Below are 72,089 nucleotides of genomic sequence, written 5' to 3' on the forward strand. Positions count from 1 at the left end.
CATTAAATACTAGGGATGTAACAGTATTGTAAATACCGTCATACCGCAATATTAATTTTTTTCGATATTACCGTAGTCGCATGACTCGGTAAAACTATAGGTCTTCTGAGAAAATTTGCTCAGGCGAATGAAGCGAACGGGAGGTAGCGAAAACTACAATTCCCATCAGCCCATGCTTGACCATCATCCCTTGCAGTCTGTTGTCACTACAGATCCAGTAATGCGGAAATAGAGTGTGCTGCTAGAAGCGGGGATGAAAAAGAGCTGGAAAACTCTAAAGCGGGTGTTGTCGCCGCGCGCGTACCGAATAGCGGTGTTGTCGCGCGAGTTCTTATCAGCTGTGTTGTCGCGCGCGTACTGAATAGCGGTGTTGTCGCGCGAGTTCTTATCAGCTGTGTTGTCGCGCGCGTACTGAATAGCGGTGTTGTCAGCACACTGTTCAGATTGATGCAGACATGAGACCACTATCTCACTCATGGCTTGTCCTCTCAAGTGGGGGAAAGACAATGCACAACGTTACCCACTGCTGTCAACCTGGGCCAAGTCATATCTCTCTTGTCCCAGAAACCTCAGTCCCAAATGAGAGGGTTTTTTTCTGTTGCAGGGGACATTGTAAATGCCCAGAGATACCAGCTTTTACCAGATTATATTTATATGATAATTTTCCTTTAAACCCATCTCTATCTAAGTGAGTGAGTGATTAAATGTTGAATGTGATGAGTTTTCAACAATACTAAATTGAAACTTAATTTTTTTACATGGTTTAATATTTTTTTGTTATTAAAATTGAAGTTCCTGTTTCAAAGCTAACAGATAGATGACTAATTTGTATGTCATTGACACTTTTGGCACTTTTTTGGAGTATTTTCATAAGTTTTGTTTTTTCCTGTAAATGATTCAATAAATACCGTACCGTGACATTCATACCGAGGTATTACCGTACCGTGAAATTCTGATACCGTTACATCCCTATTAAATACGTTTCAGTAGTTCAGTCAAACATAATTAAGTTTTCAAATTTTTTTTTTTTTTTTTTTTTTTTTTTTTTGTATTGTTTAGGTTTTCACCAAGATCTGCTTCAATTCCATGTTAACAGCTCCTTTAGAAATATTATTACAACCAAAAAACATGACGTGTTCAATACTTGTTTTCCCCGGTGTATGTGTTTCATACATGTGATCCAGACTGAATGCAGATTAAAAAAAAAGATAGAACGAGGCCCAAGCATGTGCTTCACTCACCTGTTCTCTGATCACTTTCATTTCTCATCTAAACACCATCCTGCTGGGAGAAATTCTCCCGAGAGTCACCAGCAATTAAGGTTGCCAGCTGCTTGCGACCTCATATTTACGAGTACGTCTTAATGTCCTCAGGGAGACTGCTGGACCGTCCATACAGCCTTTCTTTAAATGGCATAGACATTACAGCAAACCAAGCCTTACACAATCACACTGCATGTCTGAAGGCATTTGTGCCTCAATGTACTGATATGTGGATATGTAAACATATGACCACATATTGGAGGATTATCCCCGAAGACTAAGGATTTTGGCTTTGGTGTGATTTAAAAAGGTTTACAATGTTCGGCATGTTATTAGTAGTGCACTGTTAATCTTGCCAGTGCGGCACTATGAAAAGTAATTGCCTCTCTTTACATGTTATTAACATATTGTAGCTGTAACCGTTCTGCTCAATTTGATATCAGTGTGAAGATTTTGATCGCCATTCAACATACAAGTTCAACTGTATCAAGGTAGAAACTTAATTTACTGCCATATAAAGTTATTAAAAACTAACCTCAAAAGCAGAAATGGCATCAAATCCTAACAAATGCATTTATATTAGATTTAAATGTATTCATTTATTAAAAACTTAAACGGACATTGAAGAATATTATAGAAGCAAAATATATGCTGCGTTAACATGAGACTCTTAAAGGTTCAGGACACCCTGGAAAACTTTTTTTTTTATATTAACAGATATGTGTGTGTTGAGCATCAGTTAAAACGATGTTAGCGCCTGTCAGCTTCAATTGTGGGTAAAACTGGGTAATTTTGAGCTTTTGTCAGCTAATTTCAGCTTCCGGGTTTAAAAAGATTTTTGGGGCGGATCAAAATCGGCGACGTAGCGCAGTACTGCAAGTGCAATGATGACGCGTCGGTTTCTCATTATTATTCATAGCGGAGTTTTCTTATCCTATGAGAAGAGCCGGCTGCTAAACCACTCATGAGAGCACGTGCTTTCCGAAGGCAAGGTAGACCTGCCAGTTTCAACCAAGCTGTGAGACACGGACCCACGGCACACAGTAGCCGTTCATGAAGGCTCGTATGTGTTTGTTTCCATGATCCAGGGCATTTGTTGCATGTTTTTTCCCCGCGATCTTGTCAGGGCCGATCATAAAGCAAAGCTGTGTGTGTGCTGCAAGCATTTTTGTCGGGAGAGCAGTACAAGAATTGAAGAATGGCGGACGTTGACTTTTATTAGGAGTTAGTTCACATTTAGACACATCGCCGTGCTGCTGTGTTTGCCTAAATCCTCCAGATTACCAACAGGGCTAATGGTTAAAATAGGCAGGTCAGGAGTCCTGCTGCACTGAGTCTGCATTCAGATCTATAATTTAGACCCGGGGATCGAGGGAGAATCCTCATTTATAGGGTTTACATGAACACACTTATCTTTATAATGATATAAATTGTGGTTATGTGTATATGAAATTACGAATAACAAATGTAGCAGGGCATTAAATAACTGTTTATTTCGTTGCATTTTAACCTTGTGAACTATAAACTCATGCGTCTCCTCACGGTCTGTGTCTCATTTTGTGAGCTAACTGTCAACAACAGTCGTTCGCTCCCCTTCTCACCTGCTGGCCACGCCCACTCCTGCCCTATGCTTGCGGAGCTCCACGCCCATTAATCCTGCATCTCAAAAATTCTGAAGTAGACTTTAACTGAAAATGGGGGGTTTCATGGCCCTTTAAACAACACCGATTGGCTGATTGTGTTCAGTATTTAATCAGCTGATCACTCTATGAGCGTACATGTGAACGATCCACTTTAGTGTCCGGCAGCATTCCACTCCACTTTTAGAAAAGCACTTTTGAGCTTCCCTTTGCCTTTTTCTGTAGAGGGAATCCCCACAGACATTTTAAAGTGCATTCCACTTCATCAAGAAAAAAGGGAAGCTTGCATGGACATACTCTCGATCCCTCGATTTTGACCAAAGGAGCAAGTCTGCTTCATATGCCCACTGCTCCACTGATGCTGGACCTATATGTTCCAGAACTCAATGAGATTGAGACATCACAACAGTGTAGGTCCTACGTGCTCAATGGTTTATGGCAGTGGTCTCAAACTCAATTCGTAGAGGGCCACAGTTCTTTTTTAGCCCCAACCTCCTCCAACTCACACCTGCTTAATAGTCTCTAGTAGTCTTGAACACCTTAATTAGTTGGATCAGCTGTGTTTGATTAGGGTTGGAGCAAAACTGTGCAGATCTGCGGCCCTCCAAGAGTCGAGTTTCAGGACTATGGTTTAGGGCAGTGGTGCTCAACCCTTTTCCTGGACCTCGACCTTCCTGCAAAGTTCAGCTCCAACCCTGATCAAACACACCTGAACCAATTAATTAGGTCCTGAACAGCACTTGATAATTACAGGCAGGTGTATTTGATATGGGTTGCAACTGAAATCTGCAGGAAGGTCGATCTCCAGGAACAGGATTGAGCACCCCTGGTTTAGGGTATTTCATTTCAATCCATTTAGAAGTTATGCCAGTAGTGGATGCTTGCGTAATGTAATCAATGACACACATCAGAGGGAACAAGACAAAAGGAAATTAGCAAATGCAGCCTCCGCTTGCATCTGTATTTGCACTTGGGGAACAGAAATGAAGAGTGGTAACGCATTCAACCAGTCATTTCTGTTATCACATGAACAGAATGGCAACTCAGCTGTATTCAAAAATGTGACATTTTTTAAATTTCAGTACCAACTGTTAACGAAGGTGACAAATCTAGCATTCTCAGAATTTAAACAAATTGAAACCTTGGATCCACTCCATCCTTCCTTGAATAAATAGTTCAGGGCCAGGCTGGTGGTGGCATAAAGGTCTTCTTTGCACACTAGGTAAAAACTGAACCAAAGCCTATCCAAGTATTGTTGCTAACCATGTCTAACTCTTTATGACCACAGTGTGTTCTTCTTGTGATAGGTACTTCCAGCTGATTCACCACAAAGCTCAATTCAAGTGTTCACACATTGCTTGACGCTATTAGCAGGTTTGGCAGGCTGTCCCGGAAAAGAGCCCTGAGCTCTGAGATAATTGAGCCCAGGGCTCCCGCCTGGTCAGTAAGCATACAAGGTGGTCCGAAATCAGGTAGGTCTCAAGAGCTCTCTCTTGTAAAAGGAGGAAAAGGAGGAGCTGGGGTGTAAAGGGTGATTCTTTCAAAACGAAGATAAGGAAGTGGGGCGAAATCAATGTATTTAATGTAGGCTTTGATCAATCTGATTGGATTACTGATTACAGATAAGAGACCAACCGCGATCAATCATACAACATGCTCAAAATTCTCAAACTTCTTTCTTGGACATAAGTGTATTAAAAAAAAGAGTGTATTATGCTGAAGTGGCCTCCTTATTCTTTAGATCTCCAAAGAACGTTTAACATATGCTGCAACAGTAGAATCACTTCATATATGTGCAAAAAAACAACTGTTTCCAACAACTGGTAATTTCTAATATCTATTGCTGAATCAATGCTTGCAGTGCCAAGACAGTTATAGAGGCAAAAATTAAAGTTAAAAAATGCAAAATTGCAGAGTTCTGCAATTTAATTGGTAATTTTCTAATAATTTGAATTTCAAAATAAGCAAATGCACGTCGCTTAGAACCGGTTCTCTTTGAAATGCAAATCGTCTGTAATTCCATATATCTGTAATCTGTATCTGTAATACAGATGTACCAGTACCACTCAGATTAGAAAATAATATTACAAGCTTACTGAATCTGGCTAAAGTATTAGATGGTTTTGAACACGGCAGATTTTTTTTACAAATCCACATACCAAATTGACTGCATTAAGTTTGTTCAGATTGATCCTTTGAGGTATCTAGTATTACATCAATAAGTTCATGTTATATCTCCTAATATCATTCAATTTTAAGGGTGTCACGATCCTCCAAATCCTCGATTCGATTACATTTTCGATTCTAAAGGCACGATTCGATTCGATTTTCAATTATCAATAATTAATTAATTAATGACCAATTAATTATTTGTAGCCTACCGTTTAAACTACCTGACCTGCATGGTCTTTGTTTTACCCATAAACAAATCATACAGTAAATGAATAAAGGCAAGATACACACATAATTACCACCTGTCAATCACTTTTTTCTGCGGGACTCGTGAATAGGCAGTGATCTGTGTCGTTATAATGGCGTCGGTAAAAAAGGTGCACAACCAACAGGAACCAGCCAACAGTATCTGAGGTGTTCGCTAAAATGACAAAGTACAAGTGAGTGAAAGATTGAAGCAGTCCTCTGACTGCCTGGACCTGCTGTCTCGAGCGCATGGCTGTGTGCGTCTGTGTCTGTGTGGTCACGTGATGTGCCTTTTCAGAGGTAGAGAGGAAGGAGGGCTGCTCAGAAATGCTACACGCCACTGTGGATGTCAAACCGTTGTTGTTCCAAAATGCCATTTCAAAACAAAGACAGTGTAAAGAGGGCCTGAGTGTGTACTTTTCGCAAGCGGTTTTGCAACGGGGGCGGGTGGAGGATCGCTATGCCGGTGTTGTCTATTGGACGAACCGTACGTAATACGTACATAGCAGAGCTTGCAAAACTGTGTTTTTTTTGTCGACAACATGAACATTGTCAACATAACTCACTGGAAATCCAAAATGCTTACACACCGGCGACTTCAATGAAAGAAGAGAGGGTTTAAGTTCTGTCGACGGGTCTCCTGCTTCTGCAGTTTAACAAGCACTTCAACAAGCCTGTTTTTTTCACGCTTGGCAAGCCAAGCTGACGTGACATAGGGGCGTGGCAGCATCGACGATTCTATTTTTTGATTCGATAATCAAAATTGAGCATAAATTTCGATCGATTTTGATTAAAAATCGAAATCGTGACACCCCTATTCAAATTCATGCCATTCAACAATATTAGATCTTTTAGCTATGCCCTATCCTCTACTGTCTTTGGTGTAAGTATACTGTAATATTTATCGACATGTATATAGGCTAGCATAGTAGTGGGTTCTTACATTTCACATAACAATATTGTTTATCATTTAAATTAAATGTTTAACTTGGTATCTTTAACAAATAGCATTGTGCAAAAATGTTGATCAGTTTATTAGAAATGTTAACTAACCCTACCTGAGGATGACGTTGTCATTCATGCCTCCCTTCATGTTGCATTGTCCAGGGCTTCAACTTCTGAGGTTAGAGGTCAAGCCAAGCCAAGCCAAGTCAAGCAGTCATAGCAAGCCATACAGAGTTGCTGAGCACAGTGAAAAGTGTCTTTTTCTTTCGCCATTGTACTCTTGAACACTCAGATTTGATGTGAATATAGTACCCTTAAAATTATAATTTTTTTATCCAAACCTAATCAATACAACGAGTGGGAATCTTTAGAGACTTCACAATCCAATCAGATTCTGATTATTAGAGTCGCAATTTTCTTCAGCTGTGCAAATGCATCTTTCCAACTTCACAGTTTTACCAGAATTGCAGTTTCTAAGCTTTTGTTTATGTCTATGTATCATGTTAATGCCACCCTGTCTGCATTTTTAGTGATTCTTAAGCCAATCGCACACTAAATGAAAACCGATGCGGTGTGTCTATGATAATCTAAGGTTTCGCTTTGCATCACAACAGGAATTTTACCAGCAGATAAAAATGTGACATCTTTAAAATTCTTAAGGTCATCTATCTTTGTCCAAATTAAGCAAATTCCCATTACTGACCTTATTCTGCAATGCAGAAGTGTGCTTGTTTGTGTGATGTTTTGGAACTTCCAATTCAGTTGCCTATGGGAGAAATGACTAGGATTAATACATGGTACAAAATGGCCAACTACTTGCTCTACAAACAAGTGACTATACATGAAAAGTGGAATAACAATAAGAAAAATCAGTTTGCAACATAAATCAGCATAACAAGCGTTTTTCAAAATCAATGGAAGTTAATGAGACCAGAAGTCTCGAGCCAAAAAGATTCTAACGGCTGCACCCACTGATACGTATAGAATCAGGTCAATACATTTATGCTCTTGACAATACTTATGTTTATTTTTCATATTCATTCTTAATAAAGAATCGATTCTGAAATTTTTAGAATCAGTTTACATGCATGGGAGAAAGAATCACGAAAGAAAGAATCACGATGCCTTGATGATGCCTTTTTCTCCCACACCTAACGAGTACTGGCCAAACATAACGTCAATCAAATTAATATTCAACTGATAAGGTTTATAAAAGTCTATGCCTCTGGTAAAGTTTGATACACAGGGAATGGTACATGTGATGGAAGGCACATAACGACAAATGTGGAAAGAGAGGGGGGTTTACAAACAGGAAATCCTGAGGAAAAAAAAATCAATAAAATCACTCAAGGCCACCATTAGATACCCAGATGGAGAGCCTGCTGGGTGGAGCCACAGAGGTAATGTAAGAGAGGGAAAACATGTTAAAGCTAACGCTAATACTACACTGACCTGCATTTACCCTTTCCCCTATACCTGACCGCTATATTGTTCTATATCACACACTATGCTAAAACCCTCACCCTTCACCCTTACAGCATTGTGGGATAATACGTTTAGAACATAAGCTGCAAAACAGGCAAAGGGTTAAACCGGTGGCTGAAGTGGTTGCGCTGACACATAGACCCTGTGGCTTAAGACTCATTTACACTAGGCATTAAAAAATCCATCCATCCATTCATATCTCAAACTGCTTGTCCCATTGAGCCTTTACCTTAAAAAAGGTAACACTTCTTTTTTTGATCAAAGGTTAGATTTTTTCTTGCTAACTAATTTGTTCATCCTATATTCATTGGCATCAGAAGTCATAATTCATTACTCAGATACATTCGGAAGGTTTTTATGAATGCATTTTGAAAAGATTCTAAAGATGATTGACCAAATCAAGTACTTCATAGAATTTTATACAGCCAGTATGAGTGGAAAACTCAAACTACCAAGTTGGTCATTTATTTCTAAGAAAGCATGAGACAAAGTCAAAATATGCATCATGTCAATGCCACCCTGTTTGCATTATATAGTGATTCTAAAGCCACTCACACACTAACTGAGAGATGCTGCAATGTATCTATAATGCCTTGACTTGAGGACAAACTTCTTCTTTCATAGTGCACAAAAGTTAGATTCTTCCCTGCCAACTAATTGGATCATCCTGTATTCATTAGCATGAAGGTCAAATTCATTCTTTGAATTAGTTTTTCTGGAAGGTTCTTGTGAATGAATTTTGAAAAATTAAAATATTCTAAAGATGTTTCAACGAATCAAGCGCTGTATAGAATTTTGTACAGCCTGTGTGAGTGGAAAGCTCAAACCATCACGTTGGACAAGAAAACGCAAACAAAACTGCATCATGTCAATGCTCTCTCTGCATTCTTTAGTGATTCTAAAGCCACTCGCATTCCAGATGAGAAGTGCTGGAATGCAGCTACTGTATGATATCTTGAGGAAATACTCTTCTTCTTTCATAGTGTTCAAAAGTTAGCTTCTTTCTGGCAAAACTGATTGGTTCTTCTTATATTCATTAGCATTAGAAGACAAAATCATTCTTCAAAATAGTTTATTTAGAAGGTTTTTGTGAATGAATTTTGAAAAGATTAAAAGATTCTAAAGATGATTGACCAAAACAAGTACTAGAATTTTATACAGCTGGTGTGAGTGACCAAGTCGCTCATTTGTTTCAAAGAGAGCGTAAGACAAAGTCAAAATATACGTCATGTCAATGCCAGCCTGTCTGCACTCTTGGTGATTCTAAAGGCACTCACACACCGAATGAGAAGTGCTGCAATGTGTATGATGACTTGACTTGAGCACAAACTCTTCTTCTTTCCTAGTGTTCTAAAGTTAGGTTCTTTTCTGCCAACTTATTGGTTCATCTTAGGGTGCTTTCACACCTGCCTTATTTAGTTCGATTGAATCGCACTAGAGTTCGTTTTCCCTTTTGGTACGGTTCGTTTGGGCAGGTGAGAATGCTGCAATCGTACTCGAGTGCGCACCAAAAGCGGACCAAATAGGCGTACCAAGACCTGCTTGAAGAGGTGGTCTCGGTACGCTTTCAAACGAACCCTGGAGCGGTTCGTTTGTGGTGAGAATATGATCCGTACTAAAACAGGTCCGACCGCAAAAAGTACTGCGACTTTTGGACCAATTCAGCTGCCGTAGGCCGATGCGCTGTGCATTTTGGGATATGGAGGAAAATATTTGTTGACAGCGCTTTACCAACAGTGAGAGAGAGAGGGGAAAACATTACCTGATGGATCGTTGGTAATATTTACGCAAGATGACCATGTCGCAGTTTAGCCAAATTAATTCACGGCTACTCCTGAAGTGACGAGTGATGCATTAAACACTGTTTTCTAGCCACCGCCGTGCTTCATTTTCGTAATGTATAGTTTGTCTAAAGCAGGGATACAATCAGCCAGCGCAGTCGTCCCTCCAGAGTAAAAGGTTTTGTTTACCTGCGGGAGTTCACTGGCATTTTCCCGCTCGTGAATTCTGACCAATCAATAAGCAGTTTAGGAAATATGTTCAACAACATCTGGCCAATGAGAGATGTGGATTTTGTCAGATGACTGCATTTTGGTTCGTTTCAACTGGTTCGGACCAAAGCCAGCAGTGTGGTGTGAAAACGACCTAAAGACGGCAGAAGATGCAACAATGTATCTTTATTACCCTTGGTCCGGACCAAATGAAGCGACCTACAGATGTGAAAGCACCCTTATATTCATTAGCATTAGAAGTCAAATAATTTTTTTTAATTAGTTTTTTTGGAAGGTTCTTGTGAATGAGTTTTGAAAAGATGGAAACATTCTAAAGATAATTAACCAAATGAAGCCCTGTATAGAGTTTTATACAGCCCTTGTGAGTGGGAAGCTCAAACCACCAAGTTGGTCATTCGTTACCAAGAAAATGCGAGACAAAGTCAAAATACGAAACATGATAAAATATGGTCGTGCAATATGAGGATATTGCATGATCACGACAAAAACTCAGTTGTTTCATATATGCTCTATAGTTTATTTTATACTATTTTGTATTAACGTTATTTCACACACAAAAAAATATATGTATTAAGGATGCACCGATCCCGATACTTGGATTGGATATCAGTTCTATACAGCATATTTTTGCTGGACCAGGTATTGGTCAGCTGGTACTGATATTGTGCTTGAGCTTTTTTTCTGTGTTTATAAGCCAACTAAGCCATGAAGGTAGCCTATTATAAGGCACTAGAAAGTTGTAATGTAGGCCTACTATATCCCAAATGATCTGAAGCCATTCTACAGTTTAATGAGAAGTATAGATGAATATTCACATGGTTAAATTAAAGTTCACTTCAGCGCCTCCCGCCGCTTCGCCTGTCAATCATTCTCCATTCATTCACAATTCAAACTGCTCGACTCATTCATTCGAGTTTTTTCAACTCGAAAAACTTTCTCCAAGACTATTTGTTCCTGTTATTTTAAATAGTTAGTGGAGAAATGGATTCAGTTTTGCATTAAATGGGTTCATTTTGACCTACAACAAAGAGTTCATTGCTGTTTCTAAATCATGTTGCGCTGTGTCTGTTATCAGCAGATCAAATTCGCAATACTGAAGTAGAGAGGGTTATTCCCTGCTCTTCACACACAAAGTAGGCCTACCTGAAATGTTTAATTAGAAAATGCTCAATAGACCATTAGATAGATACACAATGCACTTATTTCTTCCCTTTAAACTGCTGTTTTGAAAGTGACCGTAGATAGAGGAGGGATGTGTGCTGTCTCAGTGATGCATCAAGCGCTTCATTCACGCTCCGGCTTCACAGACACAATGTGCGCTGCTCAGTAAGATTATTCTCACACTGAGTTTCAGTTCTCTCATCCCTCCAACTAAGTTTGTTCCTCCGAGGGGAATACTTTAAGTGCAGCGAACAGCTTTTAAAGCCCTGGCCCATTGTGGTCAACGTAGTTGATTAAATTAATAAAAGTGAAACAGAAAAAAATATTTAGCCTAAAATAGGCTAATCTAAACTGTGAATATTTCACTGTAATTTTATTTATCAGCATTTTATTTAACAGACCATTTTGCGTTTTGGCACTAAAGCATATAAGCGGACCTTGTTTTGAACGTTCTCCATCTCACAACGAGATTTGGCTCATTGAATCCAGGGCGGAAGAAAGTAGTTCCTCATACAAAAGGTTTTTTGAGACTCTTCATGTTTGATTTTGTTTTTATATACACAATTATGCCGTCAAACTGTTGTATAAAACGCAATATCACACTCGTAGCAGTGCTTTGCTAAAAGTCTGATTATTTTACCAACAATTACTCTAGTATAGTAGTAGCCTATTTCAAAGAACAATCTTAATATTAAAAAAAGGAAACATGAGCTGGACCCCAACAGATCAATGCCATAACGAATGCTCAAATAATGTAGCTTAGTTTACAGCAAGCATCATGTTTTAAGTTAGTTTGTGCCGTCTGTCACTTTGTTTACTAAAGAAGATATATTATTTGAATTTAGCACCAGAGCTACAGAAACTGTATTATGCTTAGAAAAAAAAATAAATATTAGTATCGGGATCGGATACAAAAAAATGGTATCAGTGCATCCTTTATATGTATTATTGGATTGAATTTACAAAAATGGTACTATATTGAAATATATTTTCTTATCATCATATACCTCATATAGCCTAGCCTTACAAAAATTAAAACCAATCCGAGTCAAGGACTAATTATTTTTACAGCAGAATTATGAATTAGCCAGTTTCTGATTGGCAAATAAATGAAAGTTTATAGTGAATAATAGCAAATGTATGGGATCATGTTTGGTGTTGGCCCCTAAATGAAATCATGTTTTAAAAGTCCTAATTACTCTTGTGTGCTTTAAAACCACCAATTTTGTAGTACTACAATTACTTCACATAACACCTTGCCTCCTTAAGTAGTTTTAATGGACTTTTAATGTCTTGCAGTGTAGCAAACTAGGAGTAGCTTTTACATTATCAGTATAGCTTAGACGCACTTTTATTCTGAAAGCACACTAGCTCAAGTCACTTTATTTTGTTTCTCATGGTACATAAGCATTAATATTCAGGAGTCATAAACCTTTTTTTAAATGCCCACAAGTGTTTGAAGTACTTCAGATAATTGTCAGCAATTGCCTTTATGAGAGCACCAATTTCACCTGGACTGTCAGCTAAGGCAAGCAATCGTTGAAACAGTCAACTTGTAATCTTTTCAGAAAGCTGCAAAGACCAAAATCAACAACATTTTGACAAAAGCACTCCGAGTGAGCCATTACTGTGCACTACAACTTTAATCTCAGAACAGATGAGATCATTTAGGAGATGTCAAGATTTACTTTCCTGCTAGGGTTTTATTAGTTCTCCCTCCAACCTTTGGGCCAATATATCCCAATCATATACTCAAAATCAACTGACAAGCTTGAATTAATTGCATTACCCTCCAATGCACTGCCTCCCCAACAATTTTCCAATTAATCATCTTTTTTAAAGAATGGTCGATTCAATATTGATTCACAAAAGCCTTGAATCAATCTTGTTTGTGGGTTAAGTTGATTTTTTTATATGTGCAATAGCTTTTTAAAACGAGTCTGACTCCTATTTAATTTAATCTGTAATTATAATTTGTAAAATGATGTTCATCCTATTACGTTTTGGAAATATCAAAACGGTTTTAACTAAATCTGTATTCACTGAATAGAGAATCGAATCAAAAGCTTGTGAATCGAATCAAAACGAAGAATCTGAATCAAAACTCAGCCTTACTCTCCAACATGTGACCAGTCAAATCGATCAATCCATCTCAGTTCAGTGTTCTCCAATTATTCCTTGCAATCACAAACACACACACACACACACACACACACACACACACACACACAATCTGCCTGCTACCATTTGAGCTACCACTTTCTTCTGATTTATTTCTGTTTTCATGAGAGTGGCTAGGAGGCCATTTTGTGTAGGCTGAAAGGTCCTCCATTACAGCTGTGTGGGGGCAGGGGGGAGAGTTATGGTCTAGGGGTGTAATTGCTCTCAAACTGTCCCTTGATGCTGTGGTAATAACAGTCCTGGCCACCCCGGCCCTCCTGGCCTCTCCAGCCATATGGGGCTACTCCTCTAGGTCACCTTTGTTGTAAATTTGCCCCGCCCCATGTTAGTCGTTCCGAACAGCAATAGCCCCTTTCTCACTCTCAGACCGATCTCTCCCAAAGGAGCAGTTAACGGCAAGTGTGTTTGCTGGAGATTACCTGAAAATGTCAGATTACCTGTAAATGCCAGGGGAAGAAAAGTGAGGTGCTTTCCAACAATACTGAAAACACTCCATCTTCTCCCTACCCCAATCTAATTGACAAACAAACACACAGAGTCCATGTGCAATCACCCAAATAGGCGGCGCAAACAGGTAAACTCACTTCAGTTGTCCAAAAAATAAATAAGAAAATCAATACGCCCACAGTGAAGGACACAAACATGGAGCACACACATACAAGCTAGTGCACAAAGCTAATGAAATCTTCAGGAGGAAACAAGGTCCGGTTTTCCTAGAACTTGGCTTTTCATTAACGGTGGTCTGTGAAGCAAAATATAGAGATTTCCAAAGAACTTGTGTACTTATGCAGTACTTGACAATTAAACTAGCTGATGAATAAATCCATTTACTACTTGGCACATGTATTGGGTCAGTATGGTTTTATTTAACATTAAAAATCTTTTTTTTGGTAATATTCAATTAAAGTCTGACCATTTGCATCTGCATTTGGAATGGCGGTCCTGTTATACAGGGTTTATACACATTTTTACTACTAAAATTCCATGACTTTTCCAATACTTTTACAGAAATTTCAAGTACATTTTCATGATGTAATGCTTCATGTAATGTCTACATATCCATGGTAAATGATAAGATAAACAAGAACTTTCAAATGTATTACAGCCTAGACCATTAACAACACCCTCTATACAATTAATTTGCCATGGGAAATGATGTGCATAAAGAATAATATATACAGTTGAAGTCAGATTTATTAGCCCCCTTCTAACTTCTTTTCTTCTTTTTTAAATATTTCCCAAATGACGTTTAACAGAGCAAAGAAATTTTCACAGTATGTCTGATAATATTTTTAAATATTTTTCAAAGTCTTATTTGTTTCATTTTGGCCATTTTAGGGACAAAATTATTAGCCCCTTTAAGCTACATTTTTTTCTTGATAATCCACAGAACAAATCACTGTTATACAATAACTTGCCTAATTCCCCTAACCTGCCTAGTTAACCTAATGAACCTAGTTAAGCCTTTAAATGTCACTTTAAGCTGTATAAAAGTTTCTTGAAACATATCTAGTAAAATATTACCTACAGTCATCATGGTAAAGATAAAATAAATCCATTATTAGAAATGAGTTAGCAAAACTATTATGTTTAGAAATGTGTTGAAAAAATCTTCTCTCCATCAAACAGAAATTAGGGAAAAAATAAACAAGCAGTATAATAATTCATGAGGGCTAATTATTCTGACTTCAACTGTATATATAACCATGTATTTAGTATAACCAACACACCATTCTTTGGGGGTGTTTTTTAGCTGCAGGTACAACACGACTGGTTGCAATCGAGGGAAAGATAAATGCTGCCAAGCATATAGGGAAATCCAGGAAGAAAACCTTTTCCAGAGTGCTCAGGACTTCAGACTGTGCCGAAGATTGACAATGACCCTAAGCACACAGCTATAATTGCGAAGAAGTGGCTTCACTTCACCACAAGTTACTATTCTTCACCGGCCCAGCCAAAGCCCTGCCCTAAATCCAATTGAGCATCTCTGGAGAGACCTAAAATTGGTTGGCCACCAACGTTTACCCTCCAGAGGCATGGCAGAGGATCCCCAAAGCCAGGTGTAAAAATAAGACTCATGGCTTTATAGGAACAAAGAGGTGCTTCTACTAAATACAGAGAAAAGGGAAAAATCTTTTTTATTAAATCTGCAAAATTGTCAACAAGTCTGTGTTTTCCTGCTGTGTGTACAATGATAAAGAAATATATATATATATATATATATATATATATATATATATATATATATATATATATATATATATATATATATATATATATATATCATAAGCATTTATAAGTAAAATATAGCTTTTAATCTTTATGTTGGTGAATACTCAGTCTTAATGTTGCTGGCTCTAGAATGGTTGTTAACCTCCATTTTTGAGAGGGAGAAGGAGAGAGAGAGAAGAAGAGAGAGATAGAGAGATGCAAAGTGTAGCAGTTTATCTCTCATCTTCCCAAAGGATAAAGCACATTTCCTGTTATTAATAATCTGTAAGTGCACGGCAGCGTTTGCAAACACATGCCCATCTGATGCCACTTTAGGCCAGTGACGACAGTTTCCATTAGCAGCCAAAGATGATGATGACACATGGCTTTTATGACCACTATTTATTTGTATCACATTTAACTAATCTTTTAAAAACTCAAGATCTAAGCTACCATATATCTCTGAATCCATGGCATCCCTGACATCCATATTTAATGAAAGATTAATCACTGCGGGGACCATCTGATAATTCAATATTGACATGAAAGGATCATTATTCATAGATCTGTAGTAGTAATTTGCTTTTGGCATATGGTACAGTGGTTGGACTCAGAAACTGACATTCAACATCAGACTTAGCAAGAGGATGTTAACGCGGATCGTAGATCTTGCTTGTAATCAAATAATCGAAAAATCCAAAAAAAAAAAACAACTAAACATGTATACTCTGGTGAGAAACATTCTAATGAATTAACCAGAGTAAGGTAACATATTAAATTTTTTAGATATATTTACTGTTGCACTAAAGTTTAAAAGTGAAGAATTAATGTTATTTATTAATTGATTGTTCAAGCTACCTCACAGAAGTGCTCTGTTTTTTAAAAGAGTTGTTGAATGTTAAAATAAGATTAATTAAATAAAAAATAAGAACAATCCTGGATCTGGTTCCTCACTCTTCTTTAATTTTTTTATGGATTATCGATCGGGTTTCGGAATCGATAGATACTCTAAACCAAATGACTCGGACTAGAGAATTTTTCCCTTAAAGGGACATCCCAACTTTCTGCTGTTTTCTTTGGTCTGAATTTTCTCCTTGCCCCTGTGCCATTTTTATTCTGAAGCATCCTCTGCACTTATGTCCCGAGCACGTTGGTCATCAATAATATTAAACACAATAAATGCAATGCTTTGCGTATAGTTAAATGAAAAGCGAAGCACAGGCAAATTAATTTTGGCATTGGAGCTAATCGAATTATTTGAAGATTTGTTTTAGTCTTACACACATTTATTCAAGAATTAAAAGAGATTTCAAAATAAAATGACCGTTTAAAATCTGAGTTTGGAAACTTCGAGTTTTCTGTTTTGATACATGCGGTCACTGCAGCAATCTTAGGTCTAGGCATGGAACGATAACCATTTCAAGAAGTCAAGGTTTTAAAAATTTCTGCTATTTTTATTGATGTTTTTTTTTTTTTTTTTTTTTTTATGACAACAGTATCTCCAGCAAAAAAAAGATCTCCAAATGTTGTTTTAAATTGTAAAGAAATTTGTGTTTTTGAAACTAATGAAGACAGTAGAAGTCAATTATTCTTTAAATTATTTAGTCTGACATGTTTACTAAAGGTGTCATGATCCTCCATATCCTCGATTTGATTACATTTGATTCTAAAGTCACAATTCGATTAGATTCGATTTTCATTTATGAATAATTAATTAATTAATAACAAATTAATTATTTGTAGCCTACCGTTTAAACTACCTGACTTGCATGGTCTTTGTTTTACCCATAAACAAATCATGCAGTACATGAATAAAGGTAAGTTACACACATAATTACCACCTGTCAATCACTTTTTTCTGCGGGACTCGTGAATAGGCAGTGATCTGTGTCGTTATAATGGCGTCGGTAAAAAAGGTGCACAACCAACAGGAACCAGCCAACAGTATCTGAGGTGTTCGCTAAAATGACTAAGTACTTGTGTGAAAGTAAAAGATGGAAGCAGTCTACTGACCCGCTGACTGCCTTGACCCGCTGTCTCGAGCGCATGACAATGTGTGTGCGTCTGTGTCTGTGTGTGAATGAGTGTGTGTGGTCACGTGATGTGCGTTTTCAGCGGTAGTGAGAAAGGAGGGCTGCTCAGAAATGCTACACGCCAGTGTGGATGTGGTTCGTTGTTCTAAAATGCCATTTAAAAACAAAGACATATTAGTGTAAACAGGGCCTGAGTGTGTATTTTTCGCGAGCGGATTTGCAACGGGTGCGGGGCGGAGGATCGCGATGCCCCCATCGTCTATCATCCCAACCGTAATACGTACATAGCAGAGCTTGCAAACTGTGGGGTTTTTTTTTGTCGACAACACGAACGTTGTCAACATAACTAACTGGAAATCCAAAATACTTCCACACCGGCGACTTCATTGAAAGAGGAGAGGATTTAAGCTCTGTCGACGGGTCTCCTGCGTCTGCAGTTTAACAAGCACTTCAACAAGCCTGTTTTTTTCCAGCTTGGCAAGCCAAGCTAACGTGACATGGGGGCGTGGCAGCATCGACGATTCTATTTTTTGATTCGATAATCGAAGTTGAGCATAAATTTCGATCGATTTCGATTAAAAATCGAAATCGTGACACCTTTAATGTTGACTGCTCCAAAATATTTAAAATGTTTCTCAAAATAAAATATATTGTGTTCAAAGGCGAAAAGGTTTATTTTGTTTTACCCAGACATTTAAAAAGAACATATTTTAGAGCAGTAATCGCAAAACCGTGTTATTATCCAAGTGTATCATACTTTCAGAATCTTATACCAGCCCATGCCAACTTAGGTCCACCCCAAATGCTCTCATTGAGAACGCTTACACGGACACCAATAGTCCAATTATAATGCAATTAAGACAATACTCTGATTCTACCCTGTAAACAATGATTTCTTATCACCTTAATCCCGACTCAAGTCCTAATATGAACTGTGTCGTGAATCGTGGCTGGGCGGCGCTGGTGTGTATAGAAACCTGTTTAGAATTCTAAAATCCATGGCGCTGCGTGGTGCTGAGCGGCGCGCTGCGGAGAGGCGCTTCTGGTGTGCTTCCTGCTTCATACAGAGAGTGAATCAAAGCGCATTGGTGCCATTATAATGTATTAAATATATATATTTTTTAAAAATTGCAATTTTTTCAATTTAATATAAAATTAAATCGTCGTCAAAACATAAATTCGAATTAATCGAAAAAAAATCAATAAAAAATAAATAAATAAAAAATCTGAAAAAATCTGAAAAAAAAAAATAAATAAATAAAAAAAATAAATAAATAAATTTAAAAAAAAATAAAAATCGCCCAGCCCTAGCTGCCACCAGTCAAAATGCTTGTAGAGAAGCTGTGAACGCCATTTGCTTTCCTGATGTTTTCAATATATTGCTTTTGTTTGTCAATGTTTCACAGCAATGTTAATTAATTAATTATATATTACTAACTCAGTATTTCTCTTATGGAACTGCCATGACTATGACAGCTATGACTGACTTAATCAAGAGGCCTGTCGTACTGCACAAAGTCTGCCCTGTTCAGACTCAAGCATTGGTTTGAACTTTGCTACCTCATGCTGTTTTAGAAAATAGGATGCAACAGGCCTTTATCACTAAATAATATGATGATGGAGGCCCGTAAAAATCCTTCAGATTGACATGTACTGTAGCAACAGAAGGCCATGCACAAAGAGCTTGAAAAACAACACACTTGGGCAATATGACTAAGGTCAAGGCTGCAGTAACCAAGGAAACAATGCAGCCTTTACAGACTATATTTAACTGCCTACTGATTCATGTTTTCATACAGCTTTATGCCTAATGTTTTATGGAGCATAACGACTTAAAATAAGGACTCTCAGTGCTGTGAAAATACATACTGCATATTGAGAAATAACAGTCTCCACAGATGCTAGTTCAGGATGTTTGTTTCATTTTATTTTATTTTTCATTTGTTTATACTTTTTGACCCCTTCATTTCATGTTAACTGATAAAATTAATAGGGTTGGGTACCAAAACCCTGTGCCAGTTTCTACTGGCCCATTTCCACTGAGTGGTATGGTACGGTTCTGTTCGGTACGCTTTTATGGTCATTTACATTGTCAAAGAGTACCTAAAAGCGAACCGTACCATCACCTTTTGGTAACCAAGCACAAAAAAAGGGTACCAAAAGGCAGAGTGAGACACACAGCTGAACGCTTTTGGTTTACAGAGATGCGTAACTCGCAGTAGCTGGAGAATGAAAACAGGGAATGCGCCATTTTTAAAAATAGCTGAGACATTACACCGTAATAACATATACATATAATAACAAGCCATGATCGACCAGAGCTTAAACAAACCTTTACATTGCCTTGATGAACAGCCACAAAGCCAAGAAGAACCAAATCTGCTGTGTCCTGTTGTTGTTGTTTATTTTTTGTTGTTTTACGAGCCGTCTAAAAGTGCGAGCGGTTTCACTTTCTCCAGCGTGCCTGGTGTCTATATTTAAAATAACATACTTCTTGAGCTCATATTAATAATGTGTGCGTAATCATTAAAGCGCTTCTGATATCCGATCCTTTCAGAAAGGGACAAACGAGAGAGTGAAGCACAAAAAACAAAGGAGAAGCTGAAAAAAACAGCAGCAAATCATGCTTTCTGCAATTTAAACATGGCAGTTTGTTCATGTTTTAACTTTTGTCATCACCTTTTTGACTTTTATTAACTGGAACTGATGGAATTTCTTTCTAACAGAGGTGACGTGCTGGTGAAGATTAAAGACATACGAGAGGTTTGCTCTGACTGGGCAATATTTCGTGTTGTTTTTAAACCCAAATAAGGACTAAATGTATGCTGCGTGTGGTTTTTATGTAACTGGTAACATATCGGAGACTTTAAGAGTCTGTATGTGTTCATATATGTTGCATTTATTCATTTATTTTATATAAACGCAGATGTTACAGATCATTGATCTGCAGTTATAATCAAATCATGTTCTTAGAAAGCTTAGAAATGAACATTAATACAAGTATTTATGTGTATAAAGCAACTGTATTGTGAAAAGCGCTTCTCATATGATATGTGAACGACCTGTAAATCTAAAAAAGGGGAACTGTAGCATCCCACACCATACCACACTACCTCAGTGGAAACGGGCCATAATTAAGCACCAGACCGAATCAGCATACATTTTGGTGCCTAATTTTAGTGCCACTGGTGCTGCATCAAGGACGTAGGAACAATCAAGGGGTATATTAAAGGCACAGATAGGTATGCGTTATGTATTATTTAATTCTAAACAACTTCAGTTATTTATTTAATTCCAGTCCGTATACAATACGGACACCGTTAGGCGTTTGTTGTTGCTTAGGGAATGCACACACATACAGGGAGTGACTGCCTTCAGATTCATCAACATGCATCATCGCGTTCATCAAATTTGCTTAAACTAAGTAATCTAAATATGGCTGCATTTTACAAGCAAGGATTCTGACACAGCAATGTGAAACAGATGCTTTACAAAAGTTGCATGCAAGGGGGTAAACATGTCAAACCTATTGAAACATTCAAGGGCACTGGGAATATGTAATGTTATTTGCATAATGCAAATCTTAAAATCGTGCTAACAAACCAAGTATAAAAAGACATAGATTAATGCCATTTAATTCAAATATATAAAATATTAATCTATGTGTACTTTAAACTTTAATTATATTGTTCGGTTAAATGATAAAATAAAATAAAAGTGTCAAGTGGAAAGATTTCATTCACCATAATTTGGTGGCTCAAAAGCATCGGTTCAGGCACCGGTACCATTTAAAAAATATTGATTTAGCACCTGTATCGAAGTAACTCCAAACGATACCCAAGTCCCATTCTTAAAAATTTAAATGTTAAATTAATGGAACACCACAGATGCCAGTTCGGGATGTTTTTTTTTTTTTTTTTTTTTTTTTTTTTAGCCCCTTCATTTAAATGTTAAATAATAAAATAAGAATGTTAACTTAATACATATTAAAAGTCTATAGACCATTTTGAGGGATGTAAACAAAAGCAATATTTAATGGACTATATTAACACAGACTTTTAACTTTCAGCCAGACAGCCCAAGGGCTTCCGATGAACTGTTTTTCCATTACAAATTTGTTGCGTTTAAGATCTGATTTCTTAAATAATCAGCAATCTTCACTGCCTGTTTGCTATAAGATATGTAGTGGGTCTCAGATCGGACAAGAAGCATATCTTACATTTCCCCCTCCATGTCTTTAAAATATGACAGCTTATTACACCAGTATTTTCAAAGCAATTTCTGCACTAGCCTGTTGCTACTGATGACAATAGTGGTTACAACGGTCTTTCATTTCATTTTATGCTTAAACAACTACATTAATGCTTAGGTCTATTTAATTGAATGTAGGTTACAGCATTGATCCTGTAAAAACTAGTAAAATTGAAAATTTCACCAGAAGTTTATTGTTGGCTTTAAAACTCTGTACATAGAGCCCATTTCTATAGCTTCCGAGAATCAAAAATTATTACATATTGATAAATAATGTTATAATAGCTGTTTTAACATGCTCGAATTCATTCTTGTTACAGTTATGAAATAGTCTGATAACAAGCAGAAAATGTTTATGGGCCAATGACACCACCACATTGAAATCTATATGCTATATGTCGAAATCCAAGCATCCCCAAACATAAGGAAACATTTCAACCCAACAAAATCCTCCTTCTCATTCTGTGTAAATGTTGTATTGAGTTTTTCTTGATTACTTTGCAAACATTAATCCTTGCTTAATAAAGCTCATTATATCTCTCTCTGGTGGTTTAGCTTCTGCCAGACAAAAAACCCAGACATCGCCACAGTCGCTGCTGCCTGTGCTCTGTCAGCACCATCTCATCGTGCTAATCGTTCTGTTAATTAGTTTAATTATTGAAGACCTCGGCAGTGCTTCTCCAAAGCTGCTGACGATTTACAGCATGCTAAAAAAGAAAGAGCTGCTGGCATGCCGCTGTCGATCAACCCAATAGCAGACGCACTCAGACAGTGGCAAGATATCTATCAGGTAACATTGAATGTACATGGACTTTCAAATAGAGTGAAATCTGGGGGCCATTAAGTGAAACTTTTTTATTGTTTATTTAATAGCATTTTAAATTATGACAATGTGCTAGATAAAAACAGACCTTAAAACACATTCAGAACACTATGGATTTTTAAACCTTGTCACTTCATGAGTTTTATTTTATTTTTATTTTTGTAGGATATTCGTTTGCATAAAATGCAGGTGTTAATGTCCTCTGAAATGTATTTGAGATTGATATAAATCCACTTAAACCACTTCAGGAGGTTATCTGAGATGCATTTCAGATAGACCTCGACAGGACTAAATTCAGGTAATGAAACCACATAACACATGTGAATTTTTCTCCTCCCAAAATGTAAGAATAAGCAGGTTATAAACTATAAGACATAGACGGACATTATGCAACGCCACAGATAAAACTTTAGGTGTTCATTTTATTTTGTTCTGTTTTACGTTATGTTAAATGTTATATAATACAATTAGAATTAGGGCTGCAAGATTCAGGCTAAAATTAGAATTAGAATTAGTTTTGCTTAAAATCGAGATCACGATTCTTTCTCACGATTCTTTAGATGTAAAATAAAGGTTAATATGAGTAGGCTATTATTATTGTTAATTCTCAAACATATCATCACCTTGGAATTATAAGGTTCTATCTGCGTTCTGAATGATTTTGTGATATTGAGCTTTAAAGTTTTTGCAATCCAAACAGCAAACAGTCTTAAAATGTAAACAATAAGCTGTCATTTAATAAGAATTTGTAAATAACTAAATTTTAAAAAAGTGTCAGATAGAACCTTTTAATTCTAAAGTGATGATATGGTAAAACAAGACTAATAATATTAGGCCTATGTGTAGCTCTACTGTTGCTTAAAATGCTAAATTTTGTACAGTCATTATAATGGACTTGAACAGACTTTCAATATGTCCTGTTTGTTAATTCACAGTAAAATGATGACATCAGAATACAACTATTCATAATTATAAAGTTGAAATAAAAACAAACAAACAAAAAAATCCTTACATGTGACAGAAATTACATTTCTGGGTGAATTGTACCTTATAAATACAGTATGTGACACTTCTAACGCCATTTGAAGGTGGTTACTGTATGTTCCTGTGAGGACCTGTGCAGCCGCCTTTAAGCTTCTCTTCTGATTTTAAAAATATATTTGGCTGAATCGTAAAAAAAAAACTGAATTAAGATCGTGTGTAGGGTCGAATCGAGATCATGATCTTTTTTCAGATTAATCGTTCAGCCCTAATTAGAATGTTAAATTAAGATCAAATAACAGTACTAACAACAGAGTGGCAACAGACACCTACAGTAGTAGGCCGTCTCTGTGAATGTAGAGAGAAAAAATATAGTAGAATATTTATGGTTTCCGCTACATTCATTCTTCCATGGTGGGGCGCCACACCAAAATGCATCCCGTCACGGCTACATTAGCTTCTCATTCAAAACATTCAGTCATTGTTGTTGTTTTTTAATAGCGGGTTATAATTGCACCAAAACTTATTAAAAGGTAAGTGAATTATAACAGTGTAAACTTTTCTGTAATTGTAGTAGTGCTGTACTTTATTTGTTTAACCCTTTAAGGTTACGTGCTGACTGACTGACTGACTGACTGACTGACAGGTGCGCGATGAGTAAGGCCAGCAAACACAACGTAGCTTTCAGTTAGGATGAACACAGTTTCCATAATTATTCTTTATTTATAGATAAAGGTCTGTGGTTCTGCATACAATGACTTTATCTTGCTTTTATAGCCGTTTCACTGTACTTCAGGATGCATAATACTAGGGCTGTGCAATTACTTGAAAATCCGATTTCAATTTTGGCTTCTAACGATTATGAAAAAACATTAATCGAGATAAGCGATTATTACAACATATTTCTAGTCCCCCTTTCTAGTTGTACACATTTGTTGCTCTGTAAAGCTCAGTTCAATGTGAAAATGACTAAAATGTGCTGTAATGTAACATTTGCAGCACGGGATGCGCATCATTCATTGATTTAGGTTCTAATCATTCATATTTTTACAAGCGAGAAAGAGCACATGCTGTTGTGTGATGCTTGGACAGGCTCGGAGACGAGCAGAACACACACATCTAACACCATCTTAATGTGAGCGCTTTTAATGGTCAAATACATGCACATTTGTGTAATAAACAAACAAGTTGAGAATCAAAAGACATGTGAAAGAGAAACCATATCAGAGCTGCACTTTTTTTAAAGAGACAGTGTGGAATATTCCTGCTGCCGCCTTTTTTATTATTAATCAAACAACAAGAGAAAATCCCTCACTGCTCTTGACTGAAGGACTTTTGTAGCTAAAGTTTTTTCTTACAGTGAAGATGCATAAAGCACAGTTTAAACATAACAGATTTAATAACTCCTCTCTAATAACCGTTTTCTTTTATCTTTGCTATGACAGTACATTATATTTTACTAGTATTCAGCTTAAAGTGACATTCAAAGGCTTAATTAGTGTAATTATTCAAGTCATTGTATAACAGTCGTTTCTTCTGCAGACAATCAAATAAATTCCTCTATTAAACATCATTTGGAAAATTTTTATATATAAAAATAATTCCCAGGAGCGCTAATAATTTTGACTAATCGTGATTATGATTTTTCCCATAATTGAGCAGCCCTAAATAATACCGCTCAGAAGGTCTATTGGAGACATTCATAAATATTCCTAGCAAATCTAATAAATGTTGAGGACATACACTCTCAGAAAAAAAGGTACAAAATTGTACCTTTTAGGGTACAAATGGCCCGTCACTGGGGTGGTACCCTTAAGGGTACAAATTTGTACCTCTATTTTAAGGTACAAAATTGTACCTTCTACATTTGTACCCTTTAAGGGACAATTTTGTACCCCCACCGAAGGTACAAAAATGTACCTTTTTATATTATATAGCATTTTCAGGGTACTGACCCAGGCATTTTGATCCTTTGGTGACTGCATGCACAAATAAATAAATAAAATATTTTGGTTCGCAGATGTCCATTTTTATTTATTAATGTAGAAATATTTCATTACAACTCACAACTGAATGTGTCAAGAAATAAAATTACACAGTAAATATAAAGCAGACATGTAAAACAGTAAAAAGAACAATTTAGAAAACAAATAAAAATTGTTCACTCACTGTACAGTATATAATCTACCCTTAATACAAAGACCACAAGAATACTGTTTAAGATTTATAAACACATTACACAGGCTACATCAAGTACTTCACTTTATAAAGTCCAAAGTATTTGTCTTTAGTCAGAATACCCAGTCATAATAAATAATTTGTCATCAAAATTTTCTCTGTATTTCAGAATGAAGGCAATGTTTCTCTATAAATTGCTTCAACAGTGCAGAAAACCAAATACATCAGTAGCCTCTTCCTCAACACCAGTAGATTACTCCTCATCATCCTCAAGTGGAGTTTTAATTTGTTGTAACACAATATGTGTTTATGCTTTTGATAAACATGACATGTAAGGCACTCATATCTGGAAAATGTTCTTTGATAGTCATTAGGACCACAAGTTATTTAAAAATTTGCTTTATGCATGAATGATAGCAGTGTGCTGGATTAACTTGATTGTGATTATCCCAAGAGCATGTAGAGAAACAAAAAACAAGGTAGATCACTCTGGTAACTGGAGTAGATCGAGGCTTGTCACCGTCCACCGTTCATTCAAAACATTCCACTGCAGAAACATCAAGGTGTTCTTCTAATAAGATGGATATGTCAAAAATGTATATTCATCCACACCATTAGCCCGGCCAATCGCAATCCCATCAACTCTGAAGACTGCCGTGACTCGTCTTGTTAACACAGTTGTCCAGTCGGTGGCCTCCTCCTGTACTTGAACTGTTGGATGTGGTGAAGATGATTCACTGTAACTGACAAAGCAATAATTACTTTAATATCAGTCACTCTATCACTGATGAAGAGAAAATCAACATGCATAGAAAGTCAAATAATTAATATTCACCGATTTAAAAAAAAAAGTATCACAGATTAAAAGACTAATATAAATTTCATTCATTCATTCAATTTCTTTTTGGCTTAGTCCCTTTATTAATCTGGGGTCGCCACAGTGGAATGAACCACCAACTTATCCAGCATATGTTTTATGCAGCAGATGCCCTTCCAGCTGCAACCCAGTATTACGAAACATCCAGACACACTTATTCACACACACATTTATACACTACAGACAAATAAGCTTACCAAATTCAGCTATAGCGCATGTCTTTAGACTTGTGGGGAAACCGGAGCACTTGGAGGAAACCTTCACGAACACTGGAAGAATATGCAAACTCCTCACACAAATGCCAACTGACCCAGCCGAGGCTCGAACCAGCGACCTTCTTGCTGTAAGGTGACAGCACTACCCACTGCATCATCCTAATATAAAGAATATCAAGCATTATAAAATGCATTTATCACAGCATATACTGAACAGAAAACAACATACGCACCAGAGCACAACGAAATGTTGAAGTGTCTCGCTTAACAAGGCTGGCAACATGAGAAGTGCTGCTGTAAAATCAATTCCTGGAACATAAGATGTGGCATACAAACAAATATGAAGGAATCCATCCAAAGCTAGAATTTAATAATATTAATCAAGTGGAGAAAGTTTAGAAAGAGTACCTTAAAGTCAGGTCCTTAGCATTCTTCAGTTGATCTCTCATCTTTTGATGAAAACCTAGAAAATAATTTTAAACGTGGGTGTACATTTATTGTTGTTTGTAAGTAAAAACCTACAAATTTAAAATAGTATGTAAGCCATTAAAACCATGGTATAGATAATGAAACATACTTACATCTTGTAACTGAGCCATGCTTTCATATGACATGCCTTCATTGCTCTGATGCTGTTAGCCTACATTATGTTGTTCAATCTTGTCCTGAAATACAATTGGAAACTTCATAAACTTCAGGAAAGCAATAAGATAAAGCAATAACTATTTATTTATAGTATTTTATTTATATATAAGTATAACGTTAAACGATAGTAAAGCACCAACAATTCTGGACATGAGAGTTTGTGGACACTCCTCAACATTAATGTAACTTAACGTTAGACACTGAAACGAAGATATGTACAAGCATACACACGCCACGTTTGTAACTAGCCACGTTTACATAATCAGTCGCTTTGCCGGTGACAAAATTGTGATTTTTCTTCACAAAATGGCGGTGTATATAACCGTCTAAAATTACATTTCCGCGGTCAACCGTGGCTAGAAAATGGCCTCAAAATGTAAAACATTATCGATAATTACAAATTCCAGTATTAATAACAAAAGGTTTTATATCAAGGTATATGAAGACTTCAGTCGCGCCAGCTCCGGGCCACACCGCACATTACTCACGGCCCGATTCCGGTGCACGGTTACGGCAGCGTCGGCTCGCTTCTGCCGCCGCATCTGGCCCGAGTAACGATACAGCAGACGGACTCGGGCAGGCGAGAATCTAGCCGCAACTGGCCCAAGTGTATTTTGCTATCTGGGTTGCGATTATATTCCGCCGTGGCAACACTTATTAATAAAGCAGTAACGTAACGTAACATATAAGGCGCGAATACGTAACGTAGGCGATAAAGGGAACTTTTACACCGAGAAAACTAACAGCATATAGTACTTACCTTCTATAACGTTATGTCCCTCGGTGACTTCGATATCACGTTGTATTAACTTCTTTAATAAGCTGCAGACATCTTAGCAAACTCCATCCTGCAGGCCAACGTACACCAGCCAGCCCGGAGCACAAAGCGGGGGAAAGCCGAGGCCAGAGAGTCAGACAAAATCAACAGAACACGGCTTCACATGTAAAAATGAGACTGAAAATATATCTTTAATACATTCTTACCTGAAAAGTGTGGACTCCAAAATAGACTTTTCTTTGAAAAGCGTGTGAAGTTCTGTGTAAACAGCCAGCATACTCGACCGACCGCCTCAGTAACAAACACTACTATAACGTCTCAACAAGCCAAATTCTTAAAGAGACAGCAACATCACCACCTGTATGAAGATGCTGTCCCTCTGCATGGTTCTTATTCTACATCCCATATATACTATAGGGACTTAAACAGTAAGCAAAGACCAGTATTTACGTTTTTAATGATTAAAATTACATTTAATTATAAATTAAATTATTAACATTTTTGAAAAAAAATGTATTTTAAATACATGAAAAAAATTAATTATTAAAATATTTAATTCAATCAATTTATTTATTTATTATATTTTTAAATTATGTATTTTAGTATTAATGTTTAGTATTAATACATTTAAATTAGTGTTATATAGTGTCTTGATCTTATCATGAGCTGAGGGTACAATTTTGTTCCTATAGGGAAACAAAATATATAACTGACCTTTAAAGGTGCCAAATTGGTCCTTTACGGTACAATTTTGTATCCAAATGTGCTATAAAAGGTACAAAAATGTACCTTTCAAACCTAAATCTGGACATTTGTACCTTTATAGCCCATTTGGGTACAAAATTGTACCCTAAGGACCAATATGGGACCTTTAAAGGTACAATTTTATATTTTGTTCCCTCTAGGAACAAAATTGTACCCTCATTGTACCTTTTTTTCTGAGAGTGTACTTGTTACATAAACGCGCTAAATCACACTTCAGCAACATTTATTTGAACGCATAAGAAGAGCTTTGCTTGAGCAGCGTATATTTGAAGGCGTGCAAGAAGTTTTGTGCACAAACAGAGGAAATCGGCGCACAAGCAAAAAGATTTGCATGCTCGTGTTACAAAAATGCAATCTCGACTTACTGTGCCCACGACTTTTCTCCATTTGTCATTGAAATAGCGCATATGTGGATTTGTGTGAAAGGTCTGCCGCCACATCTGGAAAAAATCCAAGAGGAAACACTGATTCAGTTCATTTACAAAAGCACAGTGTTTTAATTTTAGGGAGTAAAAGTAAAAAAAAAACTCTTTACAGTTATGTTTTGTGTTGGGCTATGTAATACATTGCTTCTGCATTAATATTGCAATATGCAGGAACTGCACTGTCAACATTTACATATTTTATATTACTGAATATCTTAATTATTTTATTTTACTGATCATTTAATTTTTATATTTGTTTTGTTTTCATCTGTGCTTTAATTGGTTTATTTTATTTTGTATATTTTTGGATAATTATTTTCAAATATTTAAATCTATCTCAATTTAAACTTTTTAAATTTTAATTGATATATATTTAAATTTGTAAATATATAAATAATATTTGCATGATATATTGCAATATATGAATAATGAATTATATTCATATCACAATATATACTGAAGAAAAACAAAACATTGCAATGTTTGTTTGTTTTTTATATTTGTGCAGCCCTATTATGTATCTATATGACAAAAACAGATGTTTCATTTAGCTTATTATGACAGAAAGTGCAAAGCACACTGTGATTAATGATGTTTTATGGAGCACATGCGGTGTAAAATGCCTGTAGCCTGAGTAAAAGGAAATATTGTATGTCAAATATAAATCTTAGGTTACTGTACAAACAATAGGAATGAAATAAGTATCATATACACCGCATTTTAAGCTGATGAAGTTAACTTTGCATAGTGCATTGAAATCATAATCAGAGAAGACACATTTGTTTGCCAAATGTACTGTTATTGGAACTGTTTTCACAAATCACAAATCTGATCAGAGGAAAAATGCACAAAGTGACCAGGTGTAAACAGCTCAAGAAAGGACTATAACCGAGTTCAAGGTTTACCAAGGTCTGAAAAATTCAAGCTTGAAAGTCAAAAACTAAAAATTTCTGTTATACCGTTCCTTCAGTATATGTAAATGTATTTGGGTTTTTTTTACAGCTATTTTTGTTGAGTTTTATTAGAGCAACAATATCTCCAGCAGAAAAGGACCCTCCATATCATAAGCTACTGATTAGCCCACGAATCAAGAAATATACACTTACCGGCCGCTTTATTAGGTACTTCTATACAAATGCTCGTTAACGCAAGTTTCTAATCAGTCAATCACATGACAGCAACTCAATGCATTTAAGCATGTAGACATGGTCAAGACGATCTGCTGCAGTTCAAATCGAGCATCAGAATGGGGAAGAAAGGTGATTTAAGTGACTTTGAATGTGACATGGTTGTTAGTGCCAGACGGGCTGGTCTGAGTATTTCAGAAATTGCTGATCTACTGGGATTTTCATGCTCAACCATCTTTCATGCTCAACCAGTGAGCGGCAGTTTTGTGTGTGCGAATGCCTTGTTGATGCCAAAGTTAGAGCAGAATGGCTAGTCTGGTTTGAGCTGATAGAAAGAGAACAGTAACTCAAATAACCACTTGTTACAACTGAGGTATGCAGAAGAGTATGTCTGATCGCACAACACGTCAAACTGGTGGACGGGTTACATCAGCAGAAGGCCACACCTGGTGCCACTACGGTCGGCCAAGAACAGGAAACTGAGGCTACAAACACAGGCTCACCAAAATTGGACAATAGAAGACATAATAGAAGGAAAAACGTTGCCTGGTCTGATGAGTCTCGATTTCTGCTGCGACTTTCAGATGGTAGGGTCAGAACAACATGAAAACATGGATCCATTCTATCTTGTATCAACAGTTAGGGCTTGTGGTAATGGTGCAATGGTGTGAGGGATATTTTCTTGGCACAATTTGGGCCCTCTCTGAGTTTTGTTGCTGCTCATGTCTATCTCTTTATGACCACAGATTACCTTCTGATGGGTACTTCCAGCAGGATAATGCGCCAACGCGAACAAGACAATAAGTTCACTGTACTCAAATGGCTACCACAGTCACCAGTATTCAATCCAATAGAGCAAATTTGGTATGTGGTGGAATGGGAGATTTGCCGACAAATCTGCAGCAACTGCAGGATGCTATCATGTCAACATGGACCAAAATCTCTGAGGAATATTTCCAGTACCTTGTTGATATAATATGCCACGAATGATTAAGGCAGTTCTGAAGGCAAAAGCGGGTCCAACCTGGTGCTAGTAAGGTGTACTTTATAAAGTGAATGGAAAAAAACAAATCATTTATAAACCAACATCCAAGCATGCTGGACCTGTACAATGCAGTGTCTCAGTTCACATTAAAAAATGTATATCCAAATTTGCCTTTTTAAGTTAAACTAATGAAGACAGAAGAAATTGATGGTTCATTTTAATTATTTAGCCTGACATGTTTACTGCTCCAAAATATTTGAATTGCTACTTAAAATAAAATATATTGTGTTGAATAAGGAAAAAACTTGTTGTTTATTTATTTATTTTTTAACCAGGCTTTTGAAAACAATATATTTAAGGGCAGTAATCACAATACTGTAATATTTTTATCCAAGGCTATCATATCGTCAAAATCTTAAACTGGAACTTTCTTAAACAGCTCCATAGATTATAAAACAAATACTTTTTTATTGTTTTTATTATCATTTGCTACAGTAATTTACCCTTGATAACCAGTCTGGGTGTCCACCATCTCGGTGAAATAGAATTTTCGGCCTTAAAAATAGTGAATTTCTTTCTTTAGGAAAGCCTTGAAATGAAATATGTATCATAAAAAAGAGCAGCAGACGCATGTGCTTGAGGAGGGGGCTGTGACTGAATTGGACCTTGTGATTGACGGCCCCTACAGAGCGTTCCGGAGAAACTGTACTCATCTTTAATTGAAAATTGAGACAGCGTTGGAATGAAAATATTGATTCATTCATGGGGCAGACAGAAACTCAGTCTGCCTGGATTTGAGGGATACGGGAGGGAATGGAGGAGGGGTGAAAAGAAGATTGTGGGGAGAGCATTTCCATCCATGGATTCGTGCGTAAGGGTCGAGTAAATCCTTAAAGAGAGTGGAGCAATTGAGAAAAGGCCTCGGTTGAGAATTAAAAACACTGTGAATGATTTGAAATGAAATTGGGGAAATAAGGCATAAGATTGTTTTCCGTGATTAGCTAATTGCTCACTGGGTGCATGGAATGAGATATTTTTGTGTGCATTTCACAGCCGTTCATGTGTGCTTTTGAACGGCCCGAGAATATTACAACATTCTTCCAATATTTCACTGCTGTGATCGTCCACCACTGCCTAATTACAACTTGTAATTGATTTCATTAAGGTTTTAATTGGATCTAAAAGACAATCAGAGGAGGAGGCGGTTCCGATGAGGGAAAGATGCTTAATGAAATATGTTAAGCAGAAAACAGGTGAGCAGATATAACAGTATATCTGCACACCAGTAAGCCATTCTGCTTTAAAATCAATAAGACGGGATGCAATTACAGCAAAGATCTAATGTAGCCGTGAAGAAATGAGCCAATTAATGCTCACAGCTAATAAGCAGGATGTTATTAGAGGTGTAAGGACTTAGTTGAAAAATCTGTTAGGAAAATTATTCGGAACATACAGCATTTTTTTTTTCCATCTTCACTAGACAAGGATACTTCTTAAAGGGATAGTTCACTCAGAACTAAGGGTGTCACGATCCTCCAAATCCTCGATTCGATTACATTTTCGATTCTAAAGGCAAGATTCGATTCGATTTTCGATTATCAATAATTAATTAATTAATGACCAATTAATTATTTGTAGCCTACTGTTTAAACTACCTGACCTGGATGGTCTTTGTTTTACCCATAAACAAATCATACAGTAAATGAATAACGGCAAGATACACACATATATTCCACCTGTCAATCACTTTTTTTGCGGGACTCGTGAATAGGCAGTGATCTGTGTCGTTATAATGGCGTCGGTAAAAAAGACGCACAACCAACAGGAACCAGCCAACAGTATCTGAGGTGTTCGCTAAAATGACTAAGTACAAGTGAGTGAAAGATTGAAGCAGTCCTCTGACTGCCTGGACCTGCTGTCTCGAGCGCAAGGCTGTGTGTGCGTCTGTGTCTGTGTGGTCACGTGATGTGCCTTTTCAGAGGTAGAGAGGAAGGAGGGCTGCTCAGAAATGCTACACGCCACTGTGGATGTCAAATCGTTGTCGTTCTAAAATGCCATTTAAAAACAAAGACAGTGTAAACAGGGCCTGAACGTGTACTTTTCGTGAGCGTATTTGCAACGAGGGCGGGCGGAGGATCGATATGCGGGTGTTGTCTATCGGACGAACCGTACGTAATACGTACATAGCAGAGCTTGCAAAACTGTGTTTTTTTTGTCGACAACACGAACGTTGTCAACATAACTCACTGGAAATCCAAAATGCTTACACACCGGCGACTTCATTGAAAGAGGAGAGGGTTTAAGTTCTGTCGACGGGTCTCCTGCTTCTGCAGTTTAACAAGCACTTCAACAAACCTGTTTTGTTCACGCTTGGCAACCCAAGCTGACGTGACAGCGTGGGCGTGGCAGCATCGACAATTCTATTTTTTGATTCGATAATCGAAATTGAGCATACATTTCGACCCTGCTCCAACACACTTACCTGTAGGTTTCAAACAAACCTGAAGGACTCAATTAGTATGATCAAGTGTTTAATTAGAGTTGGAACTAAACTGTGCAGGGCTGCGGCCCTCCAGGAATTGAGTTTGACATCCCAGCCCTAGACGATCTTAATTCAGCATTTCTACGAATCTGTCAATCATATTTTCAAGTTCAGGAAGAAGCAAAGGTGGCCGCACAAGTCTTCACATTGTTTTACATACGTTGTTCAGCAACGAAGACACCTCCAAATGGTGTTGAAAGAGTCACATGCTGTATTTATAAGATATAATTCACCCCTAAAGATGTCATTTCTGTCTTCATGTAATGATGATGTATACGCAACCACAAAATCACATGTGACGTGAGCCGACCGTCAGCTGTTACCACAGAGAGGGTGGGCGCATGCCTGTGAATGAAGTCTACTTTAGTGAACAGAACCTCTATAGGCTGTGAATATTAGGTAATAAAGTTGTAAATAACATTCAGCCTGTGGTATAGAATAATCATTTGGGAGCCGCACGGGAAGTATAAACCGCTCTTAGCAGGAAAAATGAAACCGAAAGCGCACACAGAGTTGCCAGACTGATTGCAGCTCAAAAAGTATCCAAAAACCGCCGAAATGCAAAAAAACCACCCCAGTCTATTGTATTCATGAAAATCACGTCAGTGACAGATTTTAAGCTGAAAATGACAGATTGTAAGCATGTCTCAAACACAACATTTCAACATAGGAATTATCATTAGTATTAATGACCAGGACAAATCTAAAGTCTGTTCAAGTCCACCATTCCAAGTCTATACAAAATACCACATGTTTGAGAATAACAAAAATAAAAGCCCACTCATATTAACCTTTATTTTACATCTACAGAGTCGTGAGAAAATCAAGATCTTTATTTTAGGCAAAAAAATAATAATAATAAAATCGCGAACTCTACTTTATCTTTACTCGTTGTTAGGGCCGTCACGATATCTATTTTTTGATGGGCGATATATTGCAGCCAAATTAATTGTGATAAGGGCGACGCTGTGGCGCAGTAGGTAGTGCTGTTGCCTCACAGCAAGAAGGTCGCTGGTTTGAGCCTGGGCTGCGTCAGTTGACATTTCTGTGTGGAGTTTGCATGTTCTCCCCATGTCTGAGTCGGTTTTCTCCGGGTGATCCGGTTTTCCCCACAAGTCCAAAGACATGCGGTACAGGTGAATTGTGTAAGCTAAAAATTGTCCGTAGTGTGTGTGAATGAGTGTGTATGGATGTTTCCCAGTGATGGATTGCAGCTGGAAGGGCATCCGCTGCGTTTTTACATTTTTTTACAACATAATAGTTTAATAATTCCGGTATACTGTTTCAAAGAACATTTTATTTTTAAGAATATTTAGACATTTTGAAATATATATCTTAAAACAAATCAATAATAATAAATAAAAAAGTGTGCAAGACAGGACTGTTTGTTAAAGTCTGCAGCATAATTTTTATAAATGCTGGTTTTTCAAGCGTGTTTAACAGCATGCATCTCTTAAGCTAAATAATGGTACCTGTCTGTGAGTATGTGCCATTTCGCGCTGTCACTTTTATACTTGAACTAGCAGGTAAATACCTCCATTACAGTTATCTGTCTGAAAGAGCCCTTTACCAGCTGCAGTTGTTTCCATGTTGAAAAAAATGGGTAGGATAATTATATTTTAGGTGTGATTTAAGGTATAAGGTTTTTCATTGCCACTGTTCTAAAACAAATTCCACATATCAGCTCGTTCACATTAACGGGCTCTCCTTTTTCATTCAGCTTAAAGCCAAAATGTTTCCACACCGGAGCTAAAGAGTGAGACTTTGAATTCAAGTCCATCGCAAATAGTTTATCCCAACTGACTGTAGATCCTAAACATAAATCAGTGGGTTCGCGTCTTGCCTCTTCACCTCCACTATCAGCTCTCTCTCGTACTCTTTGTGCGCGCGCAGCATGCATGGAGATGCTGCATCAGTCCCGTCTTCCGCAGAAAGCAGAATGAAGGGCATTGGACAAAAAAAATAGCTGTGGCCTAATCATCATCATCATCTTAAATTTCTTTAAAATACACAATATATCGCGCCTCCAAAATGAACTCCATATATTTTCATATATAAGTTAATATATCGACTATCACACCAGGCCTACCCATTATAAACCATAGTTTCTTTTTTCTGGTCACATCAAAAGTTATTTTGAAAAAACCTGAAAACCTGTAAACATTGATCTCCATATTATTTAGTATTTCTCCCTGTTAAATGTTAGTGGTTACATGTCAAAATAACCTATTTTGTGTAAAGGTACACATTTAAAAAATAGCATTTGCAGTTTATTCAAACTACTTGTTGTAAGTTGAAACAACATAATTCTTGATTCTGTTAGGGGAATTTTTTTTTTACGTTCAATCCACTTAAATTTGTAAAAACTAACCCAAAACTAAGTTAACTTAACTCCTTTCTGTTGTCCCAACACAAATCAATTGTGTGGAACCCATCATTTTTTAGAGTCTCCTTCTCACTTAAAGGAGAGTAAATGGAAAATAAGTTTCCGTTTAAAGGTAAACCCCTTTTTAAATATCCATTTAAATGTCTTTTGAATCTTGCAGACATATACAACTTTTATATATTACATTCATTTTCCTTCAGCTAGGTCTGTATTGATCAGGAGGTTCTTATCCAGCATATGTTTTACATATATGCTTATATATATACATATTTTAAATAATTACTTTTTATATACTTAAAATAATTGTAACAATTTTAACACGCAAATAATTAAATTAATAAATTAAATTAAATTAAATTAAATTAAATTAAATTAAATTAAATTAAATCAAACTAAACAAAACTAAACTAAACTAAACTAAATTAAATTAAATTAAATTGCTAACATTTTATCTTATACTGCTCATACAATATATTTAGGTTCTTTTTGTTTAGTTTTTGACTACGTATTTTATTATAATTTTTTTTGGCAAATTATTTAAGTATATTTTAATAATAATTATATTGTGTTAAATAGGGGGAAAAAAAGTTGTTGTTTTTTACTCAGAAATTTAAAAAGAACAGATTTTAGAGCAGTAGCACAATTTCGTGAAATATTTATGTAATTTTATCATATTGTCAGAATCTTATACCGCCCCATGCCTACATCACATACAGCGTTTACATCATTCTCACATAATTATGTTTTTTATGATTAAACAGTTACAATGTCATTTATGGCTGCACAATATATCAATATCACAATGTGTGCATTCGCAATAGTCACATCGCAACATTTGCAATGTGGAGTTGAGATTCTTATAATTGATCAGCAATGAAGAATGTGTTTAAATGTTACATTACATTTGGTTATTCAATATTAGGGGCAGGACAAAATAGTGATGTGCATGAGGTGGCACTTCTCATAATAGAGGATCGAACATCAATACCGCAATTCTAAGAAATATATGTGCCGTTAATAAATTGTATACATTTTTGATGAATTTTCCCTCTTTATTTGCAAATATAATGCTATAATGTGGATAGTTTCTAGTGATATATCGCTGATATCGTGATCTATCATTATCTAGGGCAAAATATCATAATGTTGTATTGTATCGCATTATTGCACCTGAATATCTGACTACTTATTTCACTTTTATCTTTGCTCTATCTTATATATTCATTCTTGAAATTTCTTTGATTCACCTCTCTACAAGATCAAATCCAATCAAAGTTAAATTTTTCATTCCAAATTCAAGTCATCTGCCGAAATTGTATTCATATTGCAATATGAATCGCAGCAAAAATAAAATACAGCAATGTCAGATTTATCCACAATCGTGCAACCCAAATACTGATAGTCCTCACTGCTGGAACTGTGGGAATGAAGTATGATGAATAGGACCAGCAATAAAAATAAATAAATAAACAAAGAAATAAATTAATTAATTAATTTAAAAAAGGGAGTATAAAAGGTACATTAAGTCTGAAATGCTAATATATACTTACATTTTATAACTTATAAATGCTGTGCTTCATTAGTGCATGCTATCAAAAAAGACAGAAATTGCATTCATGTCAATCAATCCCATTTTAATTCACTTATTTATCGAGGATTAGGCTTATATTAACATATGCATTTTCAGCTGGTTCTTAACAGATAACTCATAAAATGACTATTTTTTATCTTTCGCCGCAACACCATAAATGTCCACTCTCAATCACCCATCTAATTAAAATAATAAAGGTCATTGCTTTATAGCTGCATACATTGCTTTCTTGACATTTACAAGCTTTCTATCATTTTAAATACATTTTATCGGTCTTGGAATAAATGCGCATGTGTACTTTTTTTGCTAAGTAAGACAATGATAATCCATTGTGGAAAAAGCTTTGAGAGCATGATTTGCTTTATGTTGTTTAATGAGCGAGTCGCATTCCCCCATCTTTCTGATGTTCCACAATTAAAAAAAGCCATTACGTAAATGAATCGCTCACAGTGTCCAATAATGCATTTTGGCAGAAACATGAAACAATTTTATGATCACAGTCATCATGGATATAGAGGTGAGAAAGGAGAACATAAGGGATGAGAATGTTGAGCTTTAAACCTCTTTATTTGGTCAACGTTCTCTACACATTTAGATTGCTTTTTTTAATCACTTACATAAAATACCATGAGATTTTAAAGAATATAAAATTATATCTATAAAATCGGCCACTCCCCCTGTTATAAACAGAGAAAATGCTCAACAGTTAAAGTGTGGATGGAATAATATATTGTTTCAGCATTGATAAGAGCTGCACAATATTGGACAAAATGTGACAATAGCCCCTTTCACACATACAGACCTTTCCGGAAAATTGCCGGCAATTTTCCGGAGAGGTTGTACAGTATGTGTGAACAGGTCCTTTTTGAAAATAACGGTAAATTCGTTGGCTATTTTCCGGAAAGAGAAGTTGTAACATTACCGGCAATTTGCCGGAATGCTGCGCTGTGTAAATGCAGATGGAAGATTGCCGTAATGAGCTCGTGCACGTCTAGAACGTGCTGACGTGAAACGTCTGCTTAAGCCAATCACAACAGTCAGATGCATTTACGTCCGCGCGGTTTGTGAGAATAAAAGCCTTTGAATATTTTTCCAGACACATTTAGCTGCTAGAAGATAGTCAGATCACGTTTATATGTTCTTCTTAATGCCAACTGTGTAAATAATCATCGATGAGATGCTTATGATAAGCTGTTGTTTGTTTACCTTCAAGCTTTGCGTGTGCCTGTGAAACAACCTGTGAGCGCCTGCACACGCACATATTATGAACATCTCGACATGCGAAAGATCCTGCGAAAGTTGTTCACAATATTGATCATCCACAGAGTTTGTAATGTAGTCAAATGTTTACAAATACAAGCGCAGCCGTTTAAAGCTCATTTGTGGTGAATGATGTCAGAATTTACCGGTATTTTGGAATGGATGTGTGAATGCTCTTTTCCGGAAAATTTCCGTAACGTCCTAGCCTGTGTGAACAGCGCTTTTTTGAATATACCGATAAAGTCGTTCCGGAAATTTTCCGGATATTTACCGGTATCACTGTGTGAAAGGGGCTATTGTGATACTTTGTTTTGCTGCGATACGAATATAATTTCACCAGATGACTTGAATAGCTCTATTTTAAAAGATTTCATTCAACTTAGACGAATAAGTCTTTTTCTATGCAATTCCTTTGCATAAATTATAACAAATTACAAGCAAAAAGAAAGAAACAAACTGTGCTTTAAGGTTTTTAAGGTTATCAACAGTATTAAATTTTACATTATACAGTGTTATAAATGCAATAAATGTTAAATAGCATGGTCAATCTATCTATGAATAATTTGAAAATACTAATATTTAATAATATCTTTTTATCTTTAATAAATAATCCAATCCTGCGATGTGACTAGTGCAGATTTGGCGTTGAATTACAATTAAAATCTTGAATAATTGAACATTTTTACTTGATAATGATTAATAAATTATTATTTTGTTTATATATGCAGTTATTTTTTTATTAATTGCTCTTGTAGTTCACTGAAAAGTTTGTACAAAAAATATGCTCACATGTATTTTACTCACAAAAGTCTGCAACGGCACGGTTGTAAAGTAGCCTTTATGCTGTGTTCACACCAGATGTGGAACGCGCGGATAAATCAAGCTATTTGCGAGTAAATAGACATGGAAATATTTGAGTTTACTCGCTTCATGCGCACAGCAAATCTGATTCATTCGCGCATCAAATTCACTTCACAACAAACGCGGATTCGAGTCATATATATATATATATATATATATATATATATATATATATATATTTTTTTTTTTTTTTTTTTTTTTTATTATGGAAATTATTATTATTTTTTTTTTTATTAATGACCCAACAACAACAGTCTACAGCAAGGATCAACCAAAAACTTGTTCCTACAGATCCGGTGTCCTGCAGATTTTATCTCCAACCGTAATCAAACACACCTGAACAAGCAAATCAAGGTCTTACTAGGTATACTTGAAACACCCAGGCAGGTGTGTTGAGGCAAGTTGGAGCTAAACCCTGCAGGGCACCGGACCTCCAGGAAAAAGCTTGGTGACCCCTGGTTTACAGTAAACACCTCTGCCAAGCATTAGCATGACAGACAGACATGACTAATACAAACACTTACCCTCAATTTTGCATAAATTTTTGCATAAAATTCCAAAGGTGAAAAACAAACAGGTGTACAGTAGCAATATAACAGTGTCCTCTAAACAGTATATTACAGCAAAACTTACTTTTGATAAATTCAGCTCTGAAACAATGAAGTCAAATCACATTTGCATTGAAACAGGCAAACAGGAGTTGTCAAAAAAAAATCAAAAACTTTTGAATAAAATGCTAAACTTGTGACAGTAAGTGATGAATCGATCAGCACCAAAGCAATCAATAATTATAAATTGATTGGCACAGCAGCCTACTAAATGTAATGTATACAACTGTACTAAACTGCAGCTGTGGATCGCTTTTGTTGATTTTTTACATATTTTTACATATAATACATCTGCAAAATAAGTATACTCTTGAGTTTTTTCTCTAAACACTTAAATACTAAAGAGTACTGTACTAAAGAGTAGCTTACAGCCAATAAAACCCGATGCACGGCGGCCAATAAATACTTTATCTTAATTTACCTGTTGATGATGGAATTAGTTCAGACACATCTGGTTGAATTCTTCCCAAAACAAATGGCTTTTCGCACGAATTTAGATGTAAGTCTTGTTGAACTCAAACTTTTCGTTCAATTGAAATCCTGAAAACGGCGTTGAAAATAATCATCCACATTCATGCTATTTGCCGCGTCCATCTTGAACAACGTGCAAATTCAAGTTGTTGATAACAAACCTCGCCCACGCAAAGGGAAGGCACGATTGGTTGATTTGACTGTCATTCGAAACCGTCATCAATCGCAGAGCTGTAAATTGATTTAACCCCTCACTTTCCAACACAAACACAATAGGTAGGTTTGTTTTATTTTAGGTTTTATTTCAGAAACTTTTCATTTAAGTTATGATTGTCAACATTGTTAAAATTAAAATAGAACCAATGACTTTTTATTATAAGTCTATATATGTTTTTATATCTGCCAATTTGTTTAAATATTGATTGTTTTATTATTATTCAGCACATAGGGTTAATTATACAGAATAATCAGCAAATTGTGGTTTAATTTATTTATTATAAAAATTTATATTGTTGTTCACCAAGCATGTAGATGACAAAAACTATAATAATAATAATAATAATAATAATAATAATAATAATAATAATAATAATAATAATTCATACATTTATTCTTTTTTATTTTCTTTTCAGCTTAGTCCCTTATTAATTCGTGGTCACCACAACGGAATGAATCGCCAGTTTATCCACCACATGTTTTACGCAGCAGATGCCCTTCCAACTCATCACTGGAATAAATACAAATAAAATAAAATAAAATAGTACACTGTTTTTTGTTCTATAGTAATGAAAAAAAATCTGAAGGTTTAAGACAGCATGATGACACTATTTATAGCAGTTTTTCCACTTTTCCATGAGCTGTCTCTTTTAAGTTTTATTTTCCCATTATTATTATTCTTTTGTCTCACTGTCCACTACTCAATTCTTCTACAGTTTTCAAAACTGAAAGCATAAAATAAGACATTCAGGCTTTAGATGAAACATTTATGATGTCTGAATGGGAAAATAATGGTTTTGGTTATGGTGTCCTCTTCTACATTAGAGATAATGTGATTGTCATGAGTGCCATGACCATCGTTATGAAAAAAGTATTGCAGAGCAGTATGTGTGTGTGTGTGTGTGTGTGTGTGTGTGTGTGTGTGTGTGGTCAGACAGCCGTTCTCTTTGTTCTGCTCCTTATTACAACACATCATTATGCTGTCACACCACGGACGCACACAAGAGAACAAGCCCACATTTTGAAGCTGACAGAATAAATGAAAATGTAAATTGATGTATTGATCTTACTTTTTTTGTTCAGAGGGCTGTTGTGTGTGTATTTGTGCTTGAAAAAAGAAAACAGCTTTCTCATGCACCACATTATCCCACACAATCAATATGAGTGTAAAATGCTGTGAATATCTTCATCCTCAGCTCATTAGCCAGTTTATGTCCAGTAGACTTCAAATATGTGTGTTTGTCAGTACTCACCAACACACAATAAGCACTTCATCTTCTATTAAGTCATGTTTGCAAACAATGCAATATTTGACTTACAGTCCAGTCAGGTGCGACTTATTTCCTGGAAAATAAGGTATGCAAAACTACTGTTAGATCTCCATGAAATATGGGGGTTTCCCGAGAAGAGGGAAAATTCAGGGAATGAGGAATTGATGTTTCCTGGACACACGCACCTGTTTGGCAGTTTTGTGCAAATAGTCCTCTCTCTCTCTGTGTGTGTGTGTCAGCACGTGTGTGCCTTGTATTCCTTATGTTGCAGGGACCAAATGTCCCCAAATGTATAGCAATACCAGTAAAATTTGACCTTGCCTAGATATTATATGGTCCATATGAGAAAAAAATGGCTCATATATCACGCAGAATGAAGTATTTTGAGAATGTAAACACACAGAATGTGTCCTGTAAAGGTTGGAGAAGGTTGGGGTTGGGGTAAGGGGATATAACTGTAATGTATACCCAGCAGGCACACAGCTTCATAAGACATTTATATTAGGTTTGATTTAGGTTGTGATGTTGGGTGACCAAAATTTAATGTCTAGTCAGCGTTTAAGGACAATTTTATTTTGATGTCCAATAACAACGTCAAATGATGTTGATATTTGGTTGGTATTAGGTTGTGATGGAAAGTGATCAAAATAGGTACCTCATATTAACGTTAAATTATGTCATTTAGGGGGTGAAGCAGTGGCACAGTAGGTAGTGCTGTCCCTTCACAGCAAGAAGGTCGCTGGTTCGAGCCTCGGATCAGTTGGTGTTTCTGTGTGGAGTTTGCATGTTCTCCCTGCATTCGTGTGGGTTTCCTCTGGGTGCTCTGGTTTCCCCCACAGTCCAAAGAAATGCAGTACAGGTGAATTGGGTAGGCTTAATTGTCTGTAGTGTATGAGTGTGTGTGTAAATGTGTGTGTGGATGTTTCCCAGAGATGGGTTGTGGCTGGAAGGGCATCTGCTGCGTAAAAACTTGCTGGATAAGTTGGTGGTTCATTTCGCTGTGTTAACCCTGGCACTAAGCTGACAAGAAAATGAATAATTTCATTTATCACGTATGGCAACCAAAATCCAACACCTGATATATGTTGATATATGGTTGTTTTTAGGTTTTGTTTTTATTTTGCGTTGGAAAATGACCGAAATCCAACATTGAGCCAACATCTTAATCCAACTTTATTTTAACGTCAAAAACTAACATTCATTCATCAGGTATGGCAACCAAAATCCAACGTCTGATAATAACATCATTACGCTGTGTTCACATCAGGTGCAGAACGTGCAGATAAATCGGGCTATCACTCGCGCATTAAATTCACTTCACAACAGACATGGATTTGCGTCATGGGCAGGGCTTCTGTCTGCCTGGCTAACATGGCTAACATGGATTTTATTAAGAAAATAACTGTGTTTATGTGCTTTATGAAGGCTGAAAAACAGCATTGATTCGATTGGAGCTGTGTCTGAATCCACCAGATCCTTTCAGAGGTGCACCCAGCTCTGTGAGCTCATAAACTCCTCCAGAAACTTAACCTGGATGACAGAGGCTTTCAGCGGTGCTTCTGACTGAGCCGAGCCTAGATTGATGAACTGCTGTCAATGTAGGCAGGAGGATTTTCCACCAGGACACCAACAACAAGCGATACGTCATAATCACGCCCCCACAAGAGCAAGCTCCTGATTGGTTAACACAGTGCGATTGTCCGCTGAAGTTCAGATTTTCAAACTCGAATGGTTCACTTGATTCGTGTGTTAAGTGCGTCAAATGTGTAAAACGCTCAATTTGCATAGCACCATTCGCCAGTGTCACGCCATTCGCGCAATTTGCGTCATTCGCGCCATACTATTTGCATGTATCGCGCCGCAGGATGTCTATTCGTGCCTTTGCATTGACTTAACATGTAAATCACTCGCGCTTGACACTTCTTCCACATCTGGTGTGAACGCAGCATTAAACATTGATTTTTGGTTGTTTGTAGATTGTGTTGAAAAGTGATCAAAATCTATCAGAGCCAACATCTTAAACTAATGTTATGTTAACGTTAACTACTGACTTTTGTTTGTCAAGTATGGCAACCCAAATCCCACTTCTGACAGTAACAACATTAGACATTGACATTTGGTTGTTTTTATGTTGTGTTGGAAAGTGACCAAAATCTAACACCGGGTCAAAATCTTAAACCAACATCATATTCACGCCAAATACTGGCATTTGTTTGTCAGTTATGGCATCTAAATTCCAATGTCTGATAATAAACGTCAGTAGATGTTAACATTTGGGGCTCAATTGACAGTCCATGCGCAGAGCGCAAAATGCAGGGCGCAAACGCTTTCAGGGCATGTCAGGACGCGTTTTTGCTAATTTAAGGACGGTAAATCTGCCTTGCGCCATGCAAGGCGCATGGGCTAAAAGGGTTGAGTTTATTTTCTTAATGAGTTATCGGTGTGTTTTGAGAATGAACCAATTACAGTCTCATCTCCCATTCCCTTTAAGACCCAGCTGCGTCGCGCCAAGAGCGCATTCGCTATTTACAGGACGCAAAGTAAGTCTAAGTGGAAAAAATTAACATTTCACAAGCAAACAGTTAACAGTTGACAGTTTTTTAACAGAAAACTGTTGAACAGAGCATCTACTGCGTGAGAATGAGAGATAAATGATCTACTTCACTTTCGCCCTTGGATAGGGAAACCTTTACGCACAGACATCAATTAGTCTATAAATAATTAATTTCGTTTGTTAAGCGCCAAGATTTGTTTCAAAACTATTTCTAAATTCAGTTCTAATTTCTTGCAAACGAATAAATGAACAATAATGACGAAGTGTGGTCAAAATACTGAGTTATTTCCAAATACACCTGCCATGCCCCATATGGTCTTAAACCTGACAGGTGGGCAAATCTAAGCTTGTTTTTAATAAAACAAATATAAATATGGATATATTAAATAATACTGCTAGTATTAATAACATTATACAAAAGCAAATTGTTATGAATGAACTGAAAAAGCCTCCCAAGATGAAGAAGACATAAAAGCAGTGATTTTTCATATTTATGTAGCCTAGAAAATAATGTTTTGTAATATTTTAATCCTTTATATTTATATCCTTTATCTATTCTTATTATATCCTATATATATCCTTAATATTTAATTTTATTTCATATGTAAAGATATTTGCCTATTGCTCTCTTGTGCATATTAAGCAGTGCGTAATCGAGGCGCAACTCTGTGCCGGAGTTTAGACCGGGTTAGTTTTGGTCTAATAAAAAATCTATTATAGTTTCTCAAAATAGCAACGCGCCAGCGGTCCGCCTCAGAACACCTTCCTTTTTAGACCAGAACGCCTATGGGCGCACATATGAGCGCTAATGCATTTGCTATTTAAACAGCGTAGTGCAACGCCTCAAAACGACTCTTGCGCCAAGCTGAAACTACCAAAAGACTATTGCGCCGCTTCTTGCGCCACACTGCGCCGGGTGTATGATAGGGCCCTAGGTTGTTTTTAGGTTACGTTGGAAAGTGACAAATCTAACATCGAGCCAACAATTTAATCTAAATTAACATCAAACACTTACATTTATTCATCAGGTATGGCAACCAAAAACCAACATCTAATAGTAACATCCTTGGACATTGATAGTTGGTTGATTTTAGATTGCATTGGAAAGAGACCAAAATCTAACATCGATCCAACATCTTAAACCAACGTTATGTTATCGTTAAATATGTTAGTAAGGTAACCAAAATCCAGACATTGTTAATTGGTTGTTTTTTGGTTGCGATGGAAGATGACCAAAATCCAGCATCTGTCCAACATTGGACATTGACGTCAGTGTGATGTTGAACCTTGATGTCCACCCGATTTTCATTTCCACCCAAAAATGCAACGTCCCCACGACATTGAGGTAAAACTTCAATCTGACGTCATGTTGTCGTCCTATGCCTGCTGGGTAATTTGTACAATATATAAATCATTACATCTATGATAGCATTACAAGTGTGTATGTGTGTCTGTGTTTGTATGTGTGCATCAAACATGACACATTTACGGCCAATAATCCTGCAGCATGCCATAATGTTTCCATCATGTTGTATATTTACATGGTCATCTTTTGTAAAAAAAATAATAAAAGCCCTTCCTACTGATAAATCCAAACATAGCTTTTAAAAAAAAATACTTGATAAATTGATTGTGTGTGTGTCTGTGTTTGGATTGCAGGTGATCCTCTGTAAAGGCCTTTCACATTAACCCTTAACGCTGCTGACATTTATAGTCCCTGATGTCTCATGGAGGTCATTGATGGCTTTCTCTTTAAATGCCACATTGTAAAAATGACACTTTCTTCTCCTCTCCTCTGTCGTCTCGTAATCGTCGGCGAACTGATAAAAGCTGGATTACGACTGACCAGCATCCATGAACAAGTTGACCTTTCACCTGTCCATTTGCTTTTAACAACTTGTTTTAACTGCGCCTGTCTCGCACATAAATACACCACCCTTTAGAAATCCATCTACGGCTTTTTTTCCAGCACAAACTGTAATTCAATAGCGACAAGCACATATGTGTTCTTAATGTTTTCAACAGGAGCTCCAGATTTGAAACAAACACTGTTAAAAAGCGTGGATTCCACACAATCGATTCGTGTTGGTACAATATCAAGACTTAATAGCTTAATAGTTTTATTATTATTATTTTTAACAAGATTGAGCATAAAACAATTAAGTTGTCCAGAAAAAAAAAAAAACTCAGGAATTGTGTTGTTTCAGCTTATTTTAAATAAGTAGTTTAAACAAACCGCAAATATTTTTTGTTTGAGTGCAAGACCATTGTTTCTGGTTCTGTTAAAACCTTACTTCAAACCTCAGAGGGAGGAGAAACAGTAATAATCCTTCATGTAAATCAAGAATTCCCAGAATTGATATGGTCACAACTTGAATTTACAGAACATTTAGCTGATTAATGGACCTTAGTCAGGGTAGATGACATATTAAAATCAACAGTTATTCTTATGGATGGAAAAATACTGCTGACTGTATGAAAAATAGCTTGTGATGTTCCTCAAATGATCAAACATATTATAAATCAAATCAATAAGAGGAGGGTGTGGTGATGCACACTCAACTGAAATTCTCTGCAGAATATTTTGAAAAGAAAAGTTCTGTATTGGTATCAGCAGTTCCACAAAGATTTTCTAATATCCTGTTATATTTTTAATCTCATTAAAGGTTCTTTATAGTGTAATTTTAGATTATTCTCATAAAAGCAAAGAGTGGTTCTTAAGGAAGTCTATTTGTTAGAATGTGGGCTGATTTCATATTATTTTTTTCCCTCAAGCTGATATTTTATGTCAACACTGTGAAACATACATAAGACAAACATTTCTATTCTAACACACACAATGCTGGTATGGGTTGTAATTATTGTAAAGAAACATGTAAATAAATAAATATAAATAAATAATGGCTTTGTGACAATCATGGTTGAAAATATTCAGTAATTTAACAACAAATTACAGCAAAGATCTAATGTGGCCATGAAGAAATGAGCTAATTAATGCTCACAGCTAAAAAGTACGATGTTATTAGAGGTGTTAGTACTTAGTTGAAAAATCTGTTATAAAAATAATGTACAACACTGTACAAATTTTACTGTACACAATACGACACAAAAATAAACCACAGTTTACTGCAGTAAAAACTACAGCGTACAATAATATGTAGTACAGTTTATCACTTCACAATAGTTAATATTACACTATGCTGTAGCATTCTTAATCAAAGTGTTTTAAATAATATAATATGTACTAGGGTTGTGACAAGATCTCGTGTCACAAGGTTCGGTAAAGAATGGTTTAGAAAGCAGGTGAGAAAAAAACAAAATCCAAAAAATTAAATAAACAAGTAAATAACAGAGTGAGAATGGGGTAAAATCTAAAAACATGGTAAAAATCGGACATGGGCTTTTCTTTTTCTGGAATGCCTTTGAAAATTGTTGGTTGGATTTAGGGATGTGGGTGGGCTGGTCAGTCGATAAAATTGGTTGGGTTTAGGAAAGGAGGAGGATGGGTCAGTTGATTGGTTGGTCAGTCAGTCAGTCATTCAGTCAGTCAAACAGTCAGTCAACAGCGGCCTCTGGTGGGTTTACGCCAGAACAGCAGGCGCGAATGGCACTCAAAAGAAATTTGAGATCTCAAAAAGTGCACACAGCAGCCTCTCGTGGAATCACAAAAACATAAACGTAATTAAACATAAAAAAACATACTTCCTAGAACGTATTTTGCAGCCTCCAGAAATGTATATAAAGATACGTTTTCAGAATGAGGATAAACCTGGCAACCCAGGGTGGCCTTGGTGTTGCGTGCGTCACTCAGTTGCTTGGGAAAGTTTGAAGGCTGCTGCATCTGAGCAGTGTCTGCTACAATCGCCCTGACACAAATTAACCATGCTTCATAACCATGTGATGTAAAAGCACTTAAGATATGTTGAAAGTCATAATCGAATAAAATTAGGACATGTGGAGTATTTCTATTTTTACATTTTTGAAGTGCATTACAGGCATGTAAACATAATAATCAAACTATAACCATCATGTAGGACATGACACGCGTTTTTGTTGTCCGGCAAAAGCAGAAGTTTCCTTTTCATTCAGTTTGAGGTATCAACTTCCAATAAAACAACAACCTCCTTTCAGTCCTTCATACTCCCATATTAACTTTGAGTTTGTCATGGGGGCATCAATGAAATGTTGATGACAATGTCAACAAATCAACAAATGACAATGAAACTGCTGAAATATTAAAAATGAAAAAACAAAATTCACTTTTTTAAGTTTAAGGTGACACAGTGGGTAGTGCTGTCACCTCACAGCAAGAAGGTCGGTGGTTGGGTCAGTTGGCACTTCTGTCTAGAGTTTGCATGTTCTTTCTGCGTTCGTGTGGGTTTTCTCCAACTGATTAATAAAGGGACTAAGCCGAAAAGAAAATGAATGAATGATTTTTTTAGGTTGCATTTGTGGAAAGGAGTTTGATTTCTTATGTAAAACTGTGCAAGGGAGAAGCCAGTCAGTAGAGTTTATAGCAAAATATTTTGCAGTGTTTGCATGTCCTCTACAGCAGTGGTCCTCAACCTTTTTATTACAATAGATGGGTCAACGATGGACGATTTTACCATGGACCGGGAGTGGGTTGGGGCTGGTTAGGGGGGGTGACAAGCTGACAAATCATTGCTGTCACTATAATACACAATTTATTTATGGATAAAATGACAAAGCACAGCACTATTAGGGTGTTCTGTGTTTGTTTAGAATAATTAGTCGACCAAAATGTGTATTTTCCATACAAGCTGAAGCTGATTGATTTTTGCCATGTGACTCTCGGTGCGCTTACGGCATTCATTCAACTAGGTATGTTTGAAAGGCACAAGCCACGCATCCCCATTGGAAATAACGAACTTGCGTGAACTCTAGAAAAGATGCGGTAAGTGATCAGCTCCTGAAAAGCCGCTGTCATTTGCGATGTCATGTAAGTAAGAGAATATGGTAATTTTTCAAAATAAAAGATTTTTCAAAATAAAAGATCAATTAGGGCCCTATCATACACCCGGCTCAGTGTGGTGCAAGGCGTGGCGCAATAGTCTTTTGGTAGTTTCAGCTTGGCGCAAGAGTTTTGAGGCGTTGCGCTACGCTGTTTAAATAGCAAATGCATTAGCGCTCATTTGTGCGCCCATAGGCGTTCTGGTCTAAAAAGGAAGGTGTTCTGAGGCGCACCACTGGTGCGCTGTTATTTTGAGAAACTATAATAGATTTTTCATTAGGCCACAACTAACCCGGTCTAAACTCTGGCGCAGAGTTCCGCCTCGCTTACGCACTGCTTAATACGCACAAGAGAGCAATAGGCAAATATCTTTACATATGAAAAAAATTTAAATATTAAGGATATATATAGGATATAATAAGAATAGATATAGGATATAAATATAAAGGATTAAAATATTACAAAACATATTATTTTCTAGCCTACATAAATATGAAAAACCACTGCTTTTATGTCTTCTTCATCTCGGGAGGCTTTTTCAGTTCATTCATAACAATTTATTTGCTTTTGTATAATGTTATTATTGTTAGCAGTATTATTTATTATATCCATATTTATATTTGTTTTATTAAAAACAAGCTTAGATTTGCCCACCTGTCAGTTTTTAGACCATATGGGGCAAAGCATGTGTTTTAGGATATAACTCAGGTTTTTGAGCACGTTTTGCTATTTTTATTCATTTATTCATTTGCTGGAAATTAGAACTGAATTTAGAAATAGTTTTTAAACGAATATTTGCGCTTAACAAACAAAAGTATTTATTTAGACTAATTGATGTCTGTGCGTAAAGGTTTCCCTATCCAAGAGCGAAAGTGATTCATTATCTCTCATTCTCACGCAGTAGTTGCTCTGTTTAACAGTTTTCTGTTAAAAAACTGTCAACTGTTTGCTGGTGAAATGCTCATTTTTTCCACTTAGACTTACTTTGCGTCCTGTAAATAGCGAATGCGCTCTTGTAGCGACGCAGCTGACTCTTAAAGGGAATGGGAGTTGAGACTCTAATTGGTTTATTCTCAAAACACACCTATAACTCATTAAGAAAATAAACTTAACCCTTTTAGCCCATGCGCCGCGGCACAAGGCAGATTTCCCGTCTTTAAATTAGCAAAAACGCGTCCTGACACGCCCTGAAAGCATTTGCACCCTGCGTTTTGCGCTCTGCGTATGGACCGTCAAAATAGATCCCTTAGACTCTGATATTAAATAAAACGGAAATAATTAATGATTTATTGTGCTGTCCGGTACCAATTGATCCATGGACCAGTACTGGTCCGCAGCCCAGTGGTTGAGGAGCACTGCTTTACAACATAGAAATAATTAAAATAGAAGTACAATAACATTCATCACAAGTTGATTTATAAAAAGCACATAAATAAATTTGCATTTTGTGATATTTTTTTAAGTTGAATAAAAGAAATTTACCATTCTGATGTTTAAAAATAGTGTAAAATTCTCATCTCGTACTCAAGAATCCAATCTCTTGTCTCGTCTCATGGATTGTTTTGTCAAATAGCTAATACAGTATAATGCTGCGTTCACACCAGATACAGAAGAAGCGTCAAGCGGGGGTGATTTACATGTTAAGTCAATGCAAAAATGCGAATAGACATCCTGCGGCGCTATACGCGCCAACAAGGTGGTGCAAATGACATGATTCGCACAAATAAAGCAGCGCAACTAGATCGCTGAAGTTGAAAAATCTGAACTTCAGAATAAACAATCATGATCTTTGTGTTTGTCTTGTAGGGGCGTGATTATGACGTAGCGCCTGTTGTTGGTGTCCTGGGGGAAAAGCCTCCTGCCAACACTGCCAACACTTCATCAAACTGGGCTTGGCTCAGTCAGAAGCACTGCTGCTTCCATCATCCAGGTATAGTTTCTGGAGGAGTTTATGAACTCAAAGAGCTGGGTGCACCTTTGAATAGATCTAACACAACTCCAAAGGTATCGATTCGGTTTTTCAGCCTTCATAAAAGCACATAAGTACAGCTATTCTTTCAATAGAATTCATGTTAGACATTTAGCAACAAAGCTAGAGTCACTGGACAGACAGAAGTCCTGCTCATAACGTGAATCCACGTCTATTGTATAATGTTCATGTGTCTATTTACGCGCAAATAGCCCAATTTATCCTCGCGTGCCGCATCTGGTGTGAACACAGCATAACACTTAAGCATAGTATGATTAAAAAACATAGGATTTGTTTTCATGTGGATGTAAAAAGCACAATATTCTCTTACCAGTGGTGATTCTAAAAAAAAAAGATAAACGCGTTTTGACATTGTTTTACAGTTATCAGAGGAGAATCAAAAGCTGTATTATTTGAAAAAAGCCCAGGCATTAGTCTGTTTGATCTAATCATGATTCGATTCACTAATACACTTTAATAAAAGGTGTAAACCAAAACCAACTACTAAGGTTATATCGTATGTTGAAATCACATAAAAATTGCAAACATTGAAAAAATAATGCTGGGAGGGTTTGAATCTGCTCTTATTTTCAAGAATTGTGCTTCATGAAATGACCGCAATGACCGTTTACTCGATCTCTCTACTGTCTCATTCATACTAGTGCTGTTAAACCTGCACTGTATTCAATGTATCACTTTGGCTCTACACAGGCCATTTAGTGCTTAACAAGATTTATTAGGAGTAGACGAGTACATGATTAGAGGTAATGGATGAAGAAAGAGCATGAAAGAGGGTTTTTAAATTTTTTTTATTTTGTGCTTACATGCTCAGGTCAGAGGTTATTATTATTATTATCATTATTATTATAATTAATATTATTATTATTATTATTATTATTAATTTTAATATCATTATTATTGTTGTTGTTGTTGTGTTTGTTGTTTTTATTGATTTTTATCTTATTAATAATTATCTTTAAAATGAGTTAAATGTTTTTAGTAAAATTCTGTGACCTGGTTAATAGTAAGTTTTTGTAATTTATATACAGCAAAACCATTAATTGATTTACCCAGAACAGTTTAGGTCATTTATTGTTCTTTATTCACTGTTTTGTTTCTTTTGTTTTCTAAAATACAGAAAGCGAGAATGTTTCCTGAAGAGCTGCATTAAAGGCCCGTAGTGTTTGTGTGCTGCATGCGATGCACAGCAGGTGTGTTTAGGTTGCATTAGTGTGGATGGATGAACTCATGGATGGGTGAGTTATCTTTGTCACTCACGGTGTGAAGTGTCATGCATCATTAAAACCACCTTCACATTGGTTGAGGAACACGAGGAGGTTAATGTGCTGCTGTCAATCAAATCACACCACTTGTACATGTGTGTGGTTTTTAACTGTCATCCATCCACCTTACCTTAAATGTAAAAGAGGCTGCAGCACATCTGTATTTTGACCATGTAAGTCTTTTAATGCTGAATAATATTGCATAATTGGTATTAGTCATCATATAATCTTAATTATATCTCATAATCATAGTCAATAGTTAGTATTGTTTACTGAACATTTTTATAAGATTGTACTTTTTTAATAGAAATAATTTCAGAGAACTGTTTTAAACTGTACTAAATTAAAGGATTCATATCCACAGCAGAACTCACAGAAGTGCTTATATAAGTGTGCAAGGTATACACTTTAAAATAAAAATCTACAATAAACAAACAAACACCAAAGCATTGCATAAATGTAACGAAACACAACATAACATAACACAACATAATGCAATATAATGTAACTTAACGTAATGTAAGGTAACGTAACAGAACGTAATGTAACCTAACGTAGCGTAACGTGGCATAATGTTGCGTAACGTGGCGTAACATAGCGTAGTGTAGCGTAACGTAAGATAACGTAACATAATGTAACATAACAACTTAAGGTCACGTAATGTAGCACAACACAATGTAACGTAAGCTAATGTATCGTAACGTAACGTAACAACGCAAAGTAATGTAACATAACGTAACATAACGTAATAGTTACAATGTGGTTCTGTAATGTAGTTCAGAATCTAAATCTTGCGTCTTTATTGAGAAGTGTAGTCAGGCAGGCAATGATCAACAACAGAAGCAAAGATGGCTTATGTGAAACTGATGTTTCGACACAGTGTTGAGATCCTGAAGCGCAAGTATTTCGAAACACTGCACTGAAGCATGATTCGAAACATCCAGGTCATGTGACTAAGGTGTTTTAACAAACCTAGGCCACGTGACTAAAGTGTTTAGAAGAACCAGGGGCCTCATGTATCAACGCTGCGTACGCACAAAAACTTTGCGTACGCCAGGTTTCACGCTCAGAATCGCTCACGTTTGGATTCACTAACAATGAACTGAACGTGGGAATGTGCGCACCTTCACGGCAGCTTTCTGGCAGGCGTACGCACATTTTTTGTGCGTGTCTGTTTTATTTCCATTGGCGACTCCTAGAGGCAGTTGTGTTAAATTCTTCTCTACAAAGTGTCTGATCCTTGCAATGGCAGCTGTATGAGACGGGTTCATATAGTAGGTATGTAAGATTTCCATACCATACAGTTGACCAGCTAAACATTAAAGCACAATTTGCAGCGGTCGCCTGTTTTCCCAATGTAATCTGAGCTATCTACTGCACGCACATTGCTATAAAGACACTATCTGAAGATAAATTTGCATGCGTGAATCAGAAACATTTCCATTCAATAAATGTGCAAATAAAATATGATGCACAAACTTATTAATGATTCCTACTTGTCTTTCTCGTGATAAATAGTGGGCAAAATCTGATATGTAGCGGGAAAAAAAGAAGAAAGAATTCATCAGACGCTGGATTCGAACCGAGTTTGTGCTCGAACGTGTCAGTATATGATCATATGCTTCTTATGAGGTGCGCCACTGTGACTGCTAAGGGTACTGCAACAGTTTACAGATATAAACCACACTATGTCTTTTTTAAATGCACTCAGTGCGATGTTCAGACCCAACTGTGTTAACCGTACCAGCTAAACTCTCCCACTCTATTTTTTTCTTTTGTTGTTAATTCCGGAGAACAAACTTGCAAATAACACCGCTTTTCTCCGTTCTACCTCCGAAAGCAGCACCTCCAATTCACATTCTGTTCAAAGTTTCTCTTTTTGTTTGATTTTGCCGTTGCTTTTTCGTTGGGTTTTGCCATTAGCATAGTCATTAGCATATTCATACGGGGGAGGAGGCAGGGAGGGGTTTTGCGCTCGTGCATGTTGCGCTCAGTTTCACGTTCATTCGGATGTACAAAAGAATATGCGTGAGATTCGGCGTACGCAGTGTTTCATACATCTGAAATTTTTTCTGCGTACGCACATTTACAGCTTTGTGCGTACGCAATGTTTTAGTAAGATTTCCACGCAAGTCTTCGTACATGAGGCCCCAGGTCACCTGACGAAAGCAATTTTTAAGCATCAGTCATTTCAGAAGCGTTTTGAGACATGCGGAATCTGCGTTTGACTGACAGGTTGTAAAAAAAAAAAAAATCATGTATTCTAGTGGACTTTGCGTGTGCACAGAGTAACTGTGCTGTAAATGTCCCAAGTTCCAATCTCAACTAGCACAAATACTCTGAAATTCTGATTTGATTTATTTTAATAATAACGCCAAAACAAAACATTTATTCACAAAGTGTTCATTGGGATGTCAGACCAATGTTAAAACAAAACATTACAAGAAAAGAGCAAGAAAAGAGCATTTCAAAATTTGCATCTAGCTGTAACACCTTGGATTCAAACCCATTACCTCTGCATGCTAGTCTGAAACTCTCATCACCTCACTAAATCATTTGTAACTTCAACTCTACAATGTGTGGTTTAATACATCAGTTTGCTTAACTGTTTATTTGCTGTAGCTGTTCCAAAGCAATAAAATGACCACTAGGAGTCACTAGAGATGGTTTCAAAACGTTTCGAAGCTGCAACACATTTACCTCAACTGTTTCAGTGTTTCATGAAGCCTTGCTCTGCCCACCACTAGTTAAAACAAGAAAAACACTTCGTAGTGAACAAAAACAAGACTCAGCAAGGTCTATGTGTGTGAGATTGCTGTTTATATGATCCATCCAATTATTTCATCATGAGATTTCAGCAGTGTGATTGCATTCAGAGAGAGAACTGGAACTGGTATGTGTGTGCGGTGCATGACGGGAGTTGTAGTTTTTATCTTATATTTATAGTTCTCCAGTGATCTGCACATCTAAATCATTGATATTTGCTAAATCACTATAACATAACGTAACATAACGTAAAACCAATAATTGTATTAACATATCCATTCACTTTACAAGAATTACAATATTTGCCAATTTAGTCATATTAAAAAATATATATATATATATATATATATATCATGTGGTAAATATATGAAGTTTATTTTGACACTGATATAACTGGTAAGTAAATTATGTGCATATTGAAATATTTAGTCTTTCCTATCTCAAAATGAATACATTATCTTATATTATAAGGTCTTATAGGTCTTAAGAAAATAGCTTTTATACCTTTTACCACACACACAAATGCACACATGCTCAATTGATAATCGACCAAAAATCTTACACACTCAAAATACTACTACTATTACTACTACTACTGATAATAATAATAATAAATAATAAAAAAATTATTATTAATTACTTCTGTATTGTAAAAAATATATATAAACTGACATTCACTCATAAAAATGTCCATGTTTTCCATTTTTGTATGATTTTTGCACAAAAGTCACAAAGACTTCTTAAATAACATGAGCGCATGCTGAAATTCAAGATGTCATGTCAAGGCAACCTTTACAAATTCTCACTCAGTCCAATATTTCTGTAACTGATTTTTCATCCTGAGCAGTGACAGCTCTCTGTGTCTCTTAAAAGTGTGTGTTCCCACCTGTCCTGAGACTAATCCATTTTTTTCCACATGAAAAGTCTAATATCACTCTATCACTAGCTGCTATATGGTATCAGTCTGGCCATCGCTGGCTGCTCATATAGGAAATCATTGGCTCGCTGTAATGACCTTTTAATGTTTTCTGTGGGAAACGAATAGTCCATCAGTGTGCGTTAATTAAAAACGACCCCAACAGGAATGAGCTCTAATTGCTGGAGATATTTGAAGAAGGGTTTTTGTATGTGCACACAATCGTTTCCTCTGTCAGCAAAGCGTTTTGAGCGATTTATTCTAATCCTGACTTCATTTGATCAGACAGCAAAGTAAATGACAGCCAAATCAACACAGCAGCAAATATTCCCATTAATCAACTTTTCTTTTTTTTTTTAGATAATTTGTTAAGGAGCGTCAACACAGACAGAGACGGGCATTAAAGGGATAGTTCACTTCAAAAATGAACATTTTCCACAACCTTTTTCTTGAATTCTTTTTCGTTCTTCAGTAGAACAAGATTTTTAGCAGAAACTGTGATTGTTGTTGAACCAAAACATGTATAGTTATTAACCTTCCAGTGTAATGTTTTTTTATTATTTTTAAAATATATTTAAAATATTTACAATATATGAAATATATTTTTTTCAATTTTTTTTATATATTTAGTGATGTTTAGCAGAGCAAGGGAGCAACAGCGCAATTTTCACAATATTTTTTTCTTCTGATTAATAATTTTTTTTTAATTATTAGCCAATTTTTTAATTATTAATTATTTAATTATTATTATTTTTTCCCCAATTTCTGTTCAATGGAGTGATTTTTTCAACACATTTGTAAATATAATAGTTTTAATAACTCATTTCTAATAACTAATTTATTTTATCTTTGTAATGTTGACAGGACATACTATTTTCCTAGATATTTTTCAACACCTCTATACAGTTTAAAGTGACATTTAATGGCTTAACTAGGTTAATTATTCAGGTTAGGGTGATTAGGCAGACTTCCGGTATGCAGTTAGGAAAGTGAGACGTGAACGGGAGTCGCTCTGTAAATTTGATCTAATTCAGACAGTAAAAACGGACATTCTGGGCTTTTGAAAACTCAAAATGATGTCCACAATAGTAAAGATTCTTTTGAATCTAGCTAGAACCTGTTTTCATCATCATGCCTAAAACCAAGCGTGTTTCTCCTGGTCCTACTGAAACTTTTTTTGCAGAAATACATGCTTCTACAGCTCCCATTTAGGCCACCATTTCTTGTCACAGCACCAAGATCACAGACATTGAAACAAAGCTGAACAGTGTGGACGAAAGGCTAGATGCACTGGAACGTAAATGCCAGTCACTAGAAAAGAACAACGAGGAACTGAAATCTAAAGCAAACGATTTCGAAAATGGCGTAACAACCTTCGCACTTTGGGCATCCTGGAGAATGTGGAAATGTTCATTTCATGGCAACGTTTTTCACAGAACTTTTCATTTGTTTTTGCATTGTTTAAACCAATTTTGTTCTTCAAGTTAAAAGAAACTTCGAAGCAACGTCACGGTGATTAGATCATGGTGTAAATTCCAGAGATGGCAAAAGTACATACATTCTTTACTGAAGTAGACGTACAGATACTGTTGTTTAAAATAACTGTGGTTGAAGTATTGACTACACTTTTGTACTCAAGTAAACGTAAAGTATGACCTTAAATACTGTAAGTACTTAACTAAAAAGTATTCATTACTACATCTGTACTAGTTTCACGGTAACTACCCCGCATATCATGTATACATCCATACAAAATTACTAATTCATTCATTCTCTTTAAGGCGTAGTCCCTTTATAAATCAGGGGTCGCCACAGAGGAATAAACTGCCAACTTATCCGAGAGGGTGCTCGCTGCAGAGCCATTTGAGGAGAGGTGAGCTCCAGAGAGGGGGAGCATGAGCTGTCGCTCCTCCTCCTGTAAGCTGTTTTAATGCGTACACCAACCCCACCCCTAACCCTACCCCCAGTGACATCACTCGTAGAAGAAGTGCAAAAAAGGTGGAGCTCAAGCTTAAGCTCCCCCTCTCTGGAGCTCACCTCTCCTCAAATGGCTCTGCAGCGAGCACCACTTGACTTATCCAGCATATGTTTTACGCTGTAACAATGAAGTAGACACTGACAACAGGGGTGCAGATCAAAATGCAGGTTTATTAGTGAGGTCAGGCAAGCAATGGTCAACACAGGAGTAAACAGATATGTATGCAATCTAGAATTGCAGTCAAAAAGTAGGCAGATGGTCAAGGGCAGGCAGCAGACATGACTAAACAAACAAAACAAAGATCGGTTCACGGCAAGACTAGGCAAAGGAAACGTGTCATAGTGTTCCATGTAAGGGTTGTGGCCCTTTAATGGTCACGACCATTCCAAATATGGTCAATAAGGACCATCTGATTCTAGTGGTATTTTACAGGGTAATAAAACAGAGCATTTAAAACCATTTCAGGAAAATTTATAACTAGCCTAAACCACATAACTACTTTAATCTACAACGTAGATATCAGCAAACAATTTAATTTAACAATTTAACTTATTTAACTCAATATTATCTTAAGGTAATCCATAACTTTGATTTAATGGCTAATTCCCATGAATTCTAAGGATCCTATTTGTACACTTTGCTTATCTTCCAATGACAGTGTAATGATCTGAGTGGGGATCGAACCCAGGTCTACGGTGTGGTTAGTAGTAGTTCTTATTGCATGAGCTAAGTCAGCAACTGATGGCCCAAGAGCAGAGGAGGAACAAAGTTAGTCCACAACGCATGAATTAAAAAAAAAATATATATATATACTCTTTACTAAAGAGAAATTGACAAAAAAGGAGAGATAATCTCTCTACAGCCAGGGTTGAAAAAGTACAACAAAAATAGGAAAGCCGAGCTACCTAAAAACACATACAAAATAAAATAGACACGAAGGTCTCAGAACAATTAAACAGCAATATAGTAAACAAAAAATCTTGAGAACAACTGGACACTGGACACTGGACACTGGACACTGGACACTGGACACTGGACACTGGACACTGGACACTGGAAGAGGCAGCAAGAGGAAGGGTTCAGGACTGAACATAGAGAAGGATACAAAGCAGTCTTATATAGAGCAAAGAACAGGTGGTGGTGATTACGCTGATTACAGGAGAGTTTAGAGGAACAAGAGTCATTACTCCCATCTAATGTTGAGGAGTATAGGGCAATATGTACGCCCCCTGGTGGGTTGGAGGACGTTATAAAGTGCTGAGATATTACAGACAGATGGGTTTAGGGTTGAGGTTGGGTGCCAAGCTTCCTTTTAAAAACGGTGCAATGTGTACAAATTAGCCACTAAACAGACAAAATGTAAAAATGATTGTTTTCTTGTGAGATCAGGCTGAGAGACACCTTTAAGGAAAACATCCTCAGTAGAGACAGCTCTGTTGATTGTAATGAGAGCATTCTATCCACATCTCACTATAGTAACGCAGTTGGGAGTGTGCATCTGTAAAACAAAACATAACAAACAGTGTGACACATTCACTGAGAGGAGGATACTATTTGGAGCTCAGTAGTAAACTGGAGAATGTGTTTATTTGTAGGTGTTGTGAGAGAGCCAAGGAGGAACGGCAGCAATAAGGGCGGTTTGCCGTTCTCTGTGATGAAATGGATGAGTGAGATTAATGACTGCTGTTGCTCTGATTTGTGGCCTGAAACATCAGCAGCATCTCTTGATAAACTGAAATCCTGCACTCGTTCAACCCTCCCCTACACTCTCTCTCTCTTGCTCTCTCTGTGTGTGTCTGGGACAGTACCATTTTGGCAGACAGGGTTCATTACAAAAACATCCCCCTGAATTCTGTGCAAAGGTCTGGGCTGAAACACACACATGCACACACATACACAATGTATTAGTATGCATCAGGCTTTACTAGAGGTAACCTTCTCTCAGACACACTCACTGGTGACAGTTTGTCTGCTCAATAATGTCTGGGTTCTCCAGTTATTCTCCACTTATTGGCTGTTTTGTTCTCCATGGGGTGGATCTAATATCCTTGTGTACAGCGCACACACTCACACACACCTGAAATGCTCGACACCCTTAGAGATTATTGAAAAACGCACACAAGCACAGGCTTAACCTTTATACACACATTAAAACAGAGAACAAATTAATCACACTGATGCAGTGCTGTCACTATGTGAATGCTGCCTTGTAACTGTGGTGGATTTGTAATTTGGCTGCTTAATTATTTGGTTTATCTTGCTGGTTGTTTCCAGTTATTAATTATAAAGTGTGCAATGTTTAAAACGACATGAAATGACATTCATATCCCATTTTACATTCACCAAATCATGTGCATTATAATTCAAATCATTTAATACTTTTGCACCAAGGCTGTTTTAAGTTGATCAAAATTTCTGAAAATGTTTTTACTGAGAAAACATACAATTTCAGATAAATGTAGTTTATTATGAGATTTATTTAAATCTAAATGTGGTTGCAAAGCTAAATTGTAAAATCTTCAGTCACCTGATTCTTAAAGGGCCATGACACCCCTCACTTTCGGTTAAAGTCTACTTCACATTTTTTTCAAAAGATGCATGATAAATAGACGTGGAGCTCCGCAAGCATAGGGCAGGAGTGGGCGTGGCCAGCAGGGGAGAAGGTGAGCGAACGACTGTTGTTGACAGTTAGCTCACAAAATGAGACACAAACCATGAGGAGACGCATGAGTTTATAGTTCACAAAGTTAAAATGCAAAGAAATAAACAGTAATTTAATGCCCTGCTACTGTACATTTGTTATTCGTAATTTCATATACACATAACCACAATTTATATCATTATAAACATAAGTGTGTTCATGTATCCTCGATCCCCGGGTCTAAGTTATTGATCTGAATGCAGACTCGTGCAGCAGGTCTCCTGACCTGCCTATTTTAACCATTTGGCCTGTTGGTAATCTGGAGGGTTTAGGCAAACACAGCAGCACGGCGATGTGTCTGAATGTGAATGAACTCCTGATAAAAGTCAACGTCCGCCATTCTTCAATTCTCGTACTGCTCTCCCGACAAAAATGCTTGCAGCACACACACAGCTTTGCTGTATGATCGGCCCTGACAAGATTGCGGGGAAAAAACATGTAACAAACCCCGTGGATCATGGAAACAAACACATACGAGCCTTCATGAACGGCTACTGCGTGCCGTGCGTCCGTGTCTCACAGCTTGGTTGAAACTGGCAGGTCTACCTTGCCTTCGGAAAGCACGTGCTCTCATGAATAATTAAGCAGCCGGCTCTTATCATAGGATAAGAAAACTCCGCTATGAATAGTAATGAGAAACCGACGCGTCATCATTGCACTTGCAGTACTGCGCTACGTCGCCGATTTTGATCCGCCCCAAAAATCATTTTAAACCCAGAAGCTGAAATTAGCTGACAAAAGCTCAAAATTATCCAGTTTTCCCCACAATTAAAGCTGAAAGGTGCAAACATTGTCTTAACTGATGCTGAACACAACATATCTGTTAATATAAAACACTGAAAACACTGAAATTAACTGAACACACACATATCTGTTAATATAAAAAAAGGTCTCCAGGGTGTCCTGAACCTTTAAAAAAACATTTACTATGCAGAATTTCCACTCAGAAAAGAGTTTGTCCTAGCTTGATAAATAAAAATATGTTTTGATAAATAAAAAATATACACAGAGCCCGTTTTTGAATGTTTTTTTTTTCTTTTCATTATTTAAAATTAATATTTAAGGAGAACTAATTCATCACTTAGGGCAGGGGTTCTCAACGGTTTTCACTTCGGGGCCCGCTTCATTCTCCGATCAGTTTTTGTAGGCCCACCTGTCTGATATTTTTCTAATATGATTGTTGTGCCTTGTATTATTTTCAATCCAGGCTCATTCTGATTATGTACCCTTATATACATTTCTGGAGAAAGCAAAATACATCACGTTTTTTTTTTGCAGTTTTTGTTTCCACAAATCCACCAGAGGCCGCTGTGTACGCTTTTTCAGATCTCAAATTTCCCTCGCGAGTGCCATTCTTGCCTGCTCTACCAGTCCACCAGAGGCCTCTGTCAACTGACTTACTATATATATCGCTGGAGATTGCTGACAGGAACAGTGAACAGCTCCACCAGAGCACGTCGGAAGCTCATATGCAGGTTTATTTTACATTCAATGGCAAAAACACAATTGAGCCTGGCTCTGTTATAAAACACTTACAGGACATTAACTTGGACACCTATGGGGATAATTAAATAGTTCAATACATAAAGAGAGACTTTCACTTTCCCTTGTTTGTGAATGAACCGACTTACGAGTACTAGTTGCAGATGCGATCATGAGGCTGTTTTGCACCGGGCTGGAAGTAATCAATCAGAGTACAGGAGAAAGTGCTTTACTTTGATCGTTTTAATATAGCATACTACTAATGAAATCCAAAAATTGTAGTATAATATTGAGAGTTAATTTTAAGCTATCTCGCGCCCCACATGCAGGATTGTTAAGGCCCACTAGTGGGTTGCAGTCCACCGGTTGGGAATCCCTGACTAAGAAAGAAAGAAAGAAAGAAAGAAAGAAAAAAAGAAAGAAAGAGGATAATATCATAAGGACAGAATAATGGTTCAGGGACAGAAATTATTTTGAGCAAGAATTAAGATGACTTCGACTATAAATAATATAATTGATGTAATTTCAAGGTCAAACAGGATTTCTGTGAATTCCTCACATGTTTCTTTTATCCTTTATTTTAGTATTCACTGTTAGAATTCCTTTAAGGTAGGCAGGCTCATGTGGGAGTAATGAGACATCGGTTGGGGGTTTAATAGGTTAATGCAGTGTTGGAGATTCTTGTATGGGGGTGTAACTTGAAGTGGACCCTGACAACAGGGAGCGTGGATCCAAATGCAGGGTTTATCACACAAAGATAGTTAGGCAAGCAATGGTCACAATCGGGAGCAAACAGATGTATGTAAGAAATCTAGAGTCCTAGGCCCCATTTAGACTAATGCGTTTTAGTTTGAAAACGCATAAGTTTTGCTACAGTTACGCCATCCGTCCACACTACGCTGGAGTTTGAGCGCCGAAAACGGAGCATTTTGGAAACGCAGGAGAGGTTGTTTTCATTCTAAAACGCTGCTGCGTCGTCTCAGTGTGGATGGGGGAAAACGGAGACATCTGAAAACGGAGGCGGAGCTGCCGACATTCGCCTCTCTGATTGGGGCTTTTCCTCAATATTAAGTAGCCTATACACACAGTTCAGTCCTGCATCTCCTTGTAAGTTCAGACTTTGCAAGTTTGATAGGAAACAGACTCTCAGGTAAATCTTTAAAGGTAACAGTGTACTTTATGACCTCATTCACTTCATCCTGGCTACGTTATTTCACTACATCTTAATAATAAAATGAAAACATGAAGGAACTGTTATTTTCATTTTGATATTAACAACAGACAGCAAAAATGTTTAGGCATTGTGCTGCATATATGACCGTCAGTTCACTGTATGCGTATTCATAACAAAACGGAGCCTATAACATTACTGCCTCCTCTTCATTTTAAGTGAAAATACGAAACATAACATCTCTTTTGCTGAATATCCGTTTTAATAATCAATAATGGCCATTAAAACATTATAAAGTACAATAAGTACTGGAGATCCTCAGCCCATCTTTGCTCCTAAAGGACTAAACCTTCCTTTGATGCTGCTTTTGTACCAAATCATAATTACGATCAGCTGTTGACATCACCTGTTTCAAATCACATCATTAATTAACCAATTGACCTGATAACTAGCCCCAAACTGCTCCTGTCCCAACTGTTTTGCAATGTGTTGCAGGTCTGAATGACAGGAAAAGATGTATATTTAAAAATGAAATGAAGTTAACCAGACAAAACCTGAAATATTTAGTTGTCATATTGTCTGCAATGAAATACAAGTTAAAATAAATTTGAAAATCACTACTTTCTTTTTTTTTTTTTTTAAGCGTTTTCCATACTGTCCCAACATTTTTTTTGGGATTTGGGATTATACAATATGCTGTAGCATTTATTATAAAGTGTTGTAAATACTAATATATACAGAATATTATGCTTAGTATGGTTATAATACACTACAGTATGGTCCAAAACACTATAGAACACTATAGTATTTAGTATAGTTCTTTTTCATATGGGCACTTCATGTGGCATTCATACCCATATCAAATGGCTTTGCATAAAGACAGCAAGCAATCATTAAAGACACAACATCATATTGTTTTAAACTGTTGAAAACTAAAATCTGCTCTCTTTCTTAGCAGTATTTCCATTCATTCAATAGCTACTGTACATTAAGACAGAATGTCCTTCACTGGAAGTCCACAAATGAAGGGGATTAGAGTCTCTCAATAACCAGATAGGCTACTTCATGCTGGAGACCACTATGCCAGTTGCCTGCAGAGCACATTCTATAAATAGTCTCAATATTAATGTTTTATTTCCTCTAATTTTTTTCAGAACTCTTTAATGGGATTAAAAAAAATTGTTGCATTTAATTTAAAAGTAAAACATTCAGTATTTTTTATAATTTTATATTTACAATTATTCAAAATATCATTAGTCTCAGCAAGAGACTTGCACAACATGTTGCAATTGAGAAAACATTCATAATGATTTGAAGTAATTTAAAACGTATGATTCAAACGAATTTCTTTACGTAATTTCTATGAAAAGTGATGGAAAAAAAAAAATCTAATTATGATTATTCCTAATATAGCAATTCATAGAAAAAAGCAGCAGCATGTGGATAGCACCCAACAATTCACAACAAACATTACTGGGGCTGCAACTGTCACTTTTGAAATGTTTCCATGAAGTGCAACCTGTGTAAATCAACAATTCCAAGTCATTTTCCAATCGTGACCTTTCCTCTATATAAATATGTGCTTACGGTGACTATCCTCGCTAGGGTTTAGAACATCTGTGCGTTTGCTTTAGGAAACACTTTGCTGTGTTTTAATGTTTACCCATCACAAAAGCAGGAACGGCGAGAGAATAATGGAGGACCAAAATAAATGCAATTACAAACATAGAGCTGACCCTTAAAACACACTCAATGCACAGATACCACATTAGACATAAACGCCATTGACATGTGAGTGGATCTGAAGCATTTTTAAACCTGTGCGTCATTTATGTTCGTCACACAAGGCTATGTGTATTTTTAAAGCTTCCATTTTTTCCTGCATGCACATCATATTGCATGAAAACTGACAAAGTGTTGTCCTTTAGATCAAATTTTAGGCATAATAAAGACCACATATTTTCATAGAGCAAATAAAGATGCCTTAAAATCAAAATCACTGCCACAATAGATGTTTCTTGAATCTGATGTTGATGTTATTTTTATTCACAGCTGTATTTTGCACAGACTTTCTTCTAGAGAGATGTTATTAGAAAAACCAAGAAGTTGAGTTATTAAGTTACTTTAATAAGTTCCTTTTTTGACATTTGATATGCGCGCACACACGCACAATATATATATATATATATATATGTGTATATATATATATATATATATATATATATATATATATATATATATATATATATATATATATATATATATATATATATATATATATATATATATATATTTATAGAAAATAAATATCTCTGTTAAACAGAAATTGGGGGAAAAAAACAGAGGGGCCTATAATTCAGGGGGGCTAATAATTCTGACTTCAGCTGTATGTGAAGGCTATGGTTTGAACATGGTGAGTGGTGAGAACTATTTGAATTAAAGGCACAGGCAACAAAAACAGCTACAATTTCATAACAGCTCATATTTCCCAAAAAGGATGGGTATTAAGTGGTAAAATAGATGCCCTTTAAAGGGCACCTAGGTTATCCCTTTTTACAGATTTAATATAAGTCTTTTGCGTCTCTACAATGTGTATATAAAGTTTCAGCTCAAAACACCCATCAGATTTTTCATTATACCTTTTACAAGATGCTGTTTTATACTGATTTCCAGCAGGGGGTGGTTTTGTTGTACTGCGCCTTTAAGGCGAGTTCTGCCCGCTTACTGTTTCTACGTGCCTTCCCGCGTGCTTCTCCACCCTTGGGTGCGTCAGACAACAGACAGACTTAAAGGAAGAAGGTCTCACGTATAGCGTTTGTGAGAAATACTACAGTAAGAACTAATCTTTACTAATCAGTATTGTGAAGTTGCATTGATGAGTCACACACAATATCGTTACAAAGTTCACACACACACACACAGATACACACACACCGCAGCTGACACACATACACATGCGCAGGCAGACAGACAGAGCGCGCTTAGCTTAGCACTGTTTTTGCACTCAAATGTGACAGGATACAGGCTAACCTCCAGTGCTGTGTGGATATCTGTTATGCTAGTGTACAAAATAAGCCTGATTTAACTTTTACAAACCGGGATTGAAGCGTCTTCTTTTATAATTGTTCTGACACGCGGCTGTGCTGATGAAGTAATGCTGAAGTAAATCGCTGTATTTAATTACACACTTGCACTGTTTTAAAACACTTAAAACACGTGAAACTTACTCTTAATCACATTTGATGTTGATTGCTGATCCTAGCGAACAGAACAGACCTTTTATTCCTGGTTGCTTTGCGTACGTCTGCCTGGTCTTGTTGACATATACATGTGACTACCGGAACATGTTAATGCGCGCAGCTGTCAATCAATTCGGTGGGCGGGGGAATCACACTCCTACGTAAAGTTGCGGTTGGTCTGAAAACCACTCTAATTGGTCCATTGTTTTTATGTTGTTAAATTGAAAAAAAATGACTGGGTGTGTTTATATCACCCCAAAATGATGGTCTATACACTACATATACACATATGTTTGTCCAAATAGCTTGAAAAGTAGATTTTTCACCATAGGTGCCCTTTAAATCACCATGATGGCAAAAGATCCATGTGGGACTGAATGAACAAACCACATTTTTTCTTTTGTGCAGATGTTGTTCCAGCAATATTTCAAAAACAGAAATATATTTTTGGACCATCATTTACTTCAGTATCAGGAAAAAATGCCTGCTTTTCATTAAAAAGTTATAATGTTTTCTTCTTTGCTTTGAAACTCTTAAGTCTGAACGCAGCCACTCTCAATAATCTGAATCTGATTGTTTACATTTATTTTCAGCCTCAGTTTCCATCGTTTGCGCAACTTGGATACAGTGTACGTTAGTGCTGACGTCCGTCAAGGTGCTCTAAAAAAGGACTTCTATGCTGCAGCACATGAACGCTCCGAGGCCCACGCATTCATGCCAGTATCTGCTTCTTGTGTGGTGCAGAACGACCTTGAGTCAGACTGAGCAGAACTCAAAAGAGCTGCAGAGATTTTTGTATCTGATAGAAATGCGTGCATATGTGTGTGTGTGTGGCTCTGTACAGATCAACCAGGGCTAATACTAATAGGAAAAGAGCAGGTCTGTGTGGGCAGGGCATGGCAGAACAGAGCGGATCTTTTTGCCAGGGCCAGCTGGCACCAACTTGTGAACATAGTCCTGCTAGAACACAGAGTTCCTTAATAAAAACGTAGAAGCATTACCTAACTGTCTACTTGAGATGGATTTGTTTACAAGGACAGATTTGCATTGTGTATGATTGTAGATTCAGAGTTTGTTTACTCGAGCATCTGAACATCAGGTCTGTGAATGTGAAGAGCAGCATTTAGAGTCAGTGTTGCCATAGCTGCGCTCGCTGGCCATTCAAATGGGGTAAACACAGATCAGTGCTTTACAAGAAAATCAGTTGTTATAAATTGAACTAAAGTTTGACAAAGTTTACATTTCGTTACCTTAGAATTTTAAGGTTTTATCCGTCATTTTTGTCAAAATTAAGTTATTGACATTCTTACTAATTGACAACTCATTTACATTATGTAACGCAATCTCAAGGCAATTCGCAACTTTGATTTAGTGGCTAATTCATATGAATTCATACGATCTAAAGCCTGGTTTAAACTTCTGCGTCAAGTAACCGGCGTGACCCACGGTGCATGCAATGAGCGTAGCTGTGCATTTATACTTCTGCGCGCTGTCTCTGTTGGTCTGCATTAACACTTCCGAAACGCTAGTTGGCAGTGAGGTGTAAATGTTCCTCTGTGTCGAGTTTCTTCTCTGCTGTTTTGCTTTTCCTGAACACTTCCTGGATGTACAAGTGGCTCAAACTCGCTCATTATGATGCAGGAACTGGTGGACATGCAACAACTTTAAGTATGAGGTAAACACAAAACAAAACTTTCCATCAGGAGCTCCTTCACGGGACTCCACACTTGTAAACAATCGCTCCATTGGGCTCGCGTCCAGCTCGCGTCATTCGCGCGGCTCTTGGTCCCGCTACAAAGCCGACCAATCAAAGAGCTTGCGCTACGCGTCGTTGCGACGTGTAGTTACAATTTTTGAGAGGTGCACGTCAGCCACGCCGATGGCCAAGGCGAAGGGCTATGCGTCAGCGCCGTAGCATACGCCGGCGTTTGATGCAGAAGTATAAATCAGCCTTAACTCTAATTCGTACAATTTAGTATGATTTGCTCATCACCCAATTACAGTTGAGGTTAGGGGTGGGGTTAGGTGCCACGCCTTCTTTTTAAAATAGTTAATTTTCGTATGACTGAACTTGTACGAATTCGTATGAATTAGCCACTAAACTGACAAAACGTAAAAGCCTGACGTTTCCTTGTGAGATCAGATTGCATTATGAAATGTTTTTTTTATAAGTTGTTTAAATTTTAAGTCTTTTTATATCAAAACAAATGTTACACATACTGTTATCTATATGGAATGCAAAAACTTTAAGTTCAATATCTCAAAATTCCAAGGTGACAATTTGTATAAGATATACAAATGTGCGTATTTAATAAATATAACTAATGATACAATATATTTAGATTTTATTTATTTTTGTTGTGGATGTAATCATGTTATAGGGAGAGTCACAAACTTTCAAACTTCATAAAGAATGCTGGGGGGTGGGGTGGTGTGTGGGTTTAGCCATTGGTATTGATAGGAGGATTAAAAAAATACCATGCGAGTCAATGGCTGATTTTTCATTACATTAAACGAAATCTACACTACCTGACAAAAGTCTTGTCGTTGATATCAGTTGTAAGAGCAACAAATAATAACTTGACTTCTAGCTGTTCATTTGGAAACGTGGCAGAAGGTAAATTTTTCCCAATGAATAATCTGTTGAACTGGATCCCAATCATCACAAATACTGCAGAAGACCTGTTGGAACCCGCATGGACCTGAAATTCTCACAGACGTCAAGTTTGGTGAAAGAAAAAAAATGATTTGGGGTTACATTCAGTATGGGGCGTGCAAAAGATCTGCAAAGTGGATGGCAACAGCCTGAGGTATCAAAACATTTGTGCTGCCCGTTACATTACAAACTTCTGGAGAGGGCAAATTCAGCAGGATAGCACACCTTCTTATACTTCAGCCTCCACTGCAAAGTTCTGGAAAGGAAAGAAGGTCAAAGTGCTCCAGGATTGGCCTGCCCAGTCATCATAAATGAACATTATTGAGAAGAATACATGGGATGCAATGCTTTGGCATTAATGTTAGGAACCAAAAATACTATGCAAGACAATTTCAAGTCAATATCTTTTTGATCAACAGAATAAAACATTTACATTTTACATTTACATTTAGTCATTTAGCAGACGCTTTTATCCAAAGCAACTTACAAATGAGGACAAGGAAGCAATTTACACAACTAAGAGCAACAATGAATAAGTACTAAAGGCAAGTTTCAGGTCTGTAAAGTCTAAGAAGGGAAGTATTAGTAGTTTTTTTTTTTTTTTTTTTTTTTTTGTACAGTTAGTGTGATATTCAAAGAGGCAATTGCAGATTAGGAAGTGAAGTGGAGACTAAATAGTTGAGTTTTTAGTCGTTTCTTGAAAATAACGAGTGACTCTGCTGTTCTGATGCAGTTAGGGAGTTCATTCCACCAACTGGGCAGATTGAGCGTGAGCGTTCACGAAAGTGATTTTTTCCCTCTTTGGGATGGAACCACGAGGCGACGTTCATTCACAGAACGCAAGTTTCTGGAGGGCACATAGATCTGCAGAAGTGAGTGCAGATAAGAAGGTGCTAGGCCAGAAGTCACTTTGTAGGCAAACATCAGAGTTTTGAATTTATTGCGAGCAGCAACTGGCAGCCAGTGCAAACGGACTAGCAGCGGAGTGACATGTGCTCGTTTAGGTTCATTGAAGACAACTCGTGCTGCTGCATTCTGGAGCAGCTGAAGAGGTTTGATAGAGTTAGCTGGAAGCCCAGCTAGTAGAGAGTTGCAGTAATCCAGTTTGGAGAGAACAAGAGCTTGTGGAGTTGAGCTGCATGTTCAGATAAGAAGGGTCAGATCTTTCTGATGTTATAGAGTGCAAATCTGCACGATCGAGCAGTTCTAGAAATGTGGTCAGAGAAGTTTAGTTGGTCATCAATCGTTACTCCAAGGCTTTTCACCATTTTGGATGCAGTAATGGTTGCCCCATCCATCTGGATTGAAAAGTTATGGTGTAGAGTCGGGTTGGCAGAAACTACAAGCATTTCCGTTTTTGCGAGGTTCAGCTGAAGATGATGATCTTTCATCCAGTGTGAAATATCCAACAGGCAGGCTGAGATACGAGCTGGAACCGAGGGATCATCAGGATGAAAAGAGAGGTATAGCTGGGTATCATCAGCATAGCAGTGGTAGGAGAATCCATGTCTCTGGATGACTGGTCCTAGAGATGATGTGTAGATGGAGAAGAGAAGTGGCCCAAGAACAGAGCCTTGAGGTACCCCAGTGTTTAGATGCTGTAGGTTGGACACCTCTCCCCTCCAAGACACCCTGAATGACCTGTCAGAGAGGTAAGATCTGAACCATTGTATAACAGTGCCCGCAACGCCCAGTGACTCAAGCGTAGATAGCAGGATCTGGTGGTTGACAGTGTCAAAAGCAGCTGACAAGTCCAGCAAAATGAGGACTGATGATTTAGAGTCTGCTTTAGCCAGTC

General features: G+C 36.8%; 1 long non-coding RNA gene across 1 annotated transcript; it reads right to left on the minus strand.

Annotated features, from left to right (window-relative positions):
* Window positions 1-25,421: 25,421 nt before the first annotated feature.
* LOC108191363 (uncharacterized) lies at window positions 25,422-28,408 on the minus strand. The gene is made up of 7 exons (XR_012385154.1): window positions 28,303-28,408; window positions 28,079-28,166; window positions 27,255-27,338; window positions 27,082-27,136; window positions 26,907-26,982; window positions 26,656-26,832; window positions 25,422-26,318 (listed from the first exon to the last, which is right to left on the minus strand). It is a non-coding gene; the product is annotated as an uncharacterized lncRNA (long non-coding RNA).
* Between the last annotated feature and the right edge of the window lie 43,681 nt (window positions 28,409-72,089).

Source organism: Danio rerio, chromosome 9, assembly GCF_049306965.1.
Source record: "Danio rerio strain Tuebingen ecotype United States chromosome 9, GRCz12tu, whole genome shotgun sequence".
NCBI classification, from domain to species: Eukaryota; Metazoa; Chordata; class Actinopteri; order Cypriniformes; family Danionidae; genus Danio; species Danio rerio.